General features: G+C 47.5%; 1 protein-coding gene and 1 pseudogene across 4 annotated transcripts; one reads left to right on the top strand and one right to left on the bottom strand.

The window, feature by feature from the left end:
• The first annotated feature begins 32263 nt into the window (after window positions 1-32263).
• On the top strand, window positions 32264-49491 carry GATA2 (GATA binding protein 2). 4 transcript variants are annotated; one of them, XM_038740771.1, is made up of 6 exons: window positions 32264-32358; window positions 39320-39801; window positions 40702-41322; window positions 43914-44092; window positions 46638-46763; window positions 47631-49491. In XM_038740771.1, exons 2-6 carry the CDS (start codon window positions 39573-39575, stop codon window positions 47928-47930), a joined length of 1455 nt encoding a protein of 484 aa, XP_038596699.1. In that variant the 5' UTR covers window positions 32264-32358; window positions 39320-39572; the 3' UTR covers window positions 47931-49491. The 4 variants fall into 4 exon arrangements, with proteins under 4 accessions (XP_038596699.1, XP_038596700.1, XP_038596701.1 ...); XM_038740772.1 differs by lacking the exon at window positions 32264-32358 and adding an exon at window positions 38564-38629; XM_038740773.1 differs by lacking the exon at window positions 32264-32358 and adding an exon at window positions 38615-38810 and having other exon boundaries at window positions 43947-44092.
• On the bottom strand, window positions 33883-35936 carry LOC119919953 (annotated as a pseudogene).
• Window positions 49492-71358: the final 21867 nt, after the last annotated feature.

Raw genomic sequence — 71358 nt, 5'->3', positions numbered from 1 at the left:
CAGCGTTGACCTACCAAGGAGTAATGAACCCAGAAACTTCACATAGAAAAGTTCCTTGACATCTCTGTGATGATGCCAGTCATTGGTGAACATTGTCCCACTTCCCAGCTTTCTCCATCTGCTGGAATAAGTAACCCAGGCTAATATGAGGAGATGGAGAAAAAAATCCCCTTGCCAAGAGACCTGATGACTATAATAATAATAATGATGGTATTTGTAAAGCACTTACTATGTGCCAAGCACTGTTCTAAGTGCTGAAAGACTATGTTTGAAGGCCATAAAGTCTTCACCATCTGAGAGGAAGTGGCTTAATTGTATTTTCCCCATGGGTTCCTCCAGGGAAGGAAAGACACTGGGTTCTAATCCTTGGGAAAATCGTGAATGTTTCCCTTGACTGAAACCAAGGAATTAAGCTATTGCACCTTCCTCCTTTGACTGTAGTCCCCAGTGACCATCCTCTGTCATCCTCTTCTTCTTCGTCATCATCATCATTGATTGAGCACCTGTTGTGTTCCACACACTGTACTAAGCACTGAAAGGGGTCAGGGAACACACTACCAACTCTGTTGTATTGCACTCTCCCAAGTGCTTAGTACAGTGCTCTGCACCCAGTAAGTGCTCAATAAATACCATTGAATGAATTGAATACCTCTATTGTTCTCTCTCAAGAACAGTGCTCTGCACACAGAAGGTGCTCATTAAATACCATTGGTTGATTTTAAAATTAAAATGTTCTCTCTTCAGGGACTGGAAAGGGGATTCCAACTCTCATATCAATCTCCCTGGGAAGTCTCCAAAACTTCTGGTGGTCTTCTCCACTCTAAAGACTCCTCATTTCTCTACGGCCTCAGCCTTTTCCAGCCCCCAAAGTGTAAAGTAGAATCAGAACACCCCCAAAGGATGGAGGTATTTACCCTGTGGCCTGGGGGCTTGTTTACAGTTTTCCAATAATAATAACATTTGTTAAGCACTTATTATGTGCCAAGCACTGTACTAATCATTGAGTAGATCCAACATAATCAGGATGGATACAGTCCCTGTCCCACAGGGGGACTCACAGTCTAAGGGGGTGGTAGAACAGGTATTTAATCCCTATTTTACAGAAGAAAAAATTGAGGCGCCAAGAAGTTAAGCGACTTGATCAAGGTCACACAGCAAACTTAGTGACAGAGCCAGGTTTGGAACCCAGGGCTCTGATTCCCAGGCCTGTACTCATTCCACTGGGCCACACTGTTTCTCAGCATGAGAGGAACTACCTCATTCCTGACAGCAACTCACCTAGGATGTCACATTAGGCATTTACCAGAAGACCCACCTCCAGAAGCTCTTCCCAGTGGCAGGATATCACGGGAACATTCCTAGTATTTTTGACCTTGCTTTCTTTCTGAGAAAAAGCTTGAGAGGTTGCCATAGTTTCCACCCTCCTCCTCCAGTGTCCTCAGCAACAGACCCAGCCAGGTTTTGGAAATACCTAAGGTCAAAGAGTCATAGTTCTTCCCCTCATTCAGCACCACCCTGGGAGTCAAAAGACCTGTGTTCTAATGTGCTGCTGTTATCTGCTCTGTGACCTTGGGTGAGTCACCTAACTTCCCTGTGCCTCAGTTCCCTCATCTGCAAAATGGGGATTCAATACCTGTTCTCCCTTCCACTTAGCCTGTGAGCCCTATATAGGATCTAAATACTGTGTATCTGTCCCAGTGCTTAGTACGGTGCTTGACATATAATAAGCACTTAACAAATATCACAATTATTATTACTATGATTATTAATGATAATGATAATAATATTATCACCTTGCCCCACCTCCCTCACAAGGGGCAGGCTGCTTCTTCCCAGTTTACAGGTGAGTAACAAGAAGCACAGAAGAGAATCAGCTCACTCCATGGCACATGGGTGATGGGCTAGGGATGATGCTCAGTTTGCCACAGTATGGAGTTTTGTAGCTACAGTATTTGTATACCGACTTATTCACTATCCTGTACATTTTATCTCTCACACACTCATACCTTCTTTCTCCCCACCTTCCCTTCTGCCTGCCCCTCTGTCTCTACCTCATTCTCATTCTGCAAATTAAAATTTGTTCTCTCTGTAAGCACTCAGGAGGTCAGGTGACTCATTTTGATATAGAATCAAATGTCTGCAAAGCTCTTTCCTTTCATTGGATCAGGGTTGGGTTGTCCTCCTCCCCGCAACCCAACAGACCCACCCAAAATGAACTCTTTCAACCAGGGCCCTGAATCCAGCACAAGACCTATAAAATTTGACTTCCAAGGAGGTTGACACCACTCCCCAGGGAAACCCCTGGACCACAGCCAGAGCTGCTGGGAAAGAGATCAGCTCCCAGACCAGGGAATGGCTCCTTGAACATGAAGATGCCTCTTGGAGGCCTCAGAGAGAGGAGGTTGACATTTCAGAAAGAAGCACCCCTTCTTGCCAGAAGGCAGGTTCTCTTAGGAGACGGAGCTGACTGTGTGATTCCAGCAGCTGGCATCCCATCCTCTGTAACATTTGTACTCTGACAAGTGGAGAAGGGACCCACCTGCCTTGGAAAGGAGCATGCCAAGCCTTGCTGGCATCGAAGACAGGCTAGAAGCTTCAGGAAATGGAGGGAGTAGAGGGAAGGTTTGGCAAAGAGGGAGTGTAAGAGAAAGAAGCTGAGCAGGTCTAGTTAAGATGTGAGTCATGCTGGTCCATTCATAATGATGGTTATGGTGTCTGTTAAGCACTTACTATGTGTCAAGCACTGTTCTAAATGCTTGGCTAGATAAAAGTTAATCAGGTTGGACACAGTTCCTGGACCTCTCATTTTATTGTTGGTTGGGGGGAATTCTCTAGGATCCTTCCCGTGCTGTGAGCAGCCATATGGTCTCGAGGAAAAAGCCCAGGTTGAAGGGCCAAAACATGTGGATTCAAGTCCCAGCTCTACCACTGACCTGCTGTGTGACCTTGGGCAATTCACTTAATCTCAGTGGGATTCCTTTCCTTTATCTGTGAAAGGAGGATAATAATACCTCCTTCACGGGGGTGTTGTGAGGTAAAATGAGATAATTGATGGGAAAGTGCTTGGGGGGAAAAAGAGCCATCCATATCCATCAAAATTATTCAAAATAGATCCAGAAGAAAAATAGTTATGTCATTCTAAACCAGGCTGAGGAAGGGACTGTCTGATGATCCCTGCAGTTTACGTAACAAGGATGGGAATTTATTCCTTTCTTCTCCCACTCTTAAGAATCCTCCCTCTGGTACAGAAGTCCCCAGCATCAACCTCTGGGGCAGCAGGACCACAGGGCTCTCACAAAGAGTACCTACTGGGAGAAGAGTGAAGGGTGGCATTTGGGGGGCTGCAGGGGCACTTTGTTGGGCAAAATAAGCAAAGCAAAATCAGGAAGGACGGGGCAGCCATTCCAAAAGTTCCCTTCTCACCGACCACCTCCTACAGTGAACAGTCTTTGATTAATCTCCTCCACCTTCCAGATCATGCCTTTCCCTCAGACACTTTAGCACTCCTCACTTGTCTGTTTATTTTCTTGTTATTGATTTATCAGCCATGTTTATTTATGGCCAGGTTTCACTTAATGTTCTTAACTGGTTCTGGAAAAAAATAAGTCTTAAGAAAGTCAAATTCATGTTAACTAGGTTTTGACCGTTCCCACGGCACATCCCCGAGAGGTTAATGAGTGTTGTGAATGGCATATTTTGTTAAATGGAGAACTCAGACACTTTCATTTTCTCTGCATTTTTCCTTATGGCCCTTATACTTCATCCAGCCCAATTCCAACACCCTGAAGACTTTCAATCTGGTTAATAACATTGATTCATTCAATCATATTTATTGAGCGCTTACTGTTTGCAGAGCACTGTACTAAGTGCTTGAAAATAATTATGGCATTTGTTAAGTGCTTACTAAGTGCCAAGCACCGTTCTAAAGAAGCCTGTGTGGGCATTATGATGCCTTCGGTGTGCACATCACTAGTTGAACAAGGGCTAAAACGAGTTAATCAAGTGAAAGCAGTTCCATCCCCATCTTTTCCCTCCCCTCAAAAGATGGGCACAGTGTCAGCCATAGTCCTTCCACAGACAACCAGCGGGGCCTGAAGCATGACCAGGACCACTAAATTGAATTAACTTGAAACATAGCAGGTTAAATTGGAGATGGCTCATAGACCAACTCTCCCCCTTTTTTGACTATTATATTTTCAGCAATTTTTGTCAGCTTATCTTCCCTGGTAGAAAAAGCTCCGTGGCCTAGTGGAAGAGTATGGGCTGGAAGTCCGAGGACCTGGGTTCTAATCCTGCTCTGCCACTTGGCTACGTCTGACCATGGACAAGTCACCTCACTTCTTTGGGCCTCAGTTTCCTTATCTGTAAAATAGGGATTCAATACTTGTTCTCTCTCCTACTTAGATTGTGAGCCCCATGTGGGCCAGAGACTTGTCCAGCCTGACTAATCTTGTAGCTACCCCAGTGCTTAGTACAGTGCTAGGCACCTAGTAAGTGCATAACAGTTAACAATGGCAATTATTTTTATAGACTGTAAGCCAATCGCAGATAGGTTTGGGTCTTTTACTTCTGTACATTCCCCCAAGTGGCTGATATAATTTTCTGCACAAAGTGGGCCCTTGGTCAGTCCTGGTGATGATGATGGGGATGACCCAGAGAGAATCCCCTACTATCTTTTCTGCTTCAGCCATCACTCTGGGCTGAAAATAACTGTGGCAGTTCCATCCCCATCTTTTCCCTCCCCTCAAAAGATGGGCGCACAGTGTCCGCCATAGTCCTTTCACGGACAACCAGCGGGGCCTGAAGCATGGCCCAGAACACTCCAAGGGTGGCGGAGGGCACATGGCCCAAGGGGAGGCTGCCCTGGGGCCTGGTCTGGCAGCTTTGGAGTGTGTCCTGTGGCAGAATAGTCCAGGGAGGCAGATTGGCTGCAGGGCCAGACTGGCTGAGCCCATCCCTTCTCTCAAGGTCATGTCCGGCTGAGGGTTTTCCATTGTCCAACTGGGCTTTGTGAGCCGGGATCTCTCATCTCCCCTGAGTGGAGGAGAGGAATTCAATTTGAAAAGTGGCAGGATGATGACATGCTCTGGTTATTAGCTTCCTAGGGGTTTCATAAACTCAGCTTGTTGGCTATGAAACAGCAGCAAATATTCTCTGCCCACATAGATTCACTGAAATTCACTGAGAAACCCCAGCTCCATGTTAAAGGGAACCATCCAGAGTGTTTCACCACTGTGTAATATGGCTTTACCACAGCTAACCGACTTGAAAGATCTGCTGGGATTGAGCAGGCAGTAACCAAGTTATTAAATCTGAGGATGTTTTCAAGGCAAAGGTGAATAGAAGCACCTAGAACATGCACACTGGATGAGGAATCCAAAGCTGTTAATTTCAGTGTAGCATAACTATGATCAGAGGAGGAAGGGATACATGCAATATTGACACAAAAACATTCATAGGGCGGGGTAGAACCCAACAAGGCCTGACCTCATCCAGCCCCCGTCCTGGCTGCTACCCAGCCTGAGTCTCAGTTTCAGGAGGTGGTGTTGGGGAGCAGCCGGGAGTTGGTGGCAGGGGTAGATTTTGCTGCTCATGCATGGTGGGGTCACGCATATTCAGACTGTGAGCTCCTTCATCATCAATCATATTTACTGAGTGCTTACTATGTGCAGAGCACTGTACTAAGCGCTTGATAATCCCTGCTCCTTGAGGGCAGGGATTATGTCTAGGAGTAGTAGTAGTAGTAGTAGTAGTAGTAGTAGTAGTAGTGGAAGCAGCATGGCCTATTGGCAGGAGCATGGGTTTGGGGGTCAGAGGTCATGGGTTCTAATCCCAGCTCCACCACTCGTCTGCTGTGTGACCTTAGGCAAGTCGCTTCACTTCTCTGTGCCTCCAGTTACCTCATCTGTAAAATGGGGATTGAGACTGTGAGCCCTATAGGGCACTATGTTCAACCTGATTACCTTGTATCTACCCTAGCACTTTGAACAGTGCTTTGCACATAGTAAGCACTTAACAAATACCATAATTTTACTAATAGTAGTTGTAGTGGTGATAGTAGTAAGTTATTACTATGTGCAGAGCTCTGTACTAATTGCTGAGAGAAAATACCCAGATGGGATTAGACATGGTGCCTATTCCTTGGGAGGCTCACTGTATTGTACCATCCCAAGTGCTTTGCACAGTATTGCACACAATAAGTGCTCCAATAGATGCCACTGATTGGTTGATGGATGGATGGATGCCGTGATCTCCCAGCAGCCCATGAGGACTACTGTTCCAAATCCAGACCATGCACAACATTCCCCTCCCTACCCTCATCCCCAAACCATCTTAAAACTGCAAAAGGGACAGTTCAAGCCTAGCCTGAACCTGTATGGACTTGGTTTCTGCCCAATCCAACCCAGTCCATGGCTCAGCATGCACAGAACAATCAGGCTGAGTCAGCCATGCAGGGCTGAAAGTGCCTGCTGTAGCTTGATCTTTTATGATCGATACCCTTGGAGTAAAGCTAGGAGCAGGTAAGACATACCCCAGTGGTTTCTCGAACACCTTAACCCTACTCTACCCAACCTGCATGGGAGCAGGATCCAAGAGGAAGGCATTGGGCATCCTGGTTCCTTTTCTATGTGCCCACTCCCCACCCTCCACCCCCCTCACACACCCAACTCATTCCTGATCTGTCTCCTGGCAGAGATCATCATCCAAAGCATTCACTGAACCCGGCACTCTGCTACATGGCACAGATTATTGGGTAAGGACAAGCCCCTTGAAGCAACGGGGCCTAGTGGAAACAGCATGGGCCTGAGAGAGACCTGGATTATAATCCCGGCTCTGCCACCTGTCTGCTGTGTGACCTTGGGCAAATTACTTAACTTCTCTGTGCCTCAGTTCCTTCATCTATAAAATGGGGATTTAAACTGTGAGCCCCATGTGGCATATGGACCGTGTCCAACCTGATTAACTTGTTCTTAGTACTGTACTTGGCACATAGTAAAGCGCTTAACAAATACCATAAAAAAAAGTCCCTGAGGAACTTGTAATCTAAATCAGGGGTTTATCTTCAATGTGACCCTAGTTCCACCTCTTCATTGCAGGAAATATGGGGTCAACTGCAGACTCTCTCTTGGATACCCCCTATCTGTCTATTCTCTGACCCAGGTTATGACATTCCAGAGAGCAAAGGGTTGTTGTGGAACACCCCACCCGTTTCTGACAGCCATGGGCCAGGGGCCACCCTCTCTGGCTTGTATAACCATGCTGTAGTAGCTCATCAACCTAGCACAGCAGTAGAAGAGGAAGGAAGATCCCCAAATTCAATAGAAGCTACAGGGGGTAGGAATTTCACAGCAAAATGGAATTCCCCGAAATGGGATAAAAGGCATAAATCCCTAGAGTCCCCAAGTTACTCTCTGGGTGAGTTTGGGGGAGGGTGAAACTGTTCCAAAAGAATGCTGGCCTGCTGACCCAGAACCTCAAGTGGCAAAAAAGTTCCCTTTTTTTGCTCTAAAAAAAATATATACAGCTGAACTAATTCAATGAAAGGGAAAAATACAACCAAAGCCAGATTAAACACACAAAGTTCCTACCTACAACCAGCATTTGGTCTCTCAGCAGGCCAAAGTCAACACTTGTCAATTTTTAACATGACAGGACTTTAAAAAGGAGCTTGATTTCGGCATCAAGGCGGCTGGAAAACATTAATAATGAACTCTGTAGAGTATAGGCCAGTGCGATGCTTTTTTAGAAAGCAGAGGATTTTTTTTAATTCAGCAAAGAGCAATTTGTCTATTAAACCGAAACTAACAACAGTGTTCTCTCACATTACCTCCCTTAGGTAAGTCGGTGGGGTGTGTATGTAGACAAGAAAATATAAGAGTTAGGCATATGTCAATCAATCAACCCATAGTATTTACTGAGCACCTACCACATGCAGAGCACTGTGTTAAGTGTTTAGAAGACTGCAATAGAATTAGTAGATATGATCCCTGCCCTAAAAGAGTTTGCAGTCAGGAGTTGGGGGTTGGGGGAGAGACAAACATTAAAATACAGTACAGATAGGAGGAAGTAATAGGGTACGAGGATATGTACATAAGTACTGGCCAGGAGTGAGGGTGATGAGTGCTAAGTAGCAGGAAAGTGCTGAGATGGCAGTTGAGGGTTATAAAGTGAAGAGATTATCATGGAAGGTCTCCTGGAGGAGATGTGATCTTAGAAGAGCTTTGAAGATGGGGAAAATAACGGTCTGCTAGATGTGAAGGGGGGAGGGAGTTCCAGGCAGAAAGGAGGGAATGAGCATGAGCTCTGCAGTAAGAGATGAGATCGAGAGGTGAGAATGAGGCACAGTGAATAGGTTGGCATTAAAGGGATGAAGTGTGCAGGCTGGGTTGTAGTACGAGAGGTGTGAGGGTAGTGACTGAGTGTCTTATAATGTTAATGGTAAGAAGTTACTTGCTTGATGCAGAGAGGAATGGGCAACTGTTGGAAGTTTTTGAGGAGTGGGGAAATGTGCATAGAATGACGTTTTAGAAAAGTGATCCGGGCAGCAGATTGAGGTATGGACTGGAGAAGGGAGAAACAGGAAGCAGGGAGATAAGCAAAGAGGCTGATGCAGCAGTCAAGCCAGGATATGTCAAGTACCTGGACCAGTGTGATGGCTGCTTGTATAGAGAGGAAGGGGCTGATTCTGGAAATCTTGTGGAGGAAAAAAAATGACAGGATTTGGCAACAGATGGAATACAGGGGTTGAAAGACAGGGAGGAGTCAAGGATATTTGAGGAAATCCACGAGTGTGGTTTACCCAAAAGGTGTGAGAATGTCTCAGTCCATGTCTTTGTGCTCAAATCTGTGGATTCCCGTTTTGTATGTGCCCCTTGGTAGGGTATGTTTTATGAATGTATACATGTTTGCATCAGTATGTCCCAATCAGCATACCAGTCTCCCTCACATGCATGGATTCTTCCTGCATGAATTCTGATTTACACTAAAAAACCCACCAAAAAAGCATTTTGCACAGGGATGGTTTTGCCATGGCATAAGAGGATTCAGACAAACTGGGCCCTTCAAACAGTGCCACAGAGTTACACAGGCATGCATGTACAGTGCCTGACAGTGCCTGACACATAATTAACACTTAACAAATACCATAATTATTAATTATTATGTAGGTTGAGGGAGGACTCAGCTCAAGCTCCAGCCACACTGACTACACTCCTGCTGCACTTCTGCTGTTTGACTCAGCTTCAGGAGGTAGAGCAAAAGTTCACACCCCTGAGATCTGTTCAACCACATACCTGAGTAGATTTGAACAGACTCAGTCCCTTCTCCCCGACCCCCTCCACCAGATCAGTAACTGCACAAATGGACACCTCTGGGCCCGTTAAAGCCCAGGGTAGGCTCTGGTTAGTTCCAGCTTTATGAGGTTTGGTGTGGTGAGGTTTCTGAGATCTTCCCTAACAGAATGGAATTTCCCTATCTGAAAGAACTTAAGGTTGTCTAAAAATGTGGCAATTTCACCATTTATGCCCTCTTCCAGATTGCTTTTGAGAGTTACGAATCCTAACCCCAACCTTACAGCTAACTTGCAGCTAACTATGACCTATTCTGTTGCAGCTTGAAGGGACTAAGGTGGACTTGGCTCAGTTTCAAGAGGTCTGGAACCTCCCCTTCTTAATGTAAATCTGGGCTCTTGACCTGGCTTCACTTTGCCCTGCCTTTTATAATCCCAGTGAAAAGTAAAAGAGACCTGTATATTTGTGGGCACACCAATGAGAGACACTGGGACTGAGCAACAAAGTTGGAACTTGAAGATTAGAAACAAGAAAATATGAACTGTTATATTGGGTTGAACCAGTGGCCCACCCAGCCCTGGATTCTGCCTCTGACAGTGACAGCAGGATGTTTGGAGCAGCTGTGGTTGCCTCCAGGACATCCCTCCTCATGGTGAAGTGGGGATCAACTACACCTCTAACTATCCCGCTAGTAACTCTCAACGGATCTGTGAATTGATCCAACCCCTTTTTGAATCTATTAATACTTTTGGCCTGCTCACTTCTCTGTCCTCTCATTTAGGTTTCTGAGACCTTCCCTATCAGAATGGAATGTCCCTATCTGAAAGAACTTAATGTTGTCTGAAAATGTGGCAATTTCACCATTTATGCCATCTTCCAGATTGCTTTTGAGGGTTACGAGTCCTAACCCCAACTTTGCAGCTAACTTACTGGATAAATCACTAAACCTCTCTGTGCTTCAGTGGCCTCATCTGTAAAATTTGGAACAATACTAACCACAGGTATAAATAGTAAAAGTGATTGTAGAACACAAGAAAACCGCAAAGTGCTATTGGAAGGTTAAGCTGTGTGTGTGAGTGTGTGAGAGGGAGAGGCAGGGTTGGGGGAGGGGAAAGGGAGAGCGAGGGGGAGAGAGAGAGAGAGAAAGAGATCAGTCCCCACATCTGCAAGTTACAATGTTAAAGTGTAAGTTTGCAAAAGAGATATAGTGAGCTACTAAGGAACCAGTGGAAAGATGAGGGAAGGAGTTCATGGTGGAAGCAGAGGAGATGAAAACTTGATTTCCCTTGAAAGGAGACAAGGAACCAGCTGACTATCTGTTCTCCACCAAGCTCACTTGACCAACAGATCTTGCTTCAGGGTGGAGTAAGTAAATCTCAACTGGTTTCCAACATGTTTCCCAGCCTGTAATTGGGCTGAACTAGACTGTGAGCTCGTTGTGGGCAGGAATGTGTCTCTGTTGTTTTATATGTACTCTCCTAAGCGCTTACTATAGTGCTTTGCACACAGTAAGTGCTCAATAAATACGATCAAATGAATGAATGAAAAGCCTGCTGCCACTGGGAAGGAAATGACCTTTATACCAATCATGTGGAAAACTGAATGAGTTTCCACAAGTAGGCTTTGCCTTTCATTCCAATGGCACATACTGTATTAAGGTAGCGATTTAAAATACTCTGGAAACTGGTGTGTGTGTGTGTGTGTGTGTGTGTGTGTGTGCATGTAAGTGTCTATTGTAAATGGAAAAATGGGATAATTACACTGTTGGGATAGATAAGGAGTTGCCTTGAGCCCCCAGAAGACCACTACTCCGACACTGATCAGGCCCAACATGTTCAAGCACCGTCTTCCCTGTTGCCGATTATCATTGCTGAGGGTATGAATAATATCATGAACTTACAAGGAGCTTTCTTTCCCTCAAGTAATTTCATATCCATGATCTCATTTTATCCTTACCTCATCTCTGACGTACCCAAAGTCACACTCCCACCCTGCAGTCTCAGGAGGACTTGCCTCCTCCTTTTGACTTCCCAGTGGGCCTATATATAATGGAGACATTAATCTAGGGTGTAGCAGGCCCCGGTGAGGATGGAAGGGGCCTAGGCAAAGAGATTCAGCACCGTTTCCCCTCTCCCTCCATCTCTCACTGTTATCCCTGGTAAGCAAGTGGAGCAGAGGGAGTGTGCTGGCATTTATAGCAGTAGTCCTAGAACTATAAGGAAAAAGAAAGAGAGAGTGCAGAGATGGGAACTCTTCAGGAAATGTTGTGGGGTGGTGCACAGTGTAGTCTAGTGGAACAATAATTGGTCTAGAAATCAAGGCAACTTGGATTCTAGGCCCAGTTCTGGCACTGGTCTGCTGTGTAAGCAGGGATAAATCACTTAACCTCTCTGTGCTATCAGTGAATACTTTGAGCTTGCTAGCAGTGTTCTGCCTGACCAACATAACTAGAACATTTTGTACCTTCACTTTCTTCTCCAACTATGTGTCATTAAGTAGAATGATAGTCCAGAAGTATTCCTATTTTCCAACAATAAGGGCTGGGAGGACAGAAAGGGCTGCTCTGGGGTAGAGTCCATGGCTGAAACAGCTGTGTGAAATAGTTGACCAGTCCTAGCTGGATGTGCATGTGCTGGCACTGGTTGAGTTGCATTTGATTCCATCCCCAGATTTGGCACTTCGGTTACTGAAACAATGCTGATCAGATTGTGCCTTTTCTGCCATTCTTTCCTAGTTACATGCACCCAATTTTTTGGTTCATACAGATCAGTGTGTTCAATCAGTAGATAGATAAATTGTATTTATTGAGAGCATACTGTGTGCAGAGCACTGTACTAAGCGCTTGGGAGAGTACAATATAAGAGTTGGTAGACATGTTCCCTGCCCACAACAGGCTTTTAAAACCAATTTTTAACATTTTTCGTTTTCAAAGTGGAAAGAGTCTGGGCCCAGGAGTCAGAGGACCTGAGTTCTAATCCCAGCTCTGCCACTTGCCTGCTATGTGACCTTGGGCAAGTCACTTCCCTTCTCTGTGCCTCAGTTTCCTCAACTGTAAAATGGGTATTCAATGCCTGTTCTCCCTCCCTCTTAGACTGTGAACCCCATTTGGGACCAGGGCTGAGTCAAGACTGATTATCTTGTATCTACTCCAGTGCTTAGTATGGTGCTTGGTATGTAGTAAGGGCTTAACAAATACCACGATAGTATTATTAAAATTGTGTTTGCATTTCTGCATTGCAAAAATTGGGGACTGGGATTCTCTACTGCTCTGGGCCTTAGTTTACTCAAATGTAAAAATTTGCAAATAATCCCTGCTTCTCCCATAACCCATGGGATATTGTGAGAACAAAATAAGATCACTGACATGAAAGGACTTTGGAAATATAAGAGTGTCAAAAAGATTCACGGGGTTATTATTAGGAGGTTTGTGGCTGGCTCCTGTGACTCCAGCTACTTCATGAGAGAGAACAGCTCAAGAGAACAGGCAAAGAAAAAGGCTACTTTCCAGCCAAGCTCAATGGCCTTTCCTTTATTCCCCCTCCATCTTGTCCATTTTGTTTTCTTAAATGGGGCCAAGGCACTACAAGGAGCCAGGCAGGCCTGCTTCTCAAATGCATTTGTCGAGTTCAGACTACAGTCCCTAAGGAACTAAAGTCAGGAGGACCTATGAGTGTGCGTGTGTGCCTGTGCTTATGCACGCACACCACACACACACACACAAACACACACACACACACACAGTGCTCCAAGGCTTGTGAGCAGAAGGCCATGCAATTGGCACAGGCCACAGCTGGAAGTTATTGTTGGCTCGGAAAATGACCTATTTGCAGAGAAAGAGAGTGGATCAAGGGAAATAAAACATTCCAGGAAGGGGCACCAAGGTGCTGCTCCTTCTAAACTCAGAGGCCCACATGCTCCCGGGGCAGGGAGATTTCCTGCAGGAACCAAAGTGCTGAGCCCGGTCTTGGAGCTTGTTCCCTTTTCCTGGAAACTTAAGGTTGAATGAGACTCGAAGAAATTGACTATGTTCAACCTCACTGTGTTCTCAGCTGTCACTCAAGACCAGGAGAGATGGACAATTCCCCAAGTAATAGAGGTCAATCAATCAGTCTGAACTGTGTACCCACTGTATGCAGATCTAGGTTCTTTGGAGACTTTCAAAGGAAGAACAAGACACCTCTCTTTGCTTGAAATGTTTCCAATTCCCCCTGCAAAAGTACAAAGAACTCTGGGTGTTTTGTCCCTAATGGACATGCTTACCTATAGAATTGGTGTTACATCAGCACACTCCAGTCCTAGTTTAGAAACTCTAAGTCTCTCTGCTTGTTTTGGGGGTGATTGAGAAGAGCCATTTTTCTCTGCCATTTTTCAACAGGAAGATCAGTCAATTGAAAGTCTAGATGGAGACAACGATTGAACTGTTTGGCTGGAAGTGGATGTGGAAATTATTATCATCACTGTCATCACCAGGATTGATTGAGAGCCTACTCTGCAGAGCACTGTAATAGACATAAGCCCCATCCTTGAGATGTGTACAAGTCAACATGTGTTGAAAGGAAGTGTGATCCGAAAGAGGATCCCTGGGCACTTCTGTAGCTCTTACAAGAGTCCCCAGGGCCAGAAGATGCTGCTGGAGGAAGAAGAATCCTAGAATTCTATATAATAATAATAATGATCATTATGGTGTTCATTAAGCCCTTACTAGGTGGTAAGGATTGGGGTAGATATAAGCTAATTATATCAGACATGGTTTCTGTCCCACAGTCTAGCTCATTTCTATTTTAGAGATGAGGAAACTGAGGCCCAGAGAGGTTAAGTGATTAGCCCAAGGATCACACAGCAGACCAGTGGCAGAGCTGGGACTTGAACCCAGCTCTCTGATTCCTAGTCCTATGCTCTTTACCCTAGGACATTCTGCCTCCCTTCTGATTGTAGATCCTACAGCTAGAAAGGACCTTAAGGAGTTATTTATTATTATTATATAATAATAGTATTTGTTAAGTGCTTATCATGTGCAGAAATTATACTAAACACTGGGGTAGATACAAGCAAATCAGATTGAACACAATCCCTGTCCCACATGGGGCTCACAGTCCTAATCCCCATTTTACAGATGAGGTAACTGAGGCCCAGAGAAGTTAAGTCACTTGCCCAAGGTCACACAGCAGACAAATGGCAGAGGCAGGATTAGAACCCAGGTCCTCCTGACTCTCAGGCCCATCTCAATCCAGTAGGCCATGGGCCAGCCCTCTGCCTCCAGACAGGGGAATTCTTGAGGCTTGGAAAGAGAGAAGAGAAGTTACCTAAGAGAGAAATTTGGTCACTATCAGAGTCAGGCCTGACAGTTTTCTGTCAGAAAGAATGGGAACCTGGAAAAAGATATCATCATCATTATCCTCAGACCCAATATGATTGAGTGGCCATAGCACTGTGTTTGCAGGACAGACAGAAGAAGTTAAAGAAATGATTTTGTGTTTGAGGAGTTTATAATCTAATCAGGGAGACACGTGATCAGAAATTGAAGAAAATGAGGTTGTTTAGTAGTGTAAGAACAGCTATTAGCTCTAAATACTAAGCACAGGTGGATAACTCAATTAATGGCACGTTAATAAACTGCTATGCCAGTGAAGAAATATTGATTCTGGAGAAAATATAGAGGAGGGAAAATACAAGTTTGAAAGGGGACCCCTGGAACCTAGCCAAATTCCAAAGAAAGCTCAGGTGGAAAGAGAGGGAAATGTCAGATGTAGGGGTAAGAGCACCTGCCCTTCCCTCCTACCCCCAACTGCTAAAGGTCTTCTTCATTCAGATCAATTTCTTCCCCACGGCTTCTGTTGTTTCCTTCTAGGAGGGTCGGGGGTGTGGGGGAGGGGTTTGGGGGTGAGGGACAAGTTCTTATGGGGTTGGGGATGGAATAAAGGGAAAAGGAGTATCTTTCCTTGGGTTCATGTGTGTGTATGTAGCACGTAGGACCTGACCGGTTTGACTACTACATGAGTCCCTTGACATCAGGGACCATGTCTTCCTTTGAAAGAAACAAAGCATCTTATCTTCTGCAGGCATTTCAAAGCCACAATAATCATCTGAGCAGCGGTTAATAATAATGAAACTGTGAAAGAAGGAAAGGAACTCCTTAATAAGGTGCAAACTAGGGCAACTAAGAGCAATAAGGTGAAATTAGAACAAGTTAAAGGTAAATGAACTGTGAGTAAAAACAAACTATGGGTGAGGGAGCAGAGTGTGGAACAGTGTTTAGGAGCCAGAAGTTGATGCTCCATTGTTTGGCACACGGCAAACTGGATGGGGAGTTTCTGTCCAGCAGTTTCCTCCCCCTGGGTCGTTTCCATAGTAAATCCCTTTGATCTTGTTGATTCCAGGTAAAACAAAGGCCTTTTTCCCCCACTATGTCCAGAAATATGATGGAAAATACCCACATCATTGATTAACAGTGGTAGTCTTTTCCCAAGACAGTAGAAAGCTAATAAATGTTATTCGTTTAGACCTTGGTTATCTTAGATAATTGAGAATTTGGCTAGCTGAACAAAATTAAACAGGAGACCAGTGTTGGCTAGCCAAAATTCAGATGTGACTTTTACTATACGGTCCTGCCCAATTTTCCTCTGCAGGTTGGGGTTGATGCAAAAAATGTATGTCTTCAGGTCCAAAGGGGGAAAGTCCCTCCATCCGCTGGACTTGAGAAACAGCTTCTGGAAGAAGCTTCTAGGAAATGAAGTCCTGGTTGCTTGGAGATGATCCCCCCTCCTGCCTGCCCTGGCCATCCTGGTGCTATAATGTGTTTATGGAAAGAAAGCTTACAGCAAGGGGACTTGGTGCTTTCTGGCTACCAGCAGTTCTACTTTAGTAACATCCTGCTCCAATAACCCCAAGGATGATAGTTCCCTAATTCCATCTAAGTTTTCTTCTCTCACAGCCACACTGCTTTCAGTGCCAGGGTGAGGGCTGATACCTGGACCCCTGAATTTGGGGGGTCCCAAATTGTTTGTGGTGGTCATGTGGCCGCAGCTCAGAAGCAACAGGAACGGACAATTGTAAGGAAGCTGGCACCAGTAGCAGTAGCTTCTGTTTTGTGCCTTTGTGAAACCACTGCCACAACTCCCCCAAGCATTTCTGGGACATGTAGTCCTAGAAGTTTTGTCTGCTTTCCAGAAATGCCTTGGGCATAGAAACCTCCCCCATTCCATTCCTAAGTCTGTCCCAAACCCTATGTCCTCTCCATTTCACCTGAAGACTTGGGTTTCTTGACTCCCGTTCTGACTGCTTCAGTGGTTTGCTACTTGGACCTCCCAAGAATTTTCCTCTTCAATCAATGGGGTACCCTCACTACAACCTATTTTTAAAAAAATCCTGATAAAATTGATTTTGATTATCCTGGAAGCATTTTGGTGTGCTTTTTTCCCTGTCCTGGCTTACATTATATCTCCATAATCTTTTTGCATAAGCAGCTAATTTTTCCATGCATTTATCAGTTGTTTCCATCATCTTACCATCACATAAGTAGTTAAATGTAAGGGGATTAATTATCTGGACAACTTGATTATTCCATCTGCTTAATTGGTTGTTATTTTTACACAGGGTAAACCTTCCTAGATGTTCTCTGAGTTTACTGAGTTTTCATTTCCGGTCTTCTTTTCCACTGTTATGCTCTGAAATTATTTTTAAACATCACTATTCTTATTGTTACACTGCTGCCCAATAAAATGTGTAATGTATCTATTCCAGGTTGAATGTTTCACTCTGATAACAAGGTAATACCTGGGTATTCAAGTAGCCCTTTAGGTAACCCTGGCTATTCAAGAAGCCAAATGATCTTTTTAGCCGGGTATGACATTTGTTTGACTTTTGAGTCAGTACATGTGAGTGGGATTGTCTCAGAGCTAAAACAACGTTCTATTTTCTGAACGAATTGCCGATCCTCATCATTTTAATTCTCAAGGACTGTTGGCTTTGCCATCACCTGGTTTTAATAGTAATGGCATTTATTAAGTGCTTACTATGTGCAAAGCACTGTTCTAAGCGCTGGGGAGGATACAAGGTGATCAGGTTGTCCCGCGTGGGGTTCACATCTCCGTTTTCTGATTCATTATCAACAAAGATCTCTTCATCTGATTTTTTGTTGCATCTTAACTGCTCTGAAACCACACATCTAGTCATGTTGAGCCCGTATAGGAGGGGAGTAGGTTGAAATAAGTCCAGGGAGGGATGCCTCTGCAGAATTTGACTGCATGCCAGGTTCAAAGCCAAGGGCACCCAGCTCCATTAGTGTGGCTTAGTGGAAAGAGCATGGGCTTGGGTGTCAGAGGTCTTGAGTACTAATCCCGGCTCTGCCACTTGTCTGCTGTGTGACCTTGGGCAAGTCGCTTCACTTCTCTGTGCCTCCGTATCCTCAACTGTAAAATGGGGATTCAATACCTGTTCTCCCTTCTACTTAGACTGTGAGCCCCATGCGGGACAGGGACTCTGTCCAACCTAATTACCTACCCCAGCCCTTAGGACAGTATCTGACACATAGTAAGTGCTAACAAATACTGTAAAAAAAAAAATCAAAATAAGATCATTGATGTGAATGCACCTTGGGAGAATAAGAGGGCCAAGCCCAGCATTATATAATCTACCCAAGTCTCATCTCTATGGGGAAGAGAACAAGCTTTAGACTAGAGTGGTTACTTGGCCCTAGATAACAATAATAATACTAACAATAATTACGGTATTTGTTAAGCGCTTACTACTTGCCAGGCACTGTACTAAGGGCTCAGTGGCTAGAGCACGGGCTTGGGAGTCAGAGGTCATGGGTTCTAATCCTGCCCCTGCCACTTGTTTGCTGTGTGACCTTGGGCCAGTCACTTCACTTCTCTGTGCCTCAATTCCTTCATCTGTAAAATGGGGATTAAGTCTGTGAGCCCCACGTGGGACAACCTGATTACTTTGTATCTCCCCCAGCACTTAGAACAGTGCTTGACACATAGTAAGCACTTAACAAATACCATCATCATCATCATCATACAAGCAAATAAGGTTGGACACAGTCCCTGTCTCATGTGGAGTTTACAATCTCAATCTCCATTTTACAGATGAGGTCAATGAGGCCCAGAGAAGTGAAGTGACTTGCCCAAGGTCACATAGCAGACAAGTGGTGAAGCCAGGATTAGAACCCATGACCTTCTGGTTCCCAGGCCCGTGCTCTATCCACTATATCATGCTGTTTCTCTGACTGGAACTGCAGGAAGGAGCACAGCATGGGATTGAGTCTCCCCTTGGTTGGGTAGAGGCTGCCTCTAATGCTTCCACAACAGCAGATTCCCATGCCATTTATTTAGCAGCAAAACCGATTTCACCACAGAACCTAGGAAGCCATAGATGGAATCTACTTGCTTAAGGGGAGACTAGAAACTTGCTTTCTTGACTCTGACCAGAGCCCTGCACACAGTGAACGCTTAATAAATACAACTGAATGAATGAAGACTGCATCCACCTTGTCCTTTTAGTCTCAGTTGTTCTGCCTGAAAATGTAGACAATTCAGTGACATCTGTTCCCTGCCCAGATCCCAAGATGGAGCTCAGTGGGAAAAACCCTTTGGGTTCTCCTGAGGCAAGGTCAATGAAAATGGCAACCTGGGGTGAGAACCAGTAACATGAATGATGATAATTACTCTAATGACAATGCTGATGATAATAATCAGGCCCCAACTCTCAGCCCTTAGGGAGTCTGTTCAAAAGCAAACAGCCCCTGGGTTAGATACACACTGGGTCTGGAATCCACCTCACCTACCCCGCCTCCTGCAACCATCAAGCAAATGTTGATAGTTCATGCCCAGGGCCCTAACGGCCAGCACACTGGGGCTTCTGTTTGAACCACACTGGGAAGGGAATTTTGGAGGGGAAGGTCTTTCTGGAGACTGCTTTGCTCAGGACCTTTACGGTATAGAACGGTGGGAAAAAGTGGTCCAGATGTCTCCTCCACCTGGGCTCTGTGGGGGCCACCTGATAACTGGGTCGGCCCTCCCTCTCCAGCCATGGTTGCCGGAGACAAGACCCACCTCCACAGGAGCTCAGGACAAACAGAAACCTCTGTACAACAGTTAGAGAAACAGCATGGCCTAGTGGAACTATTACAAGCCTGGGAGTCAGAGGACATGGTGTCTAGTCCCCACTCCACCACGTACCTGCTGGGTGATCTTGGGCAAGTCACTTAACTTCTCTGTGCCTCAGTTCCCTCATCTGCAAAATGGAGATTCAATATTTGGTCTCCCTCAGACTGTGAGCCTCACTCTCAGCTTCAAGGCTCTCCATAACCTCGCCCCCTCCTACCTCACCTCCCTTCTTTCCTTCTACAGCCCAGCCCGCACCCTCCGCTCCTCTGCCGCTAACCTCCTCACCGTGCCTCGTTCTCACCTGTCCCGCCGTCGACCCCTGGCCCACGTCCTTCCCCTGGCCTGGAATGCCCTCCCTCCACACATCCGCCAAGCTAGCTCCCTTCCTCCCTTCAAAGCCCTACTGAGAGTTCACCTCCTCCAGGAGGCCTTCCCAGACTGAGCCCCCTTTTTCCTCTCCTCCTCCCCTCCCCATCGCCCCTCCTGCCCTACCCCCTTCTCCTCCCCACAGCACTTGTATATATTTGTACATATTTATTACTTTATTTATTTTACCTGTACATGTTTACTACTCTATTCTATTAATGATGTGCATATAGCTATAATTCTATTTATTCTGATGGTTTTGACACCTGTCTATTTGTTTTGTTTTGTTGTCTGTCTCCCCCTTTTAGACTGTGAGCCTGTTGTTGGGTAGGGATCGTCTCTATTTGTTGCCGACTTGTACTTCCCAAGTGCTTAGTACAGTGCTCTGCAAACAGTAAGTGCTCAACAAATATGATTGAATGAATGAATGAATGTGAGCCCCTTGTATCTACCTCAGCACTTAGTACAGTGCTTGACACATAGTATGCACTTAACAAATACCACTATTATTATTATTATTTTTAATATTATTACCATTCTGTTGAGAAGGGTGTGAGGGTTTGGGTAGGGGTGGCCCCGCCTGAAGCAGTGAGGAATCTGGGGAACATTTTCTCCCAGCAACAATGTATTGCCAATCTCGTTGTTGTTTTTGCTTATTTACATTATTTTCATTTCCTGATTTCCTGTGTGTACGTCTGTCACCTCCACTGCTTCTCCCACCCTCACACCTCTCCCCACATGCACTTTTAGATTGTGAGCTCCCCGTGGGCTAAGGACACATCTGAATCAATGTCCTGTCTCTCCACGGCACATTGTGCATGCTTAGTGAATGTCATTATTATTCATTCATTCATTCATTCAATCAATTGTATTTATTGAGTGCTTACTGTGTGCAGAGCACTGTACTAAGTGCTTGCGAAGTACAAATTGGCAACATATAGAGACGGTCCCTACCCAACAACGGGCTCACAGTCTAGAAGGGGGAGATAGACCATAAAACAAAACAAATGTTACCATTACTACTGTTAGGGGCAGAACAATAAGGGCAGGTTTTCCAGTTAGACTCAGAGACCAAGAGGGTGTCCATGGTCCTAAGTATTTTGGAACCTGTGGCTCAGCTTTCTGTGAAACTATTTTCAGTCCCACTACTCAGCACCTCCATCTCCACTGCTGATTCTAAAAGTTGCTGTCCAGCTGGGAGATGGTATAATCAGGTGCCCTTCTAAAAATCTATCTCTTCCAAAAATAGATTAATTTGTTCACTTGGGTTGACTGTTTATCTCTACTCTCATGCTCTTTTACCCATTGTCCATTTGTCCACTTAGGTCTTTTTGTCTTCCCCATTGGACTGTAAGTGCTTGAGAGCAGGGATTGGGTTTTTCACTAATTCTGAATATACCACAAATGCTTGTGCAGTGCCCTGGAGAGAGTTATTGATCAGAGCTGTGCAGTCAGGTCTTGTGAATATTGCAGGGTGTGACCAACCCATAATCTAAAAATGGGGCACTAACATGATACAATAACCTGCCATTGATTTTACTACAACATGCCTTCATCATGTTTACTTAGGGCTGAGGTCAGGCAAGTATGCCATCTAATCTCATGTCATGCTATACGAGCTCATTGCCTATCCAGTGTTTGTTGAGGGATGGGATTTTCAGGTTAGCCCCTTACGTGACTGGTTCCAATCTGACGTTCCTTATGCTTCTCTCTCTCTCTCTCTCTCTCCCTCTCTCTCTCTCTCTCTCTCTCTCTCTCTCTCTCTCTCAGGAAGAGTCTATCAGAGTCTAAGAGACATTGTGTGAGCCAGTCTCCTCTGGGCCCTCAGTCTCTATAAGCCTGTGTCTTTCTCCCAGAGTTTTCCGCTGAATACCAGGCTAGTGAATTCCCAGGAAAGTCTCAGTGTTAGAATCCTGTCCTGTCAAGAGTGGAGAACCATTCAGTGTTCAACTAGATTTATGCCTCATTCAATGTTCAACTAGATTTCCTTGGCCTTGCTTGGCTCAGGAAGGACCCTGTGAAAAGGTCTGTGAACATTTGGGTTGGAAGGAGGATTCCTAAGTCTCAGTGACCCCTTGTACATGTGGTTTCCGCAGTTCCCACCTTATTATGTGCAATTAACATTTAATTTTATTTTTCCCAGATGACTGGGGAGACTTTGGCCATGTGGCAGAAAAACATCAGCTCAGAGCTCCTTGGAGACAATGTATGATTATCTTTCAGAAAATAGCCAGGGAACACAAATGTGGTCTGAGCGTGCGTGCGCGCGCGCGCACACACACACACACACACACACCACAAATACTTAATGTGCAGAAACCAGTGTTCTTACATGAACATCTGTACCCTCAATACCTCCAATTATCTTCAAAAGAAATTCACATCTGAGCATAGCAGGGGCCAGAAAATGGGATTCAAATTGGGCCAATCGGTCCCAGACCCCAGGAGAATGGGGTCCAACTTGGCAGATCTAGGGAGGCAGGATCGGGCTTGAAGACCCAGCAGGTGTTCACTTACTTCTGGATGTTCCATTACATTATATGGGCCAAGGACTCCTCTGGATCCAAAGAAGTCTGAACCCAGGACAAGGTATGGAGAGAGAGCCCACTATGGCCCAATCACAGTCTGGCCTGACTCCAGTCCAGTTGAGGCCTAAAATCCAATCCAGGCCCAGCTCATGTGTATTATAGAGCTGTATTTTCATTATCTAGATCATAGACCTGCATTATCACTATTAGTATCAATAATACTTACGAAGTGTTTACACTGCACTGAGAAATGGGAAAGGGTGTAGGCATGCTGATTTAGAACACAGTCTCTAGTCCATAAATGACTCCCAATATAAAAGGAAGGATGGAAAGGGGAAGCAGGGCAAGGAGGAGGACAGGCTCATGGGGAAAAAAAATAACAAGGTAAATTCAGGAAAGATATCACCAATCAGGACAGCTGTCCACACATCCTTGTTGGGAGGATAGGAATAGTTCCTGGGTTCCTCACCACCCCAAGCAGGGCAGTGCTTAGTCCAGAACCCCACACCCATCCCCACAATCTGCTTTCCTGGAAAGGTCGGTGTTACCCCAGCAATAAGAGAGAGGGAGGGAGGGAGTCAACAGGCAGTTTCCCCCATGGACCCCGGAGCCCTGATGGAGGGGGATCTCCAAGCCACAAACCCCTCTCACTTCCCCCTAAATAAACAATCACATGCCAAATCACACTCACCCCAACTTGTAAACTTCAAAAAATGATGCCGGAGGTAGGGCGGGCTACATATCTAATATGATATATTATAACATGATAGGGAACAATCTAAACAACAGAACGATGATGGGATTGGAATTGGGCTGAAACAAAAAAAAGCGGAAAACAAAAATGTGTCTGTTACTCTTCCAAATACCCATACAGCACCTGAGTTTGCTTGGGTTGGGAGTTCACAGGAAGTTCCTTCAGGTCACCAAACCTGCTGAGTTAGTCCCCCAACGGCCTCACCGCCAGTGGGGTTTGTTTTTCTCCTCCGGGTCGAGTTGGGAGGAGGGGGTTGGTGGCAGCCGTTCAGGCTTGTTAGGGTTGGGGGAGTTGTTGTTGAAACAAGGTTGGTTTGTTTAAAGGACACGACACAAGTGAGTACCTCTGGTCCTGCTCCCAGGGGACTCCCAGGGAAAAGGAAATGAACACTCTGTGCGTCCTCCATGGCTCCGGGAGAGAGAGCTGGCCTACCCCACCCTGCAGGATATTAGGGAAAATGAGGAAAATCAATAGAAGGGAGGCATTCCCTCTGCTCTTCTGGGATTATTTTCCTCTCATTCTCTCCTAGAGGTAGGATGGAAGCAACATTTCTGATTTTTGGGGGGCTGCTTCAGGGAGCTCCTCCTGCCCACAAGGCCCCAAAGAGGATGACAAGTGCGGCTCTTCTTCCTTCCAGGACTTCTCTTTATTCCAGAGCCTAGGAAGTGCCATTTCTGACCAGACTTACATCTTGCTAGCGGCCGAACTGAATCTGTGCCGTCTGAAGCCTCTGGAAACCGCCTCATGTGCGCCTCTCCGTCGAGCGTCTCCGCTCATGGACAGCAGGTGGCGCTCTACACCTGCAAATCACCCCCGGTCCCAATTAGCCGTTCAATATCCCTAAAAATCATTCCTGCTGATAGAGATAAATGGGCAATACACTATCTATGCAACAATAGTTTTTTAAAAAAAACAATTGAACTTTTCATCAGGTGCTAATCACGTTATTTTATTGCTTGGGTTTGCATTTTCTTGGGAATCAAACCCTCTTAAGGGCCCTTGTCTTTTGTGGCATATGAAAGGGCATAAAAAAATGAATGTACATGGATTCTAAATATTTCAGGTTGTATGACTTTGTGTTTGACCTTACGAGCAGATGAGCTAATCCTGCAATATAATAGACTTTCATAGAGATATGGAAAATGGCTGCTTTTTTATCTAGGTTGCCATGGAAACCATCAGAGAGCGGGCCTCGCGGAGATGCATTGGAGGTTATTAAATGTGTGCTTGTGTATATTGGAAAAATACAGCTTTTGTCATCCTGTGTCACTCACGGGTCTTTAATACGTAATGTTTAGGTTATTAATAAACTAACACGGGCCCATTTTTGACCGAGAACAACTCTGAATGTGGAGGGTGGGGTGGGGGGGGAAGGTATCGGTACAAGTTGAACGTGTTGCCCAACTCCGAGCCATTCCAGGGGAGAAGGCTGGGGGTCTCCAGCAGAGGCTGGCAAGGCAGGGAGCCGGGGTGGGGGGCGCAAGCAAGCGGCTCGGAGACCTGGGGGAATTTGGATGTCCGTGGCAAAGGATGGCAAAGGATGGGTTTGAGCCCTACTCGGCTTGCAGGGCCAACAGTTGTACTTTTCAGCCGGGAAGGGGAAGGCGGAGGTCGTTGGGGAGCAGGGGGAGACCTGCGGGGAGAGGGAGGGTGAGGAAGCCAGAGGATGGGAGAGGTGCGAGCGGTGTCTCGGGCAGGGAGCTGACCGCAAAGGGGTGTTGGGGGAGAGACAAGTCTCTGCTCCCGAGGCCCCCAACTGGTTCGCGTTTCCGAAGAAACGAACGGGGCCGATTCTCTTCCCATCCCCAGGGGCAGCATGGGGCCTGGGGTGGGGGAAGCGCAGGTGGAGCCAAATGGGCCTCTGGTCCCCCTGTTCCTTCCCAGGAGCTTCAGCCGCCCCCCACAACCAACCCCGGGCCCCTCCCTCCCCGCCTCCAGCGGCCGCTCCATTTCCCGCAACCCAGGCCCCGACGAGCCTCCAACCCTCCCTCCCTCCCTCCCTCCCAAGTCCGGCTTCGCCTCCAGGGTGGGAGGGCGGGTGGCAGACTCGACCGCCCTGAACCGAGGGAGGACCGGGAGCCTTAATCCTGGAAGGCGCCGGGCTGGAGGCTGCTTCCCGGACAGTCGGGAGGGTCCACCCGGGCTTGGGGGGCGTGGGAGACTGAGCCGGCTTGGACGAGCGGGCCCAGGGGAGACTCTCTCCACCTCCCCGCGGGTCCCCCGAGCAGAGAGCTTGCTTGGGCTGGGGAAGAAAGGGCTCTGCCTGTGTAGCTGGCGGTGCCGAGGCTTTGAGGGAGAGGGTGCGAGAGCCAGTGAGGGACGGCCGGAGTTTGAGTTGCGGCGCGCAACCAGGATCCCTAGGAAACAGCGATCTGTGCCCTATCTATATCTAGAACTCCCGCCCCCTCCATCTCCCCACTCGCATGGGTACCCGCCGATCACGCCCGAAATGTACCCTGGACCTCCCTACATATCTCTGTAAATTGCATTCATTTGCCCTCCTGTCCGTCCCTCCTGTCCTGTCCACCTTACACCTCCTCTGTGTCTCGCACTCACTTACCCCTCCCGTGTATATGATTCAGAAGGTGCGTTTGTGTGATACAAGGAGGGGAGAGATGACACGGGATGGGGGGTGCGTGAGAGTGGCACAGGATGAGTGCGACGCCCTCTCCCTCCCCTCCTGTGTCTCTCACCCACGCGCTCCTCTCCTATATTACATATATACATTCTCACATTTGTGTAACACACACCTCTTGGGTCCCATACTCTCGGAACACTTCACCCTCCTGAATCCCACATCCCTCTTCGGTCACACTCATACCCTCCTGAGTTACACCGTCTTTTCTCTAAGGGTAAATTTGCCACCTATGCCATTTCGCATGCAAGCAAACGGCTCTTATTCCCATACCACTGCACCCTATGTTCTATAAGACACAAAAACACACACACTACCTATCTCAGGCGCTCTCCCACATAAACGTATGGATACACAAACATGTTTTTAGATCCACACATAGGGTCCACAAAAATATACAACGTATGTATTCTTATACCCTAACATATACGAGCACATATCTGTGTAGGTATATATGTACATATATCTACACACGCATACATACATCTATATATATATATATATACATCTCTATATATACACATATATATGCATATATATATGTATATATATATATATATTAGTTTCTGTAGAAAGTATCCCTGGTGCTCGTACATATATTTATACCCAGGGCACACGAGCTTGCATGCTAAGTTAAGCGAGAAATACATAGATTTTGCCTATCTGCCGATCAGACGCAGGGATCTGCTCTAGTAAATGATGCATTAGATGCAGTGGACGTATTTGTTGTGTGAGTTTTGAAAGGGTTCTGATAATCTGGAAGCCAGAGATAAGGAACACCATTTATTCAGCAGCACTTTGGAAACAATTTCCAACCCTGTTCAACCCCATTCTCCTGCAGCCTCCAGGAGCTCGACAGATAACGATTGGGCTATTCATTATCTTCACAAGGAACAAAGATTAGCCAGCAGAGATGAAAAATTACCCCTGGATAGTAATAATAAGGAGAACCTCTGGAGTTGCTGAGCCTATATTCCCCCTTCTCTCTCTCTCTCTCTCTCTCTCTTTGTTAAATCAATATTGAAAGTGTGCGGTGGATTTTCATCCGTCCCATCCACTGTCTATCATATTTTTCAATATACAGAATATGGTTGTTAAAGAGAGGGAGAGGCGTGTGCCACTGTCTTTCCTCTCTCTCAGAATTTCAAACGACATATTTAGTAGGACACCTCCATGAGGCATCCACTGTTTTAAAAACATCATTATCCCACCACTAGCATCAGCCTAAATGCAGACATTTAAAGTAAAAAAAATAATAATGTAGCCTCTGGTGGGAGTGGAGGGGTGGAAGACATCAAAAGCACCCAGCGCTGGATAAATTTCATTTCATTCTTTAATTTTTTTTCCCAACCCTCAGAGCAAAATGACGGTTCGGGCCGTATCTGCAGGTGCCGCCTCTTCGAGGACGAGAATGGAGGTCGGCCGGGGAGAACTGGCCTATCGCCCCCTCCCCAGCCCAGTGACAGCCCCTCTTTTTCGTCGGAACAAATCTGGTCGGGAGCCTCGCCTCTCCGCAAGAGGAGAACGATCCCGGGGAGTAATTAAAACAGTTATTTTGGAAATATGCTGGTGGCGGCAGATAAGAGTTATCGACAGAATATCTAACACCCTCCCCCCATCCCCCCCCTCCCTGCGAACCGTATCACAAAGACAGAAAATGCCAGCATTGTGATGGTAATTCTTTCCCTGCTAAACTTTTCGTCTCCAGAGGATTTGGGTTTTATAAAGTTGTCCGTTTCATGAGCAAACACACATTCACACACTCACACCGTGTGCGTGTGTGTGTGCATCTATTTACAGTTGTGCATAGATATGTGTGTACACACCTATGTGTATTTCCTAACGACCAGGATCTATTGCCTCAGTAATTCACCCTGTGCTGGCTAGTTTTATGCCTCTCTCTGAAATTTAAAAATTATTCGTTTCCTTGTTCCTAGCGTCTCTTCCTAACCCACTGGTAAGGGTCCTGGGCCATTGGGGTCACCAATACTTTTACGATTTGCTGCCTAACCTGCTGCCAATGGGCACCTGGAGTCTGCAGGAAAGTGATAGGTAAGAAATAAAGAAATGGAAAAATAAATACAACAATAATTCCCCCTCCCCTCGGTCCAAATCGAATAGACCAGTACCATCCTCCCCAGCAGGTGAAAATACCAGCCCTACGAAGTCATCGGGGCGGGGGGCGGGGGGGTTTACTTAGTTCCTACTAATAAATCGGTTCTGTCTGAGTTGGCTAATAAGGGAAGGAGATATCTGTATATCAATATAAGTGTGTGTGCGTGTGTATTTATGTTTGAAGATTTCTTTATTTCCAACAATGACTGCGACTGATATCCACATTGCTCCCAGGACGGGGGAGGAGGGGGAAGCAGAGGGAGGGGGAAGGGGCAGAGTCCAACAGCTGGAATCGCGAGATCCAGGGAAGGCACCCGTTACCGAGGGCAATTGAAAACTGACCCCCCCCCCCCCCACTGAAAACCTGGCTGAAATACATATAAAGAAGGAAATAAGGGGAGAAAAAGGAAATGTGTATAAGAGGGAAAGAGGTGTTGCACTGAATCTAGCCCTCTATTTCTTGGGAGGCAGGAGCTGCTTCTCTCTCCCTCTATCCCGTTTTCTTGGTTGCTATAATATCAATTCATTTTAAAATATGAAAGTCAAGTCGCGTAGACGGTGACAGAAACAAATAACAAAAGGTGCAAGCGGCAGACAATGGTCTGAGCTTGTACAGATATTGTAATGATGCAAATGAAGGCGAGGAGACGGGCTCCCTTATTATGTACATAAATACACACTGGCTTCTAGTGCCATAGAGGGGAGAGAGAAGGGTGGAAAAAGCCCTCCTCGAAAATTGCTGCCAGTTTGAAACACGCTCCCCTGGCAACCCCTCTGCTGGCCTGGTGGCGCATTCGTCAGCGACTCAGGATTCCTGGCCAGCCCGGCTAGGGGAAAGACAGCAGCGTGGTCAGGGCTGGAGAATCCAGATGTGGCCGCGCCTCTGTCTCTGAACTCCAACGCTTCCAGACTGAAGAGGAGGGGGAGAGGGGAGACGACGACCCTTCCAGCGAAAGAGGGATCGAGGCAAAGGAGGAGAAAGCAGGGACTCAAACTTAGCAGCAACTTTGCAGAAGGTAAGATGAGTCTGGTTTTGTTTTTGTAACTCGGGGGGACTAGGAGGAGGGGGTGAATGGGGGCGGGGGAGGGGAGGTTAGAGGGCAGGTCTGGACTGGAGGTGGGGGCGGTGAGGGGTGCGCCACGGGGAGTTGGAAATGTCCGGGAGAGAGGGCAACTGCCTCTCCGAGCCTCGTTAATAGGCGCTGTCCACTGAACCCCAATCTTCTGTGTACCGGGGCTTGCCCACCTTCTACCCGCACCCTCCGGTCCTTGTGGTTCCAGGAAGGATATTAGGGCGGCTTCTCCGGCTTTAGGGCGCTCTCCTGCCCTGTAGTTCGGGGCGGGGGGAGGCGGGCAGAGAGAGAGGCGAGACACTTGTCCCTAAGAGACTCTGATCTCTGGGAGGGGTGGGGGGGCGGGGGAGGGGAAGTGCGGGAAGGAAAGAGGGGAGGGAGGCGCTGGAAGCGACTTCGTTCCGAGCTAAAAACTAGTCGGCCTAGTCCTCCGCATCGATGATTTGGGGGGGTCTCTGGAGAACCCAGATCACAGCGGGACATAATATTAAATACATCTCTAGATCTATGAATAGGTATTAGATATGCATATTCAGGTTACACATTGTGCGTGTCCAGGGGGCCCACGGGAACCCCTACATCCACCCACCCAAATTGTATTTGTAACAAAATTTGGGACGATGTTTTTTTCCCCTCCTGGATCTGACCCGCCGGTCCCCCGCTTCCTCGACCTCCAGGGCTTGCTTCCCACCCCTAACTCTCGAACGCTTTCGTTTTTTTAAACCAAGAAGGAGCCCCCGTTTCCAGATGACAGTGGCCAAGCAGAAAATCGGACAACCCCGTCCCCATGAAAATTCGCTGGTTGGTAGAGAGTGTCCGGGGAGAAAACGTTTTATCTTAAGAATTAGTCCGGAGAAGTCAGAATCTGGGGGTTAGTCACCGTCTCCCAGTTACCCCATGGTCAACCCGGGGTTTCAATCTGTCGGGGAACACCGTCGGGAGTGATAACTCCTGCGTCCTGAATCTGGACTGTCCCTCGGCCGCTCGGGACCCTAGCTCCTCTCTGATGGACTAAGCTTTCGACTCCCGAAATAGGGAGGTGAGTCCCAACTATTCTCCTCTTCTCCAGGCCCTAAATTAGAGGCAGTTGCGAAGCTCCCCGCATCTCCCTCTCTCCGGATCAGGCCTGGATCCGGGCCCTGAATCTAGGCAGCCCCTGACGGGAGCCCGGGTTGCGGGGGAGGAGAAAGACAAGTTGGGGGGGGGGGAGCTCGGGTCCCTTAGCCCTCCTCCTCCTCCTCCCTCTCCCCTCCTCTTTTGTCACTCAGCCGAAGCTGCGGGGTTTGTTCTCCCCGGGAGTCCGGGCCGAGCTCGCAGCTTCTCTGCACCTGCCTGGTCTCGCAGCACTGCGGCCCGAGTCCCGTGCACCAGCTTTACCCGGCTTTGCATGATTTAAACCCCACTCTCTTTCTGTGCCCAGGCCGCACACGCACCGAGCAGCCCCCGCCTTCAAGGCAGCCGCCTTTGGGTTCTTTTTCTCCCTTCTCTTTCTCTTTATTCCCTTTTTGCTGTGGGGTACGAAGGGAGAGAGAAAAAGAGCCCTGTCCCGGCCCCCGCCTTCCCCCACCTCCTCCAGCGTTCGAGCCGGAATTCGCTTAGGGGATTTCAATAAGAATGAAGACGGCTCAGGACTTGGGAGTTGTGGGGGGGGGCGGGGGAGTGGAGGGCAGAGAAACCGCTAGAGAGGGGAAAACGGCAGCCAAAGTTACGTCTTGATTAAAGGGGATTTATATTTATTGTTCAGCAGTGCCAGTTGAAGTCCACTCCTTCCCCGCGCAGCACCTAGGGCAGGATGCTGTCGGACCCAGACGTGCATGCGTAGAGCACATCTTCAGGACTCCCTCCCACCCCGCGCCCCCAGGTTATGGTTAGTAGGGTCACCCCAATGTGCACATCACGTTCCCCAGATCCAGCTGCCCAACTGCCGAGTCCCGGCAGCATCCGCATACACGACAGTCCCGAAAACTCAAATAAAACAAAGGCCGGAGTACAGGGCCCCTCCCGCACTACTGTCCCGGAGGAACACGTCACTCTCAATCCCCGGGTGAAAAGCCCTCCTCACGGAGCCCGAAAAAGCTGACACTCCGTCCAGGTCCGTTTTCCCCCTAAAAACTGACCCCTTGGCATGCGCCCCTCGCCCAGGAGATCCGCAGGTTTCCCAGAATACACGTTACATCGGAAAAGCAATTCTTCCAAGAGCAGAAACATCTGGAAATTCACTATAGGGGCTATTGTTATTAGGGCAATATTCATAGGATTTTTATTTGTGTGATTAGCGGCATTATTGTATCTAACGGTGCTACTCATGCTCGAAAGAAGCCTCATTGGGAAGATGATTATTTTTACTGCCTTTACCCCGTACTCGGAGGGAGTGGTGTCTGTACCAGGCTGTCAGCGGGCAGGGAGTAGAGAGCAAAGGAGGTAGGAGCGCTGACTGGGTCCCGGCGGGAGGCCGGGTCCATGTCTCGCCCGTTGAGAAGCGGAGAGTCAGAGAGGGAAACCCAGCCAGGGTGACAGGGCTGAAGACCGTTCCATTAGCCTGATTGACAAATTGCAAACAAATTGCAGGTTAACAAAATGTATTTACAAGTTGTCAGGCGAATCCGAGGCGCGGGCCCCACCGAAGGGAAAGGGGAGGGGGGTGGGTGGGGGTTAGCAGGACTCCCGGAGAGGAAATCCCCGATAAACGGCCGAGGAAGGGCAGACCTGCGGGGGCTTCTTCCCGTATTTTAAAAGGATGAAACATTTGGTGATTTATGTGTCCCCTTTTAATGCAGCTTAAATAGGGCCCTTGCGGTTACGAGGGACCTGTCATTTTATAACCCTATTAGCTGCCATTAGCGGTGTCTTTGCAACGCGGGGCCCCGTAAGGGGATGGGGGAAGGAGAGAAGAGAGCGGGAGGAGGTGGGGGAAGGACCCCCGAGTCCGCAGGGCGCCCTCCGGTATCGGTTTTGCTCATGGGGAGGGGACCGTCGGGGTTCGGGCTGCAGGAAATCCTGCAGCGTTTCAGAGCCCCTGCAGGCAGCAAGTTTTTCGCCCGGGAGTGGGGGATCCGGTTTGGCTCCTGGAATATCTGGTGGGGCTAGGACCTTGGAGGTGCGGAGCGAGGTACGGAAGGAGAAGACAACGGGAGAAAGGAGACAAGAGAAGAGACCGCTTAAAACGAACCCGGAAGGAAGGGGGGGGGAGAGGGGGGGAGAGAGAGAGGGAGAGAGAGAGAGAGAGAGAGAGAGAGAAGGAGAGAGCGAGCGAGAGTTTATGTCTGACGCGTTATACGTGTTTCTATTTCTGTACCTGACGAGCCCAGCTTGCTGTGAGATTGGGGATTGCTGCGGCCGCGGAGAGCAGCTAAGTGCTGTTGCTGCTCCGTGTCCGTCCTGTCCCTCTCTATCCTTTACCCCTCTCTATCTGGAAACCCCAACTGGCACCGAAGCTCGGCCTTCTCCCTGCGTGGGGCAGGGGCTTCGCTGGAGACCACCAGCCCCCAGTGAGTATGGAGTGTTGATGATACTTTTGCTATTGATGGTGACAATGATAATGACGATAGCGGTAACAGGAGATAAGCCTGGACTTTGACCGAAATCTTAGCATCCGGTCAACGTCTCCCTAACCCAGGCCTTTTTGGAGTTAATCCAATCTCAATCCTCAATCTCTTTTTCTCTCTCTCTCTCTCTTTTCCTCTCCCTCTCTCCTCTCTTCCCTCCCTTTTGGATTGCTGCACCAATTAGTTGCACATAGGAAAAGGCGAGAAGAATAGGGTTACAAAGAGAGGAAAAACTTATGGTCCCCCTGGGGCTGGCTCAGGATGAGTGAAGTTTAAACAAAGAGGAAAGAGAATGGGGCTGCGAGCCGAACAATGCGTCTTCATTAACCCGGAGCGGGACTGGGCCGGTGCGTAAAGAGGGCGGCGGCGGGGTCGGTTCGAAGACCAGGGACTAGGGGTTGGGAGAAGCAGGAATCCGACAGCTAGTTTTCCTCCAGGTCGAGGAGCGCTCTCTGGGCTTCTGCTGCAATGAGGGGCAACTGAGCAACGTTTCGCTCTCGGGATGGCGACTTGACAAAGGCCTGGGGCTCTGGTTCCCCCCAAACGGGAAGCAGAGAGGGGTAGAGGAAAGAGAGATCGACCTTTGATGTCTCCCTAAATCGGAGGCCGGTACTGTACGGATGACGGGGAGCGCCCTGCCAGATTGCGGGGCGCCAAGGGGGCTATGCTGACCTCGACACAAACTGCAATAGGAATTAAACCCAAGATTCGTAGCCGATCAGCAAGGGAAATCTCGACGTTGTTAAGGGCCCCGCAGTTGGAAAATTTATTTCTGTTCAGGATTGATCGGATATTGTTTTAAAACTTCTGAATCTAGGGTAAAAACCTATATAAATTCAAGGTCCAGGCTTTGGTAAAATAAACAAATCTATAGGCATATGGGGGCATGCATGTCCATGGATACTGTAGACTTATATAATCGTGTTTTCATGTGCAACTTTTTTTCCCTACCATTCACAGAAACAGGTGTCTGACTACATTGTCATACTAACTGCATTGCTAAATCATTTTTCCTTAACTAATGTGACATCACTTGTCAATCAAATTAATGCAGCTCCATCCAAATCTCAAGCAACTTCTCAAAATTATAAAATATTCAAATGAACAAAAGCCAGTCAGTTGGGCTTCGTTTAAATGGATATATTAATTTTCCCCTTAGAATCAAGAAAAAATTGATCTAATAAAAGGCACCGGTGAAATGCCGCATTTTTCGTTTTCAAATGCGTATACCAATTCAGAAAAAAAATGCAAACTTGTAGACCGACTGTATAGGAAACTGTGACACAGGCATCCATTTCTCGCGAAGAAATGCACACCCAGGCAGACATAGAGGTATTTAAAAGTATAAATAGCGTGTATGCATTATTGCATACGATGCACTTGAGGCGTATGTGCGACACATAACGCACAGCGAATGTAATTTAATAGGATTCTGTTCCGGAGTTTATAATCGACTTCAGTATTTTCAAATGACAGCCCACTGGCTGCTCTCTCCCCGCTAATTGCCCTTTTTTTTTTTTGGCAATGTGGGATTTACAATCTCAGGCTTAATCCAGCAACACGGATGGGGAGACATCGTAAGCGGGCAGACAGACGAGCAAGCGGGTGTCCCGGGTCGCGGCGTAGACTGGGTCGGGTCCTTGCTCGCAGCTGCATCTGCAGAGGGAATCCCGGGCGGACGCTACGGGAGATAGGCTTCTTCAAGAGGCTTTCTCTCCAGAGAGGGCTTGAATGAAACCTGCAAATACGTTGTTTAACCAACCATGTGAAGCAGGGGGGATCAGCCCCAGAAAACTACCAAGCCTCCACCTCCTCCTTTGCCGAAAATCCTTGGGCTAGAGATTTTATGTTTCGATGGGCGATTTAATTAAATCAAATCTCCATCATGCAACTCCTAGGCGCCAGAAGAAGCTTCAGCAGCGAAGAGCCCAGGTTCCCCCCGACCACCATCTCACCTCCGATCGAAACACCCACGTCCCCCGGACAATTCAGAGGTGGATGTTCACTCCGCTCAGCGGACGGGGTGTTTGGCTCAAGGGGAGAGCAATCGCAGCGGTTTCAATTTTGATTGCGTCCCTTTAATTTCCACTTGGGAGAAAAGTAGGTTCTTAAATTGGCATATGTCAGGGCTCTCCGTTCAGACACTCCCTGCGTAAATCAGGGACCCGCACACACGTACTAGAAACACTGCACGGGCATTGGGATCAAGCAGCCGCGCCGGTGTGAGAAATAGGGCTGACACTATCCGTTTTCTCGGGAAGGAAAAATCGCTCGCCGCCAAGTCGTTTTTCTCCCCAGGATTTTTACTGAAGCGGAGGATTTCAAAAGTGGCGGGGCATGGAAGCCGGGTCCTCTCTCCAGGTGGCCCGGACTCCCTAGAGCTGTCACAGACAGTCCCACGGGCGAGCCAGCCCTCCTCGCTTCCTCCCTCCTGGGGCTAGTGTCCATTGGAGTCGGCGGAGCTGCAGGAATTTGGGGTCGCCAGGAGAAGCCGGGAACGGGGAAGGGAGCGCCGGCTGAGCCGGGGAGTTTTCCTCCTGGACTCTGGAGCCAGGCGCTCCCGGTGACCGAGTAATCTGAGCCGGGGACACGGGGAGAGGCGCCCGGCGGGCTGTATAGGGGGGCTGGAGGATCACCCCTATAAATCATGAGGTCTGATTCTTTTCTGCTACCACCACCACCACACACCCTCCCGCCCTTAATCATAAAAGTAAGGAAGAAAACCCAACCCGCGGGCGTTTTCCCCACTCTTTCCCAGACGATTTTTTATCACCTGCATGAAGCCAGGAGCCAGAAAGTCCCAAGCCCGCGCCCAAACTCCGACTCCTCGGTATTCACCTGGACCTTCCTGTTCCCGGGCCACGTCCGACCTCGCCTTCCAGATCCGAAGTGACTGGAGGTTCCAATTTGTTACGAAAATTCCTTCTCCAGAAGGCGCCGGCGTCGTTCTGTAGAGAATCCAAATAATTAAAAACAAATAACCCTCCCTCTGCCCCCCACCCCCACTGCCTGCCGACTGCCCCGAATCCCGTTCCCTCTCGCCCTCCTGGTGCTGGACTCGGCCGGCTCTGACCGGGGGGTCCGCCGAGTTGATGATCCTAAAATGGCCAGAAAACGTTTTCCAGACCGCGGCGTTTTAGCCCTCCTTCCCCTCCTCTCCCACACTCCCCTGCCGCGCCCCCCACTCCGCCCGCCTCCGGAGTTTCCCTTTTCTGTTTAGTTTTCGGTTCCAAAGCGTAGGGAGCTGGCGGTCGGCAGCGTAAGCTCCAAGTTCCTGCTTTTCCATTTTTTTGGGAGGGGGGGGGATTTCCCCTCCCCATTCAATTCTGGGGTGCGGACCCATTGGGGCCGAGCAGCTCGGAGAGGAGGGGGTTCTGGAGAGGAAGCTCTGCGAGATAAGACGGTGTGTGACTGTTCACCACTTCGCGGCCACCTAAATTACATCTGACGGTTTTTCCCGTTCCCCTCTCCATCCAGACCCGTTCCGTAAATCCTCATTGCAGGACGCCCCCATCCCATTGTATTTGAGGATGCGGGCAGTTGCGGGGTCCAGGCGAGATGCGGAGTCAGGCCCGTATCCAAGCTCGGAGGCTCCTGTGGTCCAGATCCGCTGGACTCCCACTTTTTAAAAGCATCTACACACAAACACCCCCAACGCCCCCGCCTCCCCCGGATTTCTTCGGGCGAGGACTAGTTCGGCGTGGAGTCTGGGGAAGAGACTCGGCGACTGCTAAAGGAGAGATGCGCGCAGCAATAGGCAGGTCCAAACCACAGTCCCCTCTCTCCTTTACCTGTGCAGACCTCCAGAGGGACCTCCTCCCCCACCCCTTCCCGTTAAAACAGACACACAGGGCCAAGTCGGTAGGCGCGCAAGCTCCCCGCTTCCCTCGAGGATCAAGGTGCAAAAAGCAAAATCAGAAAAAAAGAAATGTTTTGTCTCCGGCATGCCCGCCCCCTAACTTTCTCCGGGACTGTTATGTCTGAAGCGCGGACCGAACTGGGGGTGCCGGGAGAGGAGGGTGGGGTACAGGGGCCTTGGGTGAGCCCGTTGCCGGACCCCGGGCCCAAAAAGGGGCGAGAACGCTGGGGTGTGGGTTTTCTTTTTTTCCCTTTTCAGATTATTAAAAAGTTCATTTCCTGGCGAATTTGGCAGCGGCGGGTGACGTCAGGGGCCCGGCGTCGGAGTGGCGGGGCCGCCCGGCTCGGGAGAAGCCGCCTCCTGTTACCCAATTACCGACTGTCAATCCCCGCGGCCGCCCCCTCCCCTCCCTTCCCCTCCCCCCCGGCGAGGCGAGCCGGCCCCTGAGCCGGGCGCAGCCACACAAAGCCAATCCCTCCGCCCCCGCCCCCTCGGGGCATTCTCCTTCTCCCCCCCCCCCCGCCCCCCAACCCCGCCAGGACAGACCCCGCCACACTGGCCCCGGCCGGGCCCAGGGCCGAGCCAGCCCCCACCTGGATCCTGCCGTGAGCAAGGGGGAGGGGATGGCATGCCAATTTATTCTCCTTTTTCATTTTGATCTTTCAAATCTGATCGTTCCATTTTTCGATGGCGCGGGAATCTCTGGATGATGATACGATTAGAACAGACAAAAAAGAAAAGGCTGGGGATTGGAGCCCCCAGCACCGTCCGGGGTTCCTCTCCCTCCCCACGGATCCGCGCTGTCTCGATCCCGGCTTGGAACCTCTGTCTTGATGTGAGATCATTCTGTCGATAGGTAATTCACTAGTTTCAGGGGCAAGAAAATCCTGTTGTTCCCCTGGAACTGGCGGTTCTCGACTCCGCTTCTGTTCCCCATGTGAAAGTCGACTCGCTCAGACCTGTAGTTCCCGGATCCCCGTTTCCACCCTCTTGGGTGCCCGAGCTTTCGAGCGAAGCCCGGGTTATATCCGTGAGGTCGAGGCCGTCGTGTTCGGTCCACACTCGGCCTCTCAACACGTGCGGGTAGAGGCAGAACATGAGTATTTGGATTTTCGCCGCAGAGTTCGGTTCGAAACATTCATCGCGGCACACGATTCCTTCGCTAGAGCTCCTGGATCACCCCCAGGAGGTCCTTTGGGGAAACTTTGGGGTCCAGGTCCATTCTAAGTTTGGCTGGCCAGGGCAGCGGTATTTCAAAGGCAAGATCTGGGTCCAGAATCCCAGATTTGAAACGAGAAAAGTTCACTCAACAAATTTAAACAATAAGGTTCCTTTCCATGCAACATATCTTTAGCCCCGAGAGACTAAGATTAGTCTCCCCGGAAATTGCCCTCGCTCACTTCAGTTGCTCAAAAGTGACTGACCAGGTGGCTGACCCGGCTGCGTTGTGGGTATGTGTGTGCGCGTGTCTATGTATTTCAGAGGAGGTTGTGTGGGGGGCGGTATCCCCTTTTAACCGTCTCTGTTCCATTCCTTGGGGAGAGGGCCCGCGAGATCAATTACTGTTGCTTCAAACTTGAAGAAAAAAAAAGACTTTCCTCCTTGCCCTCCTCCTCCTCCTCCTCCTCCTCCTCCTCCTCCACAATGCACTCCTGTCCAGTCCGGATGAACCAGATTGAGGCGACAACTGCCTTTCCCAGCCGATTTAGCTGCGGCTTTCAATGGCTGAGATCTCGGGGACCCCCCCCCCCCCGCCCCCGATGATTCTCAGATCCTTCCCCTCCCTGGTACCACTCGTTTTCCACTCTCTGTTCCCCCAGCCTTTCCTTTCCATAGCAGAGAATCCTCTTCCCTGGGGCAAATTGCCTCCGCACCCCAAATTGGGGAACATCTGTATTTAACTTGGGAGTATGTGCATGTGGATATTGTTACACCACCCCAAAATGCCCATTTTCACCCCCCCCCCCTTTTCTAGCGGCAGCCGTTGTGGCGTCCCCCCTTCGCGCTGCGCTCCCCTCCCCTCTCCCCTCGCCCTTTCCCCGCCTTAACCTGGGTAAAAGAGGGAGGGGAGAAGAGGGAGGAGGGGGAAGCTGGAGAGGGGAGGTTCAACTCCCTTTGGCGGGTTCAGCTCTTCAAGTATTTGGAGTAAATTAGGAGACTGGAGTTTCTGGGGATTAGCCAATGACGGCTGGAGGCAGGGCGCCGGGCCCGCTGATTGGCTGTCTTCAGGTTCTTAGCCGTGCGCGTCCCCCTAGTTCATGTCTACTGAACTGAGTCCAGCTGGCGCCAGGGTTGATAGAGGATGCTTTGGGGATGTTACAAAAAAGACCAGAATAAGTGGAGTTTGCTTTCAGAGTAAGAACCTCCGTCCAGCCCTCCTCTCTCTTCTACTCTCCCTTTTCCCTTCTTGTGTTTACACTCTGCAAGCAGCCCTCATCGCCACCCTCCCTTCCCCGTACCCCATCCTTCGTCCCCAAACCTGCAACTCCCAGGAAGGCGATTGGGATTTAGGATTAAATTCACCCCGAGGAGCTATGTGAGTATGTTAGATCTCTCTTCCCCTCCCAACAGGGCTGGGGCTTTCCTTTCTCCCTCTTTCGCTCTTCGGGAAACGGTTTATGATTTATTTAAATTTCTCTCTCCGATCCTCCGCTAATTTTTTTTTTACATAATGCTTTTGTATTTTAAACTTCAGATTTGCTTTTCTTTCACTTTCAGCTTTCATCCTAAGCGGGTTTAGTTGTAGCGGCATTATTATTTTCATTTTAAGAAAGTTTACGTCGCTGGTTGTTTTTCCCCTGTAGAGGCTATCGTAATCAGAACGTCGGAGAACAGGCTTTTTATCTGGTTTGGGTCGGAAGGGGAGGACAGTGGAATATTTAGGCTTGTTGTTTTTTTCCTTTTTGGATTTGCCCATCATTTGGATATGTGCGGATTTCCCCACGGTCAGAACAGAGATGGGAAAGGGAGAGAACAAAACTGAGCCTGCCTGCCCGTCACTGCCCTCCGGGTACGGCACTAACCGGTGTGTCTTCTCCTCCACAGGTGGTGTGTGAGGGCCCAGGACTTCTCTCTCCGCCCCACAACCTTCTAGGGCCCACCGCGCTTCCGCCGCCGACCCTTTCTCCTGCAGTTCCCGAGACCCCCCATCAGATTCGCAGAATTTTCTTCCCCCTTCTCTCTCTGTTAAAACACCCCTCCCCCTTCCTTCCTCCCCACTCCCAGTGATCGCTGATTTAAGCCGAGGAGGCGGCGGAGAAGAGGGGTGGACTGTGGAGGGCGGGGAGGGGGTGACGCTATGGAAGTGGCAACCGATCAACCCCGTTGGATGGCCCACCACGCCGTACTGAACGGGCAGCACCCTGACTCACACCACCCGGGCTTAGCGCACAACTACATGGAGCCGGCACAGCTGCTGCCTCCGGACGAGGTGGACGTCTTCTTCAATCATTTGGACTCCCAAGGCAACCCCTACTACGCGAACTCGGCGCACGCCCGGGCCCGGGTCTCCTACAGCCAGGCTCACGGTAACTCAGACCGCTTCCTTCGCTCCCCGCCGCGGGCTTCCCGGCGCCGGAGGGGAGGGGGGTGGGCAGGGGAAGGGCGGAGAACGGGGGGCGGGAGGGGGGACCAGGGCCGGGGAAAGATGGGACTCTGGGCGGCTTTTTCGTTGGTTTCCCTGACGAGGTCGGGGGGAGGGGTAGGAGAGAGGGAAGTGAAGACGCGATTTAACCCTAGAAAGAAAGAGGGGTGAGGTGGGGGGGGGGGGGGAAGCGCAGAACAAGAAATGAGGCACGTCCGCTTCCCGGATGTGAAATCAAAACGACTCTAAATCGCTAATAATTCGGGGGCTGGGCGGCCGGAGCGAGCCGCGGGGCTTGGGGGAAGTTGGGGGACTCGGTCTGCCCAGGTTCTTCCCTCGTCTGCCTCCTTGCACTGCTGAACTGGCTGCCCGACCGCTCCTCCTTGGTAGACTTTATCTGGGGTTGTTCCGGGAGGGTCAAGAAAACAGTAGGCCTTCCGGGGGTCAGTCAGATACCCCCCACTCCCAGCCCCCCGCTCCCTCGCGCGCTCTGCTGTTGTCCGTCCTGCCTACACTGCGCCCGGGGGTTGAGGGCTAGCCGTTTTAGGTTGCAGCCCACCTCGGGAGAGGGAGGCAGGTAAAGCCGGGCCTCGGGCCGGGGTGGGGGTTGTCTACCGGCTCCCTTCCTCCCCTTCCTCCCTCTCCCTCCCCGCAGGCTCTTTTTTTCAGTTCCTTGGACCCCTGGAGATTCCATTCTCCCGGCCCCGACTCTTCCCCAGCCCCTCCAGGACTCGCCTGCGGGGGTCGGGGAGAGGAGAGAGAGAAGGGCAGGGACGGGGGGCGGGGGACAGGGGACTCTTCTCCCCCCGAGACTCCATACCGCTGACTGGTCCCCTCTCTGCAGCGCGCCTGACCGGTGGCCAGATGTGCCGGCCTCACCTCCTGCACAGCCCCGGGATCCCCTGGCTGGACAGCGGCAAAGCAGCTCTGTCGGCGGCGGCAGCGCACCACCACAATCCCTGGACGGTGAGCCCCTTCTCCAAGGCGCCCCTGCACCCATCGGCAGCCGGGGCCCCTGGTGCCCTCTCTGTTTACCCGGGCGGCGGCAGCAGCGCTAGCAGCGGCGGCTCCGTGTCCTCGCTCACCCCGGCCTCCCACTCGGGGTCGCACCTCTTCGGCTTCCCCCCGACCCCTCCTAAGGAGGTGTCCCCGGACCCTAGCGCCACCAGCGCTGCCTCACCCGCCTCCTCGTCGGCCGGGGGGACCCGGCCCGAGGAGAAGGACGCTATTAAGTACCAGGTGTCACTATCGGACGGGATGAAGATGGAGAGTGCCAGCCCCCTGCGGACCAGTTTGGCTTCTATGGGCACGCAGCCCTCCACCCACCACCCTATTCCCACCTATCCCTCCTACGTGCCGGCTGCCCACGAGTACAGCGGCAGTCTCTTCCACCCGGGTGGCTTCCTGGGCGGCCCTGCCTCCAGTTTCACCCCCAAACAACGGAGCAAAGCCCGGTCCTGCTCAGGTAAGAAGCGTCGCCCCCCGCCACCTTTTCCCTCGCCGTCCTGTTTCGGGGTCAACTGATGGGGAGTAGGGGAATCCAAGGATTTCTGTTCCAAGAGGATTTCCTTGAAGAGAGGGGATGTCTGGCAGCTGGGGCGTTAGGACCCGGAGCTAGTTGCAGTCAGAACTCAGTCCTTGCCCTTCCAAGGTTGAGGATAGTGGACAGTTTTTTTTGGGGGGGGGGGAGTGGTGCTTGGACTCAGTGCTGCGACCACCACCCCTTCCCCATTTCCTCCCCCTCAGCCTCAGACCCCGCTAGAGTTGTGTGTGCGTGTAGTTTGGGGAGGGAGTGGAGACGATAGATTTTGTTCTGGTAGTGGGTCAGGTCCCTAGGTGAGCAACCTTGGGGCACAGGACCCGTGATTTCAAGTTTCCCGCCCCATCTCTAGGGTGGTGGCGGTGGGAACAGGGAGGCTTCTTCCTAAAGACAAACTATTTTGCCAAAGAGAAACTGGCTGGGCCACTCAACCAAGGCCGGGAGAGGGCGGATTACCTTGGTGCAAAAAAATGCCCAGCAATTTACTTCAACCCCAGAGACCGGATCTTTCCCTCCGGTGGCGACCTAGATCCCAAATCCCCAAATCGGGACCCAAGGTCCCGTGCCCACAGTGCCCACGCCGCTCACGATACTCCACGACCCTGCACTCCTGGCCTTAGGGTGACTTCAGACCAATCTTCTGTAAAGAACTCATTTAAAGCCCCCCAAATATACATGTGAACAATGTCGACAGAGAGGGTGTTTTACGTATGTGTGTGTGTGTGTGTGTGTGTGTGTGTGTGTGTGTGTGTGTCCCAAGTCATCTCGTTGCTCTAGCCGTCCCAATCTAGCAGCGGAAGGGTAGGTCGAGATCCAACCCTTTCACTCCATTTCAGGCTCGGGCAGAGGGAAGGGGTTACTTTTTTCCAATTCTTATTAAAATAAATAAACCCTGAGGCCCGGGTTTAATGGCGGTTAAAGCAAATCCCCCCCCCCCCCAACACACACACACACACACACACACACATACACACACACACACACACATGTTCCCTCTCGACCCAGCCCCCTCCCAAATTCCACCGGCCAGATCAAGCTGGACATTAAGAAAGTGGAGGACCCTGGCCCCTGGCCGAGTTGTTTGCGGAGGTCTTCTCAGGGGCAGGGCTCTCCTCCCCACCCAATTCCCAATTCTGCCCCCCACCCCCACCCCCCCTCGAGCCTGGCGCTGCGGCGAGTTCGTGACTACGCCAGGTTTCTGTAGGAAAAACAAGACTCAGGACACAGCGACTCCTGTAGCTTCCTGCCCGTGTAGAGACGGAGAGGCCCGGCCAGCGCCCCTGGTTTCTCATCCCCTACCCTCTAGACGATATTGTTTCTCTTAAAGCGCGGAGAGGTTGTGTTGTAGGGGGGGAGGAAATGAGGCGTGTGTGTGTGTTTTTATGCATGCATTAAAAAACCTCTCCCTCGCTAAACCGAAGTGAGGGGAGCCGCTGACCCTCCCAGTAAAGAGGCTTTCCCAGCTCCGATGCTGTGCCCAATTTGCCTAAACTGTATTTTCCAATCAATCAATCAATCGCATTTATTGAGCGCTGACTGTGTGCAGAGCACTGTACTAAGCGCTTGGGAAGTACAAGTCGGCAACACATAGAGACAGTCAGCGTTTTCCCCATGGCTCTCTGAGCGGCCGCAGACCAACCCCACATAGGGTCACCCTGATCCTAACCCGAGGCAGAAGTGCCAGGCTCCAAAGCCCTTCGGAACCCCAAGATCTGCCCGTTTGCAAATGAAATGAAATGCAAATGGAAATGCCCAGAGCAGGAGAGGTCCCAAACCTCTTTGGGTCTTTTGATTGTTGCCGCCTCGATAGTTCCTCCTCAGACAAACCCATTTCGCTAGGGTCTCCATCTCTCAATCTCACACCTAGTTGCAGAATAGTGCAGGTTTACTGGGCAGTTATTTTTAGCTTTTCCTATTTCGTTTTTTCCATTTTTGTCCAGATAAAGTTCCAGGTAATTTGACTGTCAATTCAAGGTTGTTTGGGACAACAACGAAGTAAAGGGAAACAAAATAAAATAGCTAGATATAGAGTTGCAGTATGGTGTGGAAGGGGAATGAGGAGGAAGGAGAAAAATGGATGACAGTAAACATGCGCTTTTCAATACATGAAACAGGTTGCTATGCGAATGTAGAGTTGTCTGGAATAAAATATTCATTTACAGATGTTTGTTTTACCCACAGTCATGATTACTTGTTGAATTTGGGCTCAACAAATCCTTGCATTTGCCTGAAATACCTTGATAATTGAGTAAAACATGGGGTTTCCACCTGGATTATTTTGATCCTAGACCAACTTTAGAGCTCCCTTGGTGTGGTGTAGGCTGGGCCTATAGGGGCCCAGTGTCTGTCAAATAATAATAGAAATATTAAGGAATCTCCAGAGCAGGCAGCAGGCGTGTTGCATGCTCCATCTGGCTGTTGTGTTGCTGTTTGACTCTGTGAATAATGCACTGTTTTGATTTTTGGAAAATGCCTAAAGGACAATGCAAAAAGCTTTTATGAATTTGTTTTTAAAGAAAGAAATCCGGTTTCTTCGTGTTTCCATTTAGAAGGCAGAGAGTGTGTGAACTGTGGAGCCACTGCCACCCCTCTCTGGAGAAGAGACGGCACGGGGCATTATCTGTGTAACGCCTGCGGGCTCTACCACAAAATGAACGGTCAAAATCGACCTCTCATTAAACCAAAACGAAGACTGGTAGGTGTCTCTGTACTGTTTGGAACTACACTTCACGCACCCAGGGGTTACAGGAGGGAGAGGGGCGATGGAGAGTGTTTCATTGCCTTTCTGCTCCAGAAGGGTGTGTGTGTGTGTATGTGTGTGTGTGGAAGGGGGATTTAGGTAGGGAAAGGTAGGGAAGGGATGTATTCATTTTTGGATTGTATGAAAAGTTTGTGTCGCCTAAGGTTCTAACACAACCTGGGTGCAATTTTGAGCTGCCAGGGAATATAGTGAATATAGACTAGGACTCCAGTTTATAGTCCTACTGGAAATGGAAAATCTCTGTGTGTAGGCTGAAGAGTAGGTGCATTTTTTTAAAAAAATGTAACTGTGGCCAGATGACTTGTTGTCTTCATTTCTTTGATGTCTTGGGAGCAGTTCAGATGAGCTCTGTAGGAAGCATCAGGCCTGGAAGAGTTAAAATGATTAGCACCTCCACAAGTACTTAAAGACAAGATGAGTCAAACTCACTTCCATCTTTTTTTTTTTTTTAAACAAGGTCATAAAGTAATTTTCACTTGGATAGCTTAGGGCAGTGTTAACTCTGGTTCCCCTTCTCAGACAATCCCTAATGCTTATAAAAAAAAAAAACCACTAAAAAAACCCCCTCTCTTTATTATTTTTCCATGGAGTCACCCATACTGTGTATTTTCATTTGAGTGATTAAAAAAAATGCCCTTTCTAAGCTTATGGCAGTAGTTTCCTATCCGGATATCTGTGGGTTGAAGATAAGGAAACTTGGTGTATCTGTTTCCTGACTCTAAAAGCTTTTGAGAGTGTCTCTTCGGCCAGGGCCTGCCACTCGGGTCTGCTGTTTTGAAATTTCTAATACTCTCCGCACTACAAATAATGCGTAAAATGCTAAGAATAATAAATATATTTTTTCAGAGCGATGTGATTTATGAGGCCTAAATCGTTTGCCGTTTAGGGTGCATTTTTTTACTGGAGCTGGGGGTGGTAGAAGGAGGGGGAGCGGAGAAAGTGGCTGCGGAGTTGGCAGGAGACATGGTCTGAATTCTCTGATGTGAGGACCGGAGAGACAGGGTTTCAGTAGTGAGTCAGAATTCCAGCTATGCAACTGCTTAATTACGCGGCTCTTCCTTCTAAAGGGACTGACACCTATAGAAAAACGTTAAGACAACAATGTAACATTATCATCTCAAAGCTGAGGTGCTAGCCAGACTGACTAGGACAGCAGCAGCAGCAGCGAAGACAGCATAGTTTAGTATCAAGAAGTCATCTCAAGTATGCAAACGTGGCTCCAGCGTTCCCCACCTTCTAGAGTGTCTGAAGATTACAGCACTTGGGTCACTGAAAGGTGTTGGGGGAACTCGTTCTGTCAGTTTTTCTCTCTGCCTGTGGTTTGCTTGTCTGGGGAGTTCGAAGAAAGTTGGAGGGGGGTGGGTGGAGGGAAGAACTCTGTTAGGAGATATTTATTCACCTGCACTAAATCTTCAGAGCTGGAGATGCGAAAGATCTATTTGATTATCCAGTTTGTCTTTCTTACCTCATTCTCTTTAACCAGTTGAATTCCTGTTTTTTATGTCCTTCTATTTCTCCATCCCATCCCTCTTCTGGACAAGTGTTTTCTTCAGGAGCTACATAGATAGTGGTCATTTATTGGTACTCCCCAATGTCACAGGGTCCTACAGTAGCTGGGACACATGCTAATACTTACTAAGAGCCTACAGTGTTCTGGGTTCCCAGTCTTTCTCCTCAAGGAGCTGCCATTCTAAGGCTCAGCCCTCTGAGGAAATAAGATAACTTTTTGGCTCTCAGAGAAAGCTGCCCCATTCCTTTGGCCATCTCCCAGTTCACTAGCCATTGGTTTCTGTCTTGGGGTGGTGGGGGTGTTAGCGTGCAGGATAAAGGGAAAGGATGAGGGAACACCCATCCCTTTTGGTAACCACCTCTGACCACCGCCCACCTTGTAGATTTTGGACTTTGGCTGAAGTCCTCTGAGAGGAGGGGCCTGTAGAAACTAGTCAAGTTCAGATGTAATAAGAAAATACTTCTGAAGAGCAATTTGGAATTCTCCTCCTGGAACACAAAGCCTGGTATCCTTCCAGCGATTCACAGGGATGCGACTCCCCCCACCACCCGACACTGGCTCTGATGCTCTTCACATGTTCTTGAAGCACTGAATCAGGACTTCTAAGTTTGAAGTGGTCCCGGAGGAAGGGAAGACCATATCTTGGAGTTTGTTATGTGGGACCTCCCCACCTGGGATGTTGATATTTTCCCTTTGGCCTTGGGAATCTTGGGGGCAAGGAGAATGGCCCAGGCCAGTATTGTTTTTTTCATCAGCAAATGTAAGATGTAAAACTGGGACCAAAGAGTCTGTGGCTGTGGGGCCAAGGGGAACAGCAGTTTTGCAAAGCTGGGAGTTGACCTCATATTTTTCCTTGTTCACGGGAATGGATATTGAGTCTGCAGTTCCCTAAGCTGCATAGCTGGATTGCCTGGCATGGCACCTTGTGGGTTTCCTTCATTTCCTTCTCTCTCATTTTCTTCTAATTAGTCAGCGGCCAGAAGAGCAGGGACCTGTTGTGCCAATTGCCAGACCACCACCACTACCTTATGGAGACGCAACGCAAATGGGGATCCTGTTTGCAATGCTTGTGGACTTTACTACAAATTGCACAATGTGAGTGTGGCCCTCCCTGCCCCCTCTCTCCTTCCTTCCCTCCCCGCCCCCCACCCCGCAACCTTACAGGGTTGATGTCTTTCCTGCCCCTGGGAGCTAGCCTTTTTTTATTGGTTTCAGTGTGTTGTTTCTTCTCCTCCTCCTCTCACTGTGGTCCCTCCCCCCCCCTCCCCCCCCCCCCCCCCAAGGGATTCCCAGTCTTTCTTTGTTGGCATAGTGATGCGGAGTTCCCCTGACATGACAATGTCTCCCGCTTGGCTTGGGAAGCTGGGGCAAAACAGGCAAAGTGAATGACTGCACCGAGTCTCCTCCCCAAAACTGCCATCCCTCCCCCAGGCCCTCTGCCCTGCCTCACCCTCCCTCCCACCGATCCCTACTCTCCCCTGAAATTGAGATCAGTGCAAAAGATTAACCCCAGAGGGTCTTCCTGAAGGCAGAACTCTCCTCTTTATTAGAGCCAAATGGGTGGGGGGGCAGAGGAGCAAGACAGGAGAGGACTCTATGCCCAGAAGAGCAGGATTGAGACTTGCTGGGGCAGGGGGGAAAGAGTTCTTGAAAGGGGCTAGGAGTTGGAATCATGGGGGAGGGGGCTTTCCTGACCTGAGCTGGTTCCTACTTGCTTTGTGTAGACAAAGTCAGATTATGTTAGAAACCTTTCCATTAGGAAGAGGGAATGAGAGGGAGTATTGGGAATAGGCGCTCCCAGAAAATAGGTTCATGGATTAAAAAATCTCCAGGAGGATTGAATGTCTCGTCTGGGAGGTGTGGACGGTTAGGGAACGGGGGGAAGGGGTACTCAGGCAGAGTCTTGTTGGCTCAAGGATGTGACCCTGATCTACTGGCACCTGATCTTCTCCTTTCTTGCAGGTGAACAGGCCCCTGACAATGAAGAAAGAAGGCATCCAGACCAGGAATAGGAAGATGTCTAGCAAGTCGAAGAAGAGCAAGAAAGGGTCAGAATGCTTTGAGGAACTGTCCAAATGTATGCAGGAGAAATCCTCCCCCTTCAGTGCTGCTGCACTGGCCAGCCACATGGCTCCCATGGGGCACTTGCCCCCCTTTAGTCACTCGGGACACATCCTGCCCACCCCCACTCCCATCCACCCTTCTTCCAGCATTTCTTTTGGACACCCACACCCATCCAGCATGGTGACGGCTATGGGATAAGACCCCAGCCAGAGACTGAAGATCACGGGGTTCGGGGTTTGGTCCAACACGACACCAAGGAAAGAAAGGAGGATGTTGGGGTGGGGAGGGAGAAGACAAGATGGGAGAGTGGGGAGAGGGCACCTTGGCTCCAGAGTGGTCTGAAACTCTCAGTGCTGGACTCAGAAGCATGTAGTGATGGGTCTTTGATTAAAATTGTTTATAGGTGCCTCAGTGCACTGGGCCCCCTTGGGTTTAAAGAAAAAAGAAGAAATAGTCTGGTCCCTGCTGGTCCAGCATGCAGCAAAGGCAGTGAGAAGCTGTAGAAGGCAGATGGATAGGGCTTTCCTTTCTCTCGTTATTACTGTGAATATTGTCAAAGTGACTGAACAGTCTCACCCTGGCTCCAGACAGGTAGCTCAGGCCAGATTTCTATTGCGGACTATTGCTTGGAAGAAAAGGGCAACGTTATAAAAAAAAGTAAGCCTTAACTTCAGAGGAAAAAAATTCATTATTTATTTTGCTCTGATATCCCCAAAAAGAGCTACAAACTTTGCATGAGCTTGGGCCAGTTTTAGAAATGTTCGCTTTCGTAGGAAGCTCAGTTAAAGCAATGCCAAACAGCTGGATGCTCCCTTGTTCCTGTTCTTTTTAATGTTCTGTCACAAACATTCACGAGAGATACAAAAGCGGAAAACCCTCAAGCTGCTTGCTGGCTGGATGGCAGGGTTATCTCAGCCCCAGAATTTGCCCTGAGTCCAGCATTCCTTCTCTTCCTCACATGCAATCTTTTATGAATCTGTAAGCACAAGGCATTAATTCATTCATTCAAGGTAACAGCAGAAACCACTGGAGAGCAGGCTGAGAGACATTATCCCAAACTGGCTAAAGTGGGGATTCCACCATCTTTGTTTCCAAAAAACTCTGGAAATCTCTCAGAATGCAGTCTAAGCTTTTATCAAGTCTCTTTTGGAGGGATACTTGTCTCTGAGGGCCCAGCCTTCTTGTTGCAATGAACTTAAGGGTCCTCTGGCTAAGACCATCTGTCCTGAAGACCAAAATGTCTATCTGCTGTGAGGGACCAGCCCAGAGCAGGGTTGGGACTTGGGAGGATAAGACCAGAGCAAGAGAAGGGTAGAACTTGCTAATGAATGGGAAAAGACAATCAGTTCAGCTTCAGACAAACTTAGAAACCTAGGTCCAACAGGTGCTGTCAAGGCAATAGGTTAGAGGAAGGAAATATCTTGGGGAGAGTGGGCAAAGGGAGGTGATTCCCGTAGCATACTTTTTTTATTTCAAGGGAAGAAAAAAAAATCCAAAAAAAATTTCCAATTATTAAACCATATCGTGCATAAACAATTGAAACTAAAGCTATTGCAGGTGTGATGTGTATCCTATTGATTGTTATGATCTGATGCCTCTCCTGAGCATATGTTCCAGTATAACATAAGATGTACATATTTAGCTAGTCTTCTGATGAAAATCCCCTCTGGGCTACGGGGATCGATTACGTAAAAACTGCATAAGCTTAACTCTGTGATGAGTTGTTTGTTTGTTTTTTTTTAATTTAAAATTTTTTGGAACAAGCCAATTATATCTTACTGCAAAAGTAATGTTAAAAATAAATAAAAAAATAAAAAAGATGTACATTAATTTTTTTCTGAATATATAATTCAAAACCATTTGATACAGAACAGAGAGCCAAGATCCACCAGGAAAACTGCTTTAAATATTCTTTTTTTCTGGTCTGTGTAGGCAAGGAGCTGCACTTTGTAAAGAAATGAACACAAAAGAAAGGGGTTAGGGTGGGGTGGGGGGGGAAGGTGGTTGGGAGAAATTGTAAAGTTGTTCATCTACTGAGTTGAAATTTGGTCCTTTCATTGTTTTTGACTTTTACTATGGTACAGCTGTACATTATTTGTACCGAACTTAAATTCTGTAAGCAGGGGTTGGGGTGGGATGGGAAAGTAGGACAGTGAGGGAGCAGAAGGAATTGTACTGATACAGTTGACAAAGTGCAATATATTGTCAGTCACTGCAGCGTAGGCAACGCCAGTCAGGATTTAAATTATTTTGTACTTGTATCAGCATAAGAAAAATCTGCAGTATTTTCTGTTTATTTTTTATTTTGCTTGTTTATTTTGGATTAGTGAACTAAGTTATTGTTAATTATGTACAACATTTATATATTGTCTGTAAAAAATTGTATGCTATCCTCATACTCCTTCAAGGTGAATACTGCTAAGAATAATAAAATACTTTTTTTGTGAAAGCAATTGAACTTGTTTGGAGTCTTAAGAACAATTTTTGTCTCCCCACACTTGTGCGTTCTCACTTCATCTTTAGTACGACAGGGTCCGCATGACCATTGGAATGGTTAGCTTCCAAGCTGTCAAGAGTAGACTTGAAAAATCCCCTCTACTTTCCAAGTTCAGTTTGGCTCAGTTTGGGTTTTTCACCTTTAAAATGTGAAATTGCTTCTTGTGGCAGGAGAGAATTAAACTCCCCCAGAGACAGACATACTCTCCTTAGGCGAAGCTCAGTCCAGGCAGGCGTGACAAAGCCAGGTTTCCCTCCCTGCTGTCTTCATCCCTTTTTTCCAATCCTCCTTCCTCACCCCTTGACCGAGATAACTACCATCTAGGGAAAATGGTGGAGTCTCATTTCCTTGGCTCAAATTTGGTTTACAGACTGACCACTGAGAGGACTGCCTCATGATAGTTATGAGCCTCATCTGAGACCACGTTGCCCACCTGTCATGGCAGCAACTGAATGCAAAGGTTACACCCAGATGATTGCTTTAGTCTAGTGAAGGGCCTCATTTCCAGTTGAACATTAAAAGTCAACATGAAAAATAATCATTTATATTTGCAGAAAAAGGATGGTGGACGCGTTTACATTTTTTAAATGGTATTTGTTAAGTGCTTTCTCTGAGCTAAGCAATGCACTAGAGAAGCAGCGTGGCTCAGTGGAAAGAGCCCGGGCTTTGGAGTCAGAGGTCATGGGTTCAAACCCCAGCTCTGCCAATTTGTCAGCTGTGTGACTTTGGGCAAGTCACTTAACTTCTCTGTGCCTCAGTTACCTCATCTGTAAAATGGGGATTAAGACTGCGAGCTCCACGTGGGACAACCTGATCACCTTGTAGCCTCCCCAGTGCTTAGAACAGTGCTTTGCACATAGTAAGTGCTTAATAAATGCTGCTATTATTATTATTATTACTAAGCTCTGGGGTAGATACAAGCTGATCAGGCTGGACATAGTCTCTGTCCCGCATAGGGCTCACAGTCTCAATCCCCATTTTACAGAGGAGGTAACTGAGACCCAGAGAAGTGAAGTGACTTGCCCAAGGTCACACAGTAGGTAAGTGGCAGAGCCTGGATTTAAAGAAAATAGTTAAATTTATGATTCCTTTCCTCATTACTTCCCATTCTCCAAGCTTTACCTTGCAAGAACAGGAGCATATTCACCAAATAAGGGCACAGACTGGCTAACTAAATACCTGAAGAGAATTGATATGAAAGGAGCACGGAATAAAAGGTACATGGTTTTCTGCCCCATTTCAAACATGCGAGTGTCAGCTCTCTACTCCAGCCTGCGCCAACAGGATTAATAAGCCAAAAAAAAAAAAAAAAGTCCAAGAAATGTGGGCTTGCCTTCCAGATAGCCTGGAAGTGGATTTAGTCCATTTCATTTTTTTTTTCAAATCCAGAAATGAATTGAAATCTGGTCTCAGTCAGTGTTTCCCCCACAAGTTCTATTAGTCTTGGGAAAAGCCTGGGGATCCCTGACTAATGCTGGTGAGTTGTGGGTCATGCATTTTACATAAGTGATGGGAAAAACAAATAGCCAGGAATGAAACAGGAAATGAACAGGGTGGAAAATCAAAGTGTCAGGGAGTGCAAAGCAGCTATGGAGAAAGAAGATCTGGGCGGCAACTCATTTCATTGAAAACACACCCAGGGGAACTCTTGCTAACTGGTGCCCAGTGTTGCCTACCAGCTGACATCATCTGCATTTGGTTTGTATTCTGATGATGACCGATTCAGACCAGGCTTTAAATGTCATAGTTCCACAGCCACATCAAACACCTCCAGGGTTATGTTTTGCAATTGTTTGATATGACAAGACCTTAGAAACAAAGGAAGAGGCACAAGAGAGTGCTGTACTTGCTTTCTTTTTTTTAGATTTTGGATGTGGTTTTTCTGGTTTTTTTGAAAGTATCAGGATTTGGGGAAGACAGCCTAGCATTTGGGGTTAGGATCTTTCAGGAAAGGGCTCTCAAGGGTAGAGGCTATTTTCTCTGCTAGCGCCGTTGGTTACTTGCTCGTTGGATTTGGCTGTTGTTAGTTGGACTCGTAGGTAGGACCACATCAAGCATATAAATATGCCTTTGGGTGGCAATGTCATCCGAGCTGGGACCTTGTGTTGCCATTTAGGGTTCGGTGAATTTAATAAATACCATGATGATGATGATGAATTTAGGGATGGAGCTGGTTTTCCAGCAAATGGAAGTCCTTCTACTTGTTTCCAACCAGTGATGGGGTAACCAGGCAGCTGGACAGTTCTTGGAGCTGATCGCAACACTTGCAAGAAAGGAAGGCAAACCCACACTCCTCTAATTCCACCTTGGAGTTGCCCAGTGCAGGGCTGTCTAAGCAGTGGGAAGAGATCAATCAACCAATCAATCAATGGCATTTATTAAGCGCTTACGATGTGCAGACCATTGTAACTAAGCGCTTGAGAGAATACAATACAGCCGAGTTACCAGATACGTTTCCTGCCCACAATGAGCTTACAGTCTAAAGGGGGAGACAGACACTAATATAAGTAATTTATAATATATAATTTAAACATATGTACAAAAGTGCTGTGGGGTTGACCCAGGATTAGAACCCAAGTCCTCTGGCTGCCAGGCCCATGCTCTTTCCACTCGGCCATGCTGCTGTGTGGAGTCCCGTAGGGCACAGGGTCTGGATAATTGCCCTGTTTCACTCTAATCTAGGGATTCGGATTGGGATGACCTAAGTGTCTGAAATGATCCTAGGTCACCTATGGGCTGGTGGAGCAATCAATCCCAGGAGGCCAGGGAAGTTCCAAGAGTGGACCTGAAGAGGGCTGAGGCCCAACTAGACCTCTATGTCCACCCTAAAGTGTATTCAAACCACCAGTTGGGCCACTCAGGATCCTCTGGCACCTGGGTTTGGGGGCAAAATTTCCCTGGGCATCTGTTCAACTACATACAGCTGTATGTCAGGCCTCAAGCCAGGAATGAGATCCAGGTGCTCTCTAGATTAAAATCCACCCCACAAAGTCTAACTTCTTCCCCAGGAGCCCTTTCTGAGGGCATGGAAGAACCATCTCTAGGAAAGTAGAAAGACCAATCTTCTCCCCTCTCCTCTTCAAGCCCCCTGATAATAATGATGATAATAATCGTGGTATTTATTAAACAATATGTGTCAAATACTGTCCTAGGTGCTGGGGTAGATATAAGATCACCAGGTTGGACATTATCGCTGCCCCATATGGGGGTCACAATCTAAGTATGAGGGAGGACAGGGATTTAATCTTCATTTAACAAAATGGGAAAACTGAGGCACAGAGTAGTTAAGTGATTTGCCCATGGTCACACAGTAGGTAAGAGGTAGAGCTGAGTTTAGCCCTGTTTGTTGTGGGCAGGAATGTGCCTGTTAATTGTTATAGTGTACTCTCTCAAGCGCTTAGTACAGTGCTCTGCACATAATAAGTGCTCAATAAATTTGATTGAATGAATGAATGAATGAAATGATTGACGTTAGCTAAAACCCTGGGCTTGAGTTGTTGGCATGCTTCTTGGGGATGACTTAAGACATCTAGCTCATTTCCCATCTGCCACTGAGCAGGGAAGGAAGGTGCATCACCACATTTCCTCACAGACCTAGGCGGGCTCCAGCTGGTGTCCTAAGAACAAGAGGTTCTGAGTCTCTGTCTTGGAGTACCTGAGCCATTCAGCATCTGATATGTCCTGGTTTCTTGCTCAAGGGAACATTTTGACTGCCTGTGAAGGAAAGAAAGTGGTGCTCAAATGGAAAAGCACATGGTTAGACGCCTCTGGCCTTGGGATCCTAGTGTTTTCTTCTTCTCTTCTTGACTTATAAATCCTGTGTAACATCCCTAAGTAAAACAGTTTGGAAAGTCATATACCAGCACCCAGCTCTGCAAAAGAGAGCGTGGTGGAATAACTGGGGTAGTCTTGCAAATAAGCACAGAAAGCTTTGTAGCTCATATGCTCTTAGGACAGTGCTCTGCACATAGTAAGAGCTCAATAAATACGATTGATAGGCTCATGTTTTGGGGTTTTTTTTGTTTTGTTTTGTTTTTGCCAGATCATCTCCACCCAGGTTTTCACAGGTAATAAAATCATTAACAAAACCAGAACTCTTTACTAATGGCTAGCATAAATGACGACTTGCAAGGCTGGGTTAGAGCAGTGACTTGGGGAGTCAGGACATGGGTTGCCTCTCTGCTTCACTTTGGAAAAGTCCCTGAGACTTTCTGAGCCAAATAGGATTTACTACCTCATGGAGGCAGGTGAAAATGGTTATAACCCTTATTTGTAAAGTGAGAATGCTCTAAATACAAGCATTGGTTATGTCCAGATTTGGACATCTCCAAATATTGGCAAACAGGGGGAATTCAGAGAATGGCCAAAGCAGCTGGGCAAGGTGAATCTGGGAGGAAAGTTCTCACTCCTTTCTCCATTCCTCTGTATGATAGGAACCAGCTCTGCCGAGGTCCATGGAAGCCTACGTAAACTAGGCCACAGCTAGTGTCCTAGGGATTTGACCCCCAACCCATTCAGTTCAGATTGCTAGGAAGGAAGGTTTTTTCAGTGGTTCATGGGAACTAATGGGCTGGCAGCAGACAGTAGAAAAATGGAAGGTGCATTCCAGAGAAGCCTTCATAGTGAAAGATAGAAAACTCCTGACAGTGCTCACAAACTGAGCCGAACTTTTTGGTCTAAAGGCTAGTTAGAAAGGGTGTTCACTGTTATCAGCTCTTCCTGAAGCGACCTGAAGAGGCCTTGCCAACTGCCAGGTCAGGTTAGGCTCCTCCTGCAGCCCACTACAAATGACAAGGGGCTGCAGTGTGGAGTACCATGGTCTAGTGGAATGAGTACTGCCACTTGCCTGCTGTGTGACCTTGGGCAAGTCACTTCACTTCTCTGGGCCTCAGTTTCCTCATCTGTAAAATAGGGATTCAATACCTGTTCTCCCTCCTACTTTGACTGGGAGCCTCAGGTGGGATAGGGACTATGCCCAACCTAATTAACTTGTACTTACCAGAAATTAACAGAACCTACCCTCTCAAAGGTTACAAATGATCTCCTTCTTGCCAAATCCAGCGGCCTCTACTCCATCCTAATCCTCCTCGACCTCCCAGCTGCCTTGGACACTGTTGGCCACCCCCATATCCTGGAAACATTATCCAATCTCAGCTTCACTGACACTGCCCTCTCTCTCCTGGTTCTCCTCCTATCTCTTTGGCCACTCATTCTCAGTCTCTTTCATGGGCTCCTCCTCTGCCTCACACCTCCTAACTGCAGGGGTCCCTCAAAGTTTAGTTCTTGGTCCCCTTCTATTCTCCATCTACACCCACTCCCTTGGAGAACTCATTCGCTCCCATGGCTTCAACTACCACCTCTATGCAGAGATGATTCCCAAATCTACATCTCTAGCCCTGATCTCTCTCCCTCTCAGTAGTCTCACATTTCCTTCTTCCTTCAAGACATCTCTACTTAGTTGTCCTGCCCTCACCTCAAACTTAACATGACCAAAACAGAATTCCTTATCTTCCCACCCAAACCCTGTCCTCCCACTGACTTTCCCATCACTGTAGACAGCACCATCATCTTTCCTGTCTCACAAGCCCATAACTCTGATGTTAGACTTAACTCCTCTCTCCCATTCAACCCACATATTCAATCTATCACTAAATCCTGTCAGTTCAATCTTCACAACGTCACTAAAATCTGTCCTTTCCTCTCCATCCAAACTACTGCCACATCAATCTAAACACTTATCCTATCCCTCCTTGATTACTGTTATCTGCCTCCTTGCTGACCTCCCAGCCTCCTGTCTCTCCCCACTCCAGTCCATATTTCACTCTGCTGCCCAGATCATTTGTCTACAAAAACGTTCAGGACATGTCACCCCAGTCCTCAAGAACCCCCAGTCGATGTCCATTTACCTCCACATAAAACAGAACCTCCTTACCATTAGCTCTAAAACACTGAATTCCCTTGCCCCCACCACCTCACCTCCCCACTCTCCTACTGCAACCCAGCCTGCACACTTCACTCCTCTAATGCCAACCAATTCACTGTACCTCTGTCTCATCTATCTCGCTGCCAAACTCTTGCAGACGTACTGCCTCTGGCCTGGAAAAGCCCTCTCTTTTCATATCCGACAGACAATTACTCTCCCCCGTCTCAAAGCCTTATTGAAGGCACATCTCCTCCAAGAGGCCTTCCCTGACTAAGCCCTCATTTCCTCTTTTCCCACTCCTTTCTGCATCACCCTGACTTGCTCCTTTTATTCACCACCCCTCCCCCCAGCCCCACAGCACCTATGAACATATCTGTAATTTATTTATTTCTATTAATGTCTGTTTCCCTTCCAAACTGTAAGCTCATTGTGGGCAGGGAATGTGTCTGTTATTGTATTGTACTCTCTCAAGCGCTTAGTACAGAACCCTGCACACAGTTAGCGCTCAGTAAATATCAACCGATGAACTGATGGTATTTTTTGAGCAATTTCTTGGTGCAGAACACTATCCTAAGCAGTTAGGAGAGTACAATAGAATCAGTAGATATGATTCTTGACGTTTACAGATGGACATTAAAATAATAATCTTCAGGGTCTCTCCCTCCAATTTATACTACATAGTCGTGTATAGATCATCTTCTTGAAGCATCACTTGGCCCAAATCTCTCTTCTTCTCAAAACCCTCCTTTGGTTCCCTGTGTATCACCTCTGCATTAAACAAAAACGCCTCACAGTAGTCTTCAAGGCTCTCTCCCATCTGGCCTCATCTTATCTATCTGCTCTTTTCAGCCGCCATTCCCCACGTCGCTGTCTTTGTTTCTCCCAAGACAACCTTCTGGCTGTACCTTGTGCTCTACTCTCCTGCCTCCATTCCCTCCCGTGGTTCCCCAGCCCTACGTTCTCCACATCAGAGGGATCCAAGCTCTCCCTACATTCAAAACCCAACTAATATCCCACTTTCTTCAATAAGCCTTTCCAGATTAATTCCCAGCACTTGGAGCCATACCATCCCTTCAGCCAACTCCAGCAACTATGAACTTATTTATACCCCACTCAGGATTCATGTTTATATGATTGCTTTGTCTTGTCTTATGTCCTGTTTCTGACCCAAAGCGACTCCATGAACACATCTCTCCCAGAACACCCCTCTTTCATCTACAATCACCCTGGTAGGACATCCATAGAGTTTTCTTGGTAAAAATAAGAAAGTGGTTTAGCATTGCCTCGTTCTGTTCAGTAAACTTGAGTCTCTGCCCTCGACTCTCTCCCATGCTGCTGATGCCCAGCACAGGGGAATTTTGACTTGTAGCAGATTTAGATGGAAATATTTTCATGTTTGTCTCCCCCTTTAGGATGTAAGTTCCTTGAGGGCACGGGATGTGTCACTTCTTTATTTTGTTCTTCCTAAGCATCTAATAAAGTGCACTGCACCAAGTGGATGCTCAATAAGTGCCACTGCTGCTACTACTACTACTACTACTACTACTACTACTACTACTATTACTACTACTATTGCCAGTACTAGCACTACTACTGGTAGAAGTAGTAGTTGGTAGAGGTAGCAATAAGACCAGTTTCTCTTCTCTCCTGCCCTGGCTGCTGCTGTTTCACATCTTTCTGGGCTCCCTGGAGTTCTCATCTCATCAGAGGGCTCAGCAAGAAGCAGTTGCTGTCTCTGCCATAATGGCCATATCCACTATAGTATTCTGAAGTTACCCTACCCCAAGAGGACTTGTACCATGGTTGAAAAATCTATGTTTTGAACATCCATCTGCCTAAGGGTAGATGGCTGAACCAGATGACTTCCCGAAGCACCTTACACATCAAGGATTCTGTGCTTTTCTGTCTGCTGTGCCCAGCAGTTGGCCTCTTTGTACAGCTGGCAGAGACAAAAGTGAAATCCTAGAGAGTCTGGGCAATGGAGTGGACTGGGCTCTTCCATTTTCGATTGATGCCTCACTAGAGCCTGCTCCACCAGTCACTAGAAAACAAAGCAACACAAACAGACTCAACATTCATTCATTCAAATGTATTTATTGAGCACTTACTGTGTGCAGAACACTGTAATAAGCGCTTGGCACTGTAAGCATCATTCAAATTTTATACCTTTCAACTTAGAAAACAACATGAAACCGACCTTGGCTGTGTCCCGTCTGTTTTCCCTCCTCCTCTGCTCCGCCTCTTGTCCCCTTAACATCTTCCCCAGCTGAAGAGCATGACAAATCACAACCTCTCTATGGACCTAGGTTTTCTAAATACAGAAAACAGGAAGTGAGTAACCTTCCACAGGAAATAGTTCATCTTGGGGGAAGGCAAACTCCAAGCCCAGGACGAGGGCTTTTTCAGAACTGTCCCAAGCATAGGCAGGGAACGAGCCATGCCCGCGGATGTAGGCGGGGGCTTTAGCGTGAGAAGTCGGCTCTGGCCAAGATCCTTTTGCTTCTGTAGTTGTCATGGCTGTCTTGTAAAGGGGATGAAGTATGAAATGGGGATGAGGGACCGGGCAGGGGAATTGCATTTAGTTTTTACATTTTTCAGGAACCCGGGAGAAGAAGGAAAGTTGAGCAAGACGCGGCAGCCAGGCTATTGCTTCCTAGCGAGGTAATAAAAACCGGGCAGCGAGAGGGCTTGGGCTGGGATATTTCCGGCCTGCTGAGTTGGGAAGGGGCTAGTGTTCCGGTACTGTGGGTGATAAGGGAGAACATTTAATTTCCTCCTCAGATCTAATAAAGAGCAATAATGATAACCAGCAGCTGAATGCCATTTTGAGGGGCTTTCCATCCCTGTGGATCCCAAAGCACTTTTTAGGTCCTGGGAACCCAGGGAATACTCACTTCCACTGCCTGGAGGCCAAGTAGGGCAGTGTGGGTTAACATGGGCTTCTCCTGCGGGACATTTAACAGGAAAACGATCCTAGAATAGAGAAAGGTGAATTACTGGGGGGTTAATTCCCAGAAGATTTCTGGTTGGAGAAACCACAATCCCACAAAAACATAGGCATTCTCCCTCTCTCCTCCCTCCCTGGAATTGGCTTAATTGTTAAGTGAGTCTCCACTATAGTGAATGCCATGGTAGGGAGGGGCAGGAGATGATATGCTTAGCTATCCAGCTATCCAGTGCTTAGAACAATGCTTTGCACATAGTATGCGCTTAATAAATGTCATTATTATTATTATTATTATTATTATTATTATTATATGCACAGCGCCTAGTACAGCGCCTGGAGCTGGAACAAACCTTAAGAGGTCATCTTGTTCAGCCCCCTGTCTCCGAGCAGGTGCATGACTAAACCAACTGTGGCAAATGGGTCTGTTCTTTCCTTAAGCCTCTCCAAAGATGGAGAATTGGTAACCCATTCATATGGGTAACCACTCACCTAACATTAGCGTGGTCAAGACCATACTATATTGTGCTCTCCCAAGCACTTAGTTCAGTGCTCTGGGCACAGCAAGTGCTCAATAAATACCCTTGATTGGTTGATTGAGTGCCACCTGGGCCGAACTGTAAGCTAGCTGTGGGCAGGGAACGTGACTGTATTGTACTCTCCCAGGCACTTAGTACTGTGCTTTGCACATAGTAAGAGCTCAATAAATACTGCTGCTGCTGATAATGATAATGATGATGAAGACGAATCAGAAGCTTTACTGCAGTCTAGATCAAATTACGCCTTTTGCTTCTCCCTTGTCTATGTGGTCGGTCATAAGGTTGCCTGGCAAAATTTGCCCTTCAAATGATCAGGGTTACATTTTTCCTTAAAGATGGGCACCACAGCTTTCCTTTCCTAATCCTCAGAGATTCTCCCATCCCTCACAATTCTCAAAAATAGTATGGCCAATTATTTAAGTTTCTGCTGAATTAAATCTGGTACCTCAACCCATCAATCAATGATATTTATCGATCTCTTACTGTGTGCAGAGCATTGTACTAAACACTTGGGAGCGTACAATACAATAGAGTAGCTAGAAGTGTTCTTTGAACACAAGGAGCTTACAAACTAGAGGTGGAGACAGGCATTAATTTAAATAAGTTACAGATGGATATCTACAAAAATGCTGTGGGGGTGGGGTGAGAATCAAAATGCTTGAGGGTTACAGATCCAAGTGTGAAGGTGATGCGGAATTGGGGGGGCGAATAAGGGAAGTGATGCAGGAGGGAGAGCTACACTTTAAAGATGCTCTTTAATCATTTTTTCTCCTATTCTAGTTGATTCAAGTTTGACTCCCAACCTTCAACCCTAGCCTGTGTTGACAGCAAAGCACTTAGCAAAGGGACCCCCTCTGGGAATGAGTCTGGGCCAATTGCCATGATCTTCTTTCCCCGTCCGGCCCTCCTCTGCCCCTCCATAGACTCACGTTCATTCCTAACTAAGGGAGCCCCTTTCTAGCTGGTCTCTAAAAGATCCTAGGGCTCACATTCCAGGCATCATCATTATCAGCTATAATTATTTCTTGAGCACCACACGGTGCCCAGCACTAAACTAGGCACTCGGTGTGTCTTCGTTAGAAAATAGATATTGTCCTTGCTCTCAAGGATTCATAATCTAACAGTCAAGGCAGACCCACTTAGTCTATGCAGTTCAATCTATGACCTTTGGACACTTGGTATTCACCCCTCCCTCAACCCCACAGCACTTTTGACAATATCTATACATTATAAATGATTTATTTATATTAATGTCTGTCTCTTCCTCTAGACTGTAAGCTTGTTGTGGCCAGGGAAAATGTCTACCAACTCTGTTGCAATGTACTCTCCCAAGGACTTAGTACAGTGCTCTGCACACAATAAGTGCTCAATAAATACAATTGATTGATTGAGTCTAATCACCATAAATTTGTACAGTTATAAATATGATACTTATAAACACCCACTGGGGAATAGCTCCTGGATTAGGCCTCTGGGTTGCAGGAGGGATGGGAAATCTAACTGGTGATGTTGTTGTAATGGTAATAGTAGTAGTAGCAAAGGTATTGATTGAGTTTTCCCTGGGTACAATGTACTGGGCAAAGCACTTGGAAAAGTACAGCAGAAGCATGAGAAATGTTAACTGCTCACAAGGAGCTGACACTGTAATTGGGGAGACAGACATATAAAATACTTACAAATGGAGTAATCAGAATAAACTACAACGATCATACACATATAGATAAATGCTGAGGGAAGATATGAATAAACCACTATGTAAGTGCTAGAATGTGGATGTGATATGACACATAAATTATAACATAAATATAACATACATGCCTTATGCTTGTATACTTCCAACCATCTGAGCACTAATGTTCATATTTTGCCTAGCCTTTTCCTTCGTCCTCCTGCTAGATTATAAACTCCTCAAAGACAGGGATCATAGCTATTAACTGTTGTACTCCCTTAATCATTTTGTACAGTGCAGCACATGTAGGAGGTGCTCAATAAATAGGATTGGTTGATTGCTAAGGGGCTCTTAACTGGAAAGAGGATGAGAGGTGAGCTATATCAGAAGATGAGTAGAGTATGTTGGAAACAGCTGATGGAAGACTTTGAGAGACACATCTTCTGCTATCCTATCTAATTTAAAGCTTCCCTCTCTATTCTCCTTCCTTAATTAAAACTGCAAGAGTCATTCCCTCTTCCCATGTCCTTGATGTACCAATGTCTGTGCCAAGGAGGTTAATACCATCATTTATTGAGATTAGGTTGAGAATTGGCTCATGGACACTGGGAACGTACTTCTCGCCCAAAAGCACATGCCCTCACTCCTTCGGGACGGACATCAAATCTGGGGAAAGTGATGGAGTCTGGTGGATTGAAGATCTGGGCTTCATTATCCTATTATTGTCAGCTGCTGTGGAACTTGGGGCTTGTTTTCTCTGGTTTCATGAGTTTGTGTTGCTCATAAGAAAAGTTCTCTTGAGAATTTATCTTGAGAAGCAGTGTGACCTAGTGGAAGTCAGGAGACATGAGTTCTAATCCTGATTTTGCCACTTACCTGTTGTGTCACCTTGGGCAAGTCACTTAACCTCTCTATGCCTCAGTTTCCTTATCTGTAAAATGGTGATGAAATATCTGTTCTCTCTGCCCCTTAGACTGTGAGCTCCATGTGAGACAGGGACCGGGTGACAGTGTCCGACCAGAATAACATGAAGGCTGGGACTGTGTCTTTTTACTTCTGGTGCTTAGCACAGTGGTCTGCACACAGCCAGTGCCCAATAAATGCCTTTGATAAAGATGATGATGATAATGATGGGAATACTGGCCATATGTGAAGTCTGATTTTAACTTTGGAGATAAAAATTTGACTACCCTAAAACCTCCTACACGGGAAGCTCAGTTTCAGTGATTGTGGTTTATCCCAACGACAGGTTGGATTTTCCTTGCAATTCTAGCATGGCTGATTGGAAAGAGCACGGGCCTGGGAGTTCGAGGACCTGCGTTCTAATCCCACCCCACCTTAGGAAAGTCACTTAACTTCTCTTTACCTCAGATTCCTCATTTGCAAAATGGGATTCAATACCTATTCTCCGTCCTACTTTGACTGTGAGCCCCATGTGGGATCTGATTATCTCGTCTCTACTTCAGTGCTTAGAGCAGTACTTGACACACAGTAAGCATTTAACATGCCATTATTATAGCAACCGCTTAACTAGCACCACAGTTATTATTGTTATTTCTCTTATTACCATTATTATTATTTTTATCCTAGAATGGCCACTTAGTAAATCTTCAAAATTTGGATAAATGTTCATCTGTTAGGGATAGTTTAAAGTGCAACCATGGGTGGAAGAAGGAATTCCTCCTTACACGTGTATTTACTTGTATATTCAATTATTTATTCAGCTATTTCATTCTGACATATCTGAACTACATCCTGTTATATCCTTGTTCTTCCTCCTGTTCCCACAATTTGTAAATATTTTTCTTCTGTTTCCTCCATTAGATTATTTCTCTGGTACTCACTCAAGTGCCTAGTACAGTACTTTGCACTTAGTGGGAGCTCAATGAATACTATTGATTGGTTGGTTGATTGATTGATTTGATTAATTCCACCCCTCTCTTACCCCCACTGTACTTATGTACATATCCATAAGGTGTTTATTTATATTAATATCTGTTTCTCTCTCCAGGTTGTAGGCTTGCTGTGGGCAGGGAACATGTCTACGAACTGTGTTGTATTATACTTTTCCAAGGGCTTAGTAGAGTGCTCTGTACACAGTAAGCACATTTATTTATGTATTTACAATAATGTCTGTCTCCCCCTCTAGAGTGTAAGCTTATTGGGGGCAGGGAATGTGTCTGTTTATGCTTATATTGTACTCTCTCAAGTGCTTAGTACAGTGCTTTGTACACAGTAAGTGTTCAATAAATACTATTGAATGAATGAATAAACATGATTGATTGATTGATTGTCCAGATGAACTCTCTGGGCCCTTTGCAGTTCTGTAATACTATGATTTTACCTCCTACCAGGATCATGCAAAGACTAATTTACTACCCAAGGCAGCTCTTTATCAATCAGTGGTATTTCTTGAGTGCTTACTTTGTGAAGAGCACTGTACTAAGCACTTGGGAGAGTACAATACAACAATAAACAGACATATTCCCTGCCCACAATGAGCTTACAATCTAGAGGGGGGGAGACAGACATCAAAACAAATAAATAAAATTACAGGTAAATACATAAGTGCTGTGGGGCTGGGAATGTGGGGGAAGAGCAAAGGGAGCAAGTCAGGGTGACACAGAAGGAAGTGGGAGATAAGGAAAAGTGGGGCTTAGTCTGGGAAGACCTCTTGGAAGAGATGTGCCTTTAATAAGGCTATGAAGTGGGAGAAAGTAATTGTCTGTCGGATTTGAGGAGAGAGGGCATTCCAGGCCAGAGGCAGAATGTGGGCCAGGGGTCGACATTGAGATGGGTGAGATTGAGGCACAATGAGAAGGTTAACAATAGAGGAGTGAAGTATGAGGGCTGGGTTGTAGAAGGAGAGAAGCAAGGTGAGGTAGGAGGGGGTAAGGTGATGGAGTGCTTTGAAGCCAATGGAGAGGAGTTTTTGTTTGATATGGAGGTGAATGGGCAACCACTGGAGATTTTTGAGGAGGGGAGTGATATGTCCTGAACGATTTTGTAGAAAGATGATCCGGGCCCCCTGCTTCAGTCCACACTTCACTCTGCTGCCTGGATTATCTTTCTAAGGAAATGCTCTGGGCATGCCATTCCCCTCCTCAAAAATCTCCAGTGGTTGCCTATCAACCTTTGCATGAAGCAAAAACTCCTCACTATTGGCTTCAAAGCTCTCCATCACCTTGCCCCCTCCTACCTCACCTCCCTTCTCTCCTTCTACAGCCCAGCCCACACATTCCACTCCTCTGCCACTAACCTCCTCACTGTGCCTCATTCTTGCCTGTCCCCCCGTCGACTGTGGTAGCCCAAGTCCTACCTCTGGCCTGGAATGCCCTCCCTCCACACATCTGCCAAACTAGCTCTCTTCCTCCCTTCAGAGCCCTACTGAGAGCTCACCTCCTCCAGAAGGCCTTCCCAGATTGAGCCCCCCTTTTCCTCTGCTCCTCCTCCCCTTCCCATCACCCCAACTCCCTTCCTCTGCCCTACCCCTTCCCCTCCCCATAGCACTTGTGTATATTTGTACATATTTTTTACTCTATTTACTTTATTAATGATGTATGTATATATCTATAATTCTATTTATCTATTTTGATGGTATTGACACCTGTCTACTTGTTTTGTTTTGTTGTCTGTCTCTCCCTTCTAGACTGTGAGCCCATTGTTGGGTAGGGACCATCTCTATCTGTTGCCGAATTGCACTTTCCAAGCCCTTAGTACAGTGCTCTGCACACAGTAAGCGCTCAATAAATATGAATGAATGAATGAAGTATGGACTGGAGTGAGGAGAGACAGGAGGTTGGGAGGTCAGCAAGGAGGCTGATGCAGTAATCTAGGCAGGATAGGATGAGTGATTGTGTTAACATGGTAGTAATTTGGATGGAGAGGAAAGGACATATTTTAGCAATGTTGTGAAGGTGATGGATTGAATATGTGGGTTGAATGAGAGAGAGGAATCAAGGATAATGCTGTGATTATGGGCTTGTGAGACCAGGAAGGATGGTGGTGCAGTTTACAGTTATGGGAAGGTCAGGGAGAGGAAAGGGTTTGGGTGGGAAGATAAGGAGCTCTATATTGGACATGTTAAAAATTTGAGGTGATGGGAGGATAACCAAGTAGAAATGTCTTGAAGGCAGGAGGAGATGCGAGCCTGGAGAAAGGGAAAGAGATCAGGGGCAGAAATGTAGATTTGGGTATCTATATTAGTGATGAATTAGGGAAGGCCTCTTGGAGGAGATGTGATTTCAGAAGGGCTCTAAAGCCCTTAGTACAGAAAACTCAGCACACAATAGGAAGGGAATGAATGTTGTTGATTGATTAATAGATAACATTTAGTGGTTGATGCTTCAATCTGTCATCTAGACCACTTGCCTCTAAGGCCAGTCCATATGGATCTTCTTCCCATCAGGTTGTTCAGTTATGTAGAAATGTTCATGGTGGGAGAGGAAGGTCTGCCTTTCCACTAGTAGTACAATATTGGCTTTCACTGTTGCTCATTAGGATATCCCAAAATCCAGCTTAGTGCCTTTAAACACAGCCTCATCCACACCTGAGAAGAAAAAGCCCTTGACCCTCTACATTGGATGAAGGCAGAAAATTTCTTAATGCTAAGGTGCAATGCCTGCTGGGACCCTAAACATGCTGCTGCTTGGAAGTGATTCTTTAACAAGTAGGAGAAAAAGGATAGAAAAAGATGGGAAAATGTCTGGAGAACCAGATCGGATGTGTTGATCGCATCTTTCAAAGCTTTGAATTGATTCTGCATGGCTCTTCCATTCCCCCCTTTCACTATTCAGATTACACTCCCTAATTTGGGGTAAAAGTATGATTTTGACTAAATTTGAAACACTGTAGCACACTTGGCTAGTCTTATATACCTGCCTTTTTTGTTATTGATTTATTTATCTACTGTGCTTCTCACTTCTATGCTTGCCCTCTTTTAACTATTATTTCACTAATTCATGTCGGTTTCTCCTCCTCTTAGACCATAAGCTCCTTGGGGGCAAGGGATCCCACTTAATACTTCTGTACATCCCCACCCCCCCACCCCAAGCATCTAGCACAGTGCTCTGCACCAAATAAGGACTTGGTCTGTGCTGGTGATAATGCTGGTCATATTGGGTTTATACAGAATGTGTCTCCTATGAGCATAAAAGAGACCTGATTCCTTTCATCTTCACAGATTTTTTTAATTAAAAGTTTTATAGGAGCCACATGCCAAACATGCACATAATACAAAACTCTCTTTAAAATAAAAGAAAAGTCTATTTACATATTTACAGATAACATTCAAATTTATCCCACATATTCTAGTCATTCCTCCACTCATTTCTAAATGTTGAGTAGCAACCTAAGTTTTCAAAAATATGAGACTCCATTAATACTCTTTTTTGGTTTTTGCAAATTCCCTTTTTTAAACTGATGTATTTATCATGTTTATGTTGTTTCTTAAATAAAATATTCCATCTCCAACCTGGCCCAGTGCTTCTGGCAGTCAGAGAAGGGCTTGCCCCCCAGTTTTACAATTGGGGAAACTGAGGCCCAAGGCAGATGGGTGCCAAGTGGCAGGAATCAAACTCAAGAGGCCTGACTCAGAAGTCAGTCCTCTGTCCAACTTGTCTCTCCTTCATTTGATTCCAACCCAGAGCGCATTAAAAGTTATTTTAAAATGATCTTGGCATTTTTACAGCCTCTAAAGCAAAAAACACAGATTCTCACTTTCTTTGCAGCAAAGACCACTGCCCAGATACAACTGACTTCACAGTAGCACACCTGTTTTTCTGTGCCCTGTCTCTTTTAGGTTTCTTAGCCTAAGACCTAATGTATCAGCAGTACTGACTGAGGATCTGTTGTGAGCAGGGAACTGCACTAGGCAACTGAGGGACTTAGAAAACAAGTTAGAAGACACAGCCCCTGTTTCCAAGTAGTTTACAATTTAATAACGGAGACAGCAAATATAAATGGTCAAATAGATTATAATGAGTGAGAAAACAGAAGTAGGTGCATAAAGAAATAAAACATAAACAAAACAAAGAATATCTGATGGCTGAAGAGGCTTATTGGAGTGATATGACCAGGATAGGTGATTACTCAGGGAATGCCTTCTGGAGGAGGTGACTTTTTAGGATGGCTTTGAAGGAGAAACGGTGCGGCCTAGTGGAAAAAACACAGACCTTGAAGTCAGAGGGCCTGGCTTCTAATCCTGACTCGGTAACTTGCTTACTGTGTGACCTTGGGCAAATCACTTAGCTTCTCTGTGCTTCAGTTTCCTCATCTGTACAATGGGCCTGCAATACCCATTCTCTCTAAGACTGTGAACCTCATGTGGGACAGGGACTGTCTCCCACCTGGTTATCTTGTATCTTCCTGAGCCCTTGCTAGAGTCCTTGACACATAGTAAGTTCTTAGAGATGCAGCTTGGCTCAGTGGAGAGAGCATGGGCTTTGGAGTCAGAGGTCATGGGTTCAAATTCCGCCTCTGCCACTTGTCAGCTGTGTGACTTTGGGCAAGTCACTTCACTTCTCTGGGCCTCAGTTCCCTCATCTGTAAAATGGGGATTAAGACTGTGAGCCCCACATGGGACAACCTGATCACCTTGTAACCTCCCCAGCGCTGAGAACAGTGCTTTGCATGTAGTAAGTGCTTAATAAATGCCATCATTATTCTTCTTATTATTACTACCACAGTTATTATTATTATTATTATTGTTAGGCAAGGGAGGATGTGGGTGGTTTGGGGAAGCCCATGTTGGTCCAGGTGGTGGGGAGAAGGCATGAACAATGGTCAGAGGTGGAAGTTGACAGCGAGGGATAGTTAGGTTTGCTTGGGTGGAGCAAAGAGCATGAGCTGAGATTTAGTGAGATAGATAAGAGGGAACCAGATAGTGTCTTATTCGTACAGGTCTGCTTAGATCCATACGTATCAGAGAAGCAGCATGGTTCAGTGGAAAGAGCATGGGCTTGGGAGTCAGAGGCCATGGGTTCTAATCCCAGCTCTGCCGCTTATCTGCTGTGTGACCTTGGGCAAGTCACTTAACTTCTCTGAGCCTCAGTTACCTCATCTGTAAAATGGGGATTAAGACTGTGAGCCCCACGTGGGACAGCCTGATCACCTTGTATCCTCCCCAGTGCTTAGAACATAGTAAGCACTTAACAAATGCCGTTATTATTATTATTACTATTATCCATTTTTACTTGATTTAAGATAATTTGCTATTTTTGAAGTCATGGTTTTTTTCTTGTCTTCCCAATTTTTCCCTTTTTTCTCTTCTCATTCTCTATGAGAGACAGATGACCGCAAAATGGGGAGAGAGAGAAAGACAGAGAAGAAAGGGTAAGCCCTTCCTGACTGCTTAGGCAGAGCCTGGGTGAGGATGGCAAATCCTGGGCTTCTCAAAGGGGATTTTCCATCTTTTTCCAGCCCATCAGGTTTCCCCTTTGTTTTCCCATTGGCAGGTGCTGTCCCTCTGGGATATGGAAAAGGCCAGACACTGATCTCATTAGAGATAGCCCCCGCCCCCCCGGGTCCTGAGCTGAAGGGCTCAGCCAGTGGTGGGAGAGCAGGCTGTGCTCCATTCCCTGGCTGATGAGGGATGAAGGGGCTGATCCTTTGATTCAAAAGATCCAGTTCTCCTGGGTGTAATGGAAGCATTTCGCGCAGGTGATGGCATTGCTCAGTGGCTCCTAAGAGGAGAAATGCCCTGAGATCCTAGCCAAGACTAAATGTCCAAGGCAAGGGGAGAACCCCAATGAGGGACTACAGTCACAAATTAAATACGCAGAGGAAGAGATGAACAGGTAGGGGAGGGGGAGAGGGAGGGAGAGAGGGAGAGAGAGAGAGAGAGAGAGAGAGAGTCAGAAGGAAAGACAGGAAGGGAAAGGGGTGGACAGATGGGGACTAGGGGAAGGGCAGATATGGGGAGGTACTGGGTTGGGGGTGACAGGTAAAAGGAGAGATAGGAGGGGGAATAAAAGATGGGGGGAGATTGGCAGAGGTAGAAACAAGGAGATTGAATAAAGTCTTTGCACAAATAGAATGGGGGGAAGGGGGTGTCTGACAATAATTCTGTCGCACCCACACTTAAATCTATATGATCCTAGGGGACAGAATTGGAAACCAAAAGGAATAATTGATGCTTTGAAAGCCTTGAGTTCTCAGAATCTTTTATAATTACCCCCCTGATGGTTAGGCAGGTATTACTCCCTTAATTTTACTTTTGAGGAATTTGAGGCTCAAAGACACACAGCAAACTGGTGGCCAGGCCAACATCAGAATTCACAGATTGGGAGTTGGATTAGGGAAGGCAGTTGAAGGGAAATCTTGGCCCTTTTCGCTGAGAGTGACCATTCCCACGTATGTCGACAAGAGTTGGGAAGAGGGAATATAAGATTCTGGTTTCAACTAAGAAAAAGGCACGGGGCCAGGGGGGTAATGAGAAACTTAATGCAGTTTGCACAGGAAAATCCTGTTCTGGCTAGAATGGTGAATTACATGGGGCAGGAGAGGCTTTTTCAGTCCAGAGTAGAGGGATGTGGGCAGTAAATTCAAGACAGGACATGGTTTGGACTCCAGATTGGTGATGTTTGCTATGTAGGCCTGCAGGGCTGGGAGAGGACAGAGTCTCCTGGGCTGCGTGAGGAGGGCAGGACGCCCTGCTGGAAAACATGCATCTTCCAGTTCCTCAAGCCCTAACCTCTGACCTCTGACCCCTCTGGCGCCTGCCGGTGTCTCTCTGAACTAATCTGCCTCAGGTGTGTGTGCACACACATACACGTGGGTGGGAGCCATGCCTGCAGGATGGGTGGGTGATGCTTGGGTGGAGGAGGAGGAGGAGGTGGGTGGGGGTGGAGATACTGAAGCGCAGGACTACTTTAGGATAGTTCTCAGTTGTTCCACTGGGTGGGTCACAGGAGGTAGATCAGTTGGTAGAAAAGTAATGCATTTGAGTTCTAAATTATCAGCTAAGCAACTGAACCAACCAGCTTCTCCTGGCCACACTTATGGCTGGGGCTTTGGGCAACTGCCCGAGGCCACTGATCCCAATAGGGCCCCTTGAAAATGACAGATTCTTAAAATAGAACAAATTTGGAGGAGTAGTTTTCATCAAGGGTTGGAGGTTTTTCCCAGGGGCCAGAACAGATTGCTTTATTGCTTAGTATTTATAGTGAACCCACAATATACAGAAGAAAGAACATGAGTTGCTTTTCTTCTAAGGTGACATGAAGGACAGGCAAGTATGCTTCTCTTTTTATGGTTATTGGGTTTTTAGCATTTGGGGCTATTTTCATGTACAGGAGGGTTAGGGAGTATTTCCCAAGGAAGTTTGGGGAAGCCTCCACCCAAACCATTCATTCATTCAATTGTATTTATTGAGCGCTTACTGTTTGTAAAGTACCGTACTAAGCAGTTGGTAGAGTGCAATATAACAACAGACACACTCCCTGCCCCCAGTGAGCTCCCAATCCAGGTGGGCTTTCTGAAGGAGGTGGATTTTAAGATGCATTTTAGAACAATAAGAGAGAGCATGGAAAGTGGAAAGTTGTGTTGAGATGGTAGATGGTAAGGAGGTAGGAGCAAGCACAGCCATCAGAAAACAACTTTGGCTTTATTACCATTCAACATTTACAGATTCACAGCAGTGCATAGGAGCTGACTGCAGTATGGTCTGGTGGTTTGTATCCTGTGGACTCCCAGTCTAAATGGGAGAACTGACAGAGTACAAACATGGGGGAAGAAATGTGGGGAGAGGGTGACCCAGAGTCTTGAAGACTGAGGCAAAACTGTTACTGGACAACTGAAAGGTAGGCTAGAGCCAGGCAGCAGACAACCCATTGTGCAAATGAAGCAATAGAGGCTGAGATAGGGGACATAGCTTTGTGAAGGTCACATGGCAGCTCTATGGCCTAGAAGGCCAAACATCACATTCCTGAACCCCCTGAATGAAGTTGAATGTAAGCACCACCAAATTCTGTTCACAGGGCCTTCCCTGGGGTTGTCCCTGTAAGGATTCTGCTTCCTGGTTCTGCCCTGAGTGGAGCTGAACTGATTTGGTGCC

Source organism: Tachyglossus aculeatus, chromosome X1, assembly GCF_015852505.1.
Source record: "Tachyglossus aculeatus isolate mTacAcu1 chromosome X1, mTacAcu1.pri, whole genome shotgun sequence".
In the NCBI taxonomy this organism is placed as follows: domain Eukaryota; kingdom Metazoa; phylum Chordata; class Mammalia; order Monotremata; family Tachyglossidae; genus Tachyglossus; species Tachyglossus aculeatus.
This window is presented reverse-complemented; position numbering and strand designations above follow the sequence as displayed.

Excerpts from the sequence above, each read along its gene's own strand:
- GATA2 (XM_038740771.1), top strand. The coding sequence starts at position 39,573 with ATGGAAGTGGCAACCGATCAACCCCGTTGGATGGCCCACCACGCCGTA. Across the intron at positions 41,323-43,913 it reads CAAAGCCCGGTCCTGCTCAG|AAAGAAATCCGGTTTCTTCG; the intron begins GTAAGAAGCGTC and ends TTGTTTTTAAAG. Across the intron at positions 44,093-46,637 it reads TTAAACCAAAACGAAGACTG|TCAGCGGCCAGAAGAGCAGG; the intron begins GTAGGTGTCTCT and ends TCTTCTAATTAG.